The sequence below is a fragment of the Ahaetulla prasina genome, chromosome 8, assembly GCF_028640845.1.
Source record: "Ahaetulla prasina isolate Xishuangbanna chromosome 8, ASM2864084v1, whole genome shotgun sequence".
In the NCBI taxonomy this organism is placed as follows: Eukaryota; Metazoa; Chordata; class Lepidosauria; order Squamata; family Colubridae; genus Ahaetulla; species Ahaetulla prasina.
Genome location: NC_080546.1, coordinates 57,855,844 through 57,927,932, shown reverse-complemented (window position 1 = coordinate 57,927,932; position 72,089 = coordinate 57,855,844). Strand labels below are relative to the sequence as shown.

The following is a 72,089-nucleotide window of genomic DNA, read 5'->3' as shown; positions in this document are numbered from 1 at the left end:
AGCTCTCATATGAATCAAATGTGCAGACAGTGAATTTGTCATTGCATCAGTTGGTCACCATTGCAAATCATTACTGAAAAACACATACCTCCTCATAAGTAGATAGGCAATTTATCCATATCAGGTCAATCTATACAATCAGACTCCTCACGCATGTAGTTTATATTAAATTAAATTAGTATGTTTCTATATATGAGAGGCAAGATTAAAAAATAAGGCTTAGAAGACTTATTTTTAAAAACGGATGCCATTGTCGTGGTTCTGTCAGATTCCAGTTTGGAGGAAGAGGAACCAGGACCATCTGAAAGGGCTGGCATGTCTCCCCTGGAATGTATGAAGAGTTCAGGGACTGAGGACAATACTGTCTCAGGGCCCTCCATTGGGGGAAGTGTTAACCAGACAGGGAGCCACCTACTTTCATAAATGCATGGAAGATTTGGCTGCAGACAAGAAGTGGTGATGAGAGAGACAACAGTTCCCCTCTGACGAGGAATAGCTGCCTTCCCCTGATCCATGGGCACAGAGCGTGGAGCTGAGGAGGTCAGTCAGGCTGCTTGCAAGGAGGCTGCCCTGCTGCCCTTACAAGGAGAACCTGGTTCAGGATGATTTAACCAGAGGTTGTAAGGAGGGTGTATTTGTTGGGAACAGTCATTTGTCTTGGCATGCTCTCCCTCAACTTTTGGAAACCTTGTCTCATGGACTTTTCAGCCTTTGGATTTGCATACCTTGCTTTGCAGTCTCCATCTCTGAATTATGGCTTACAGTCCTTGTTTGGCAAACTTGTGCCTGGTTTGTGGACTTAGACTTTCTTCCTGTTTGGAGCTTGGTTCTAGGAACTAATGGACCCAGCTGATAGGACTATTTCCTTGACTGTGCATGGTTGTTTTGTTTTGTGGAGTAAAGATTTGCCAGCACTCTTGGACGGTCATCTGTCATGGATTGTGGCACAATAAAAGACTTTATTAGTGCCTGCATCTGCCTATATGTAAGAGACCTAGTCAGAAAAGCTAGATTCACAACTATTTAGCATATATATTGTGGCTCACTAAGTCTGTTTAGTTTAATGTTTATATTTAATGCTGTAACAAAAATCACTTTAGCTTTTCTTTATGTTCAAGAAAAATGCTTTTGATTTTGTTTTTAATGAGAAATAAATTATTAATGATCTTCCCAGTTCTTGTACTTACTTCAGTGACAAGATGGCAACATCAGAAAAGTGGCCGTGTTTGTGCAATTAAAGATCCACCCCTTTTTTACCTGCATTGCATACATCTAAAAAGACATTGAATAAAAGGTATACTACATGATGCTGATAGTAAATGAAAATCTATTAGATACAATTAAATTGCAGATGTAATTTGTCTCTAAATTGCCATATCACTTTCTTAGAACCTAATTTTGGTTTTTTATATGTATATGTATGTTTGTTTTTTTTATTTTTGGGTAATTTTTAATCATTGTTATGTTTGTATATCACCCAGAGTCTCATCTTTGTGAGATGGGCAGTTCCTGTATATTTAGCTATACAAATATGCTTAATAAATAAATATTACCTAATCCACAATGAAAGTCCCTCTTGGCTTGGGACTGTCTAGTTGTTTCTACCACTCTGATCCAGGCAGTCATGCTCCAGGTCCCATCAGCTAAGGAATGCCAGCTGGTAGGGACTAGGAACTGTACCTTTTCTGTTGTAATGTGTGCCATCCAGAACAGTGGTCCCCAGCCCCCATCCATGGATCAGCACTAGTCCATGGCATGGCAGAAATCAGACCATGCAAACAAGAGAAACCGCATCTGCGGGATGCAGGCAGCACATGAAACCAGGCCTCCTCCGGTCCACAGAAAACCCTCTTTCCATGGAATGTGTCAGAATATTCATGACTGGAAAGACATGGTAACAAGGTCAGCTAATTGGGAGCTGAGACAGACCGGAGGAGCAAAGTATGCGCTGATCATTGTAGATGACTACAGCAGATTTGGTTTCTGCTATTTACTAAAGAGTAAAATAGAGGTGCTACAGAAATTTAAGCAATGGGTAAGCTTCATAGAAAAAAGGTATAAACAATAGGTATATCAGTTACAAACTGACAGAGGTTCAGAATTCATGTCAGCAAGTTTTCAACAATTGTTGGAACAGTTAGGTATAAAACACAGATGCACAAATCCGTACACAGCTGTTGAGAATGTAGTTGAGAGGCGGAATGATGTCTTGCAAACCATGAAGGATTCACTGTGGGAGGATTCTGGTCTGAGCAGGTCATATTGGGGTAAAACAGGGGTGAAATTCTCCCAGTTCGGACCAGATGGGCGATCCGGTAGTGATGGAGGCAGGTAGTTTGGAGAACCGGTAGCAAAAATTCCTCCCCCCTCCCTGCCCATGCCCCCCCAATCGCCAGGTCCCCACTTGCCTACTTGTCATCTTGCTGCTTCTTTCGGGCTCGCTTGCTGTCTTGCTTTGCTTCAGCTGCTGCAATCAATTGCATCAGCTAAAAACTCAATTTGCCTGCCTGCAATCCATCTCATCGGTGAGCAACTCAATCTGCCTGCCTTGTCTCTTAAATTGGGTAAGTAAGGGGGGGGGAGCTTTAAAAAATAGTTAATTGGGGTTTTTTTAGGAGTTTTTTTTTAGACATAGCAATTTAAAGTTAAGGAAGTTTTAAATTTAACTGCTTTTATCTAAAATTATAAATAAAATAAAATAATAAAATAAAATATTTGTGCAGCTTTCTGAGATTTGGTGTGTTTCTGTAGTGTTTCCCTCTAACTATACAAACACACAAAATCTCACAAAGCTGCATGTGGCATTTTGTGTGTTTGTGTGTTGCAGGGGCCATTTTGGGTGAGGTGCAGCTGCTTTTACATTGTGTGTGAGTCAGTTCTGTTGTGTTGTGTTTTGTGTGTGTAAAGTGTGAACGCTGGTTTTTGGTACCTCTTATTGTTTTGTGTACTTTATTATTTATTGTTATTGGCCATGCCCACCCAGTCACCTGACCACCAAGCCATGAGTCCTTCGGGAGAAGGGCGGTATAAAAATTTAAATAAATAAATAAATAAAATAAATGCCCACCAATTAAGCCATGCCCAGAGAACCAGTAGGGAATTTTTTTAGATTTCACCCCTGGGGTGAAGCCATGTTGACTGCTAATTATTTAATTAATAGGCTATGGAGTTCATCAATTAATGATACTCCATATGCAGTGCTATATGGGAGAAAACAATCTGGCACATTTAAGAATTTTTGGAAGCAATGCGTGGGTGTATATTCCAAAAGCAGTTAGAAGAAAGGGACAACCAAAGGCTAGAAAGCTCAGGTTTATAGGCTATGAGCCAGGCTCTAAAAGCTATCGCTTTAGTGATGGTAGCAAAAGAATAATCATTTCAATATCTGCTAGTTTTGCAGAGCAAAATTGGAACAGAATTGATGCAAATTTTTGGAATGATTCACTTAGTGATGGTAACTCACTTAGTGATGGTAACTCACTTAGTGATGGTGTCAGCATTCAGGGAGGACAAGCTTAAAAAAGATACGAAGCAAGAGAGGGTTGAAACACAGCAACAGTCAATGCCACTTATATCAGAGCAGGTATTCTGCTAGTAAAGTTAAAGTGTGTAATATGTGATATGAACTAAGAAACTATAAGGAAGTATTGGCATTACCTAGAATTGAACAAATAAAATTGAAAGAAGCCATGGACAAGGAAATGAAATCCATGGATGAACATAAAGTGTCCATATCTATGACTCTGCCACAGGGTAGCAAAGCCATAGAATGTAAATGGGTGTACAAAAAGAAAGTACTACCCAACAATGAGATACAATATAAAGCCAGGTTAGTGGCACAAGGTTTTTCACAGATGAAAAATGTGCACTATGATGAGGTATTTGCGCCAACTGTAAAGAGTGAAAGCATCAGACTTGCACTAGTGTTGGCAGCGACACATAAAATTTGGCATTTTGACATAACCACTGCATTCCGCAATGCAAAATTAGAGGAAGAAATTTACATGGTTCAAGCACCAGGGTATGAAAGCAAAAGGCCTAAAATGGTGTACAAATTGAACAAGGCCATTTATGGACTGAAGCAGTCAGCCAGGAATTGGAATATATGTTTAGATACGGCATCGAAGGGTCTTGGGTTCAAGAGTTGCAAGGCTGATGGTTGCATATACACTGGAAAGTTAAAAGATGGGGATTGTCAACTATTAGCATTTGTGGATGATCTTTGTTTCATTGCAAAGGATATATCACAGTAAAAGGGTTCTCAGCTAATTGAAATGTGAATGTGTGTCTTCAAATACAGGTATCTGAAGAATATTAAGGTAATTTAATTTTATGTCTATTCCAGTCATGAAGGGAGGAGTGTCAGAATATTCATGACTGGAAAGACATGGTAACAACATCAGCCAATTGGGAGCTGAGACAGACTGGACCCAGAGCATGTCTTAGACTACAGCTTCTGATTCTGTGCAGAGAATTGAAACTCAAACTATTCAGTGTGTGTGTGTGTGTGTGTGTGTTAAGTCTCTCTGCTGTACTCTGTGTGTGAACATGTCTGCTGATCTGAGCTGAAGAACCACTATTGGTATTGTAAATATACTTTATGTGTTATTATGAATATAAAGAAGTCAATGATTCAGTTATCTTGTGTGCTTCTGGATTTGATTTTGCAAGAAAATCTCACAGAACAGATCCCTGTTGCCCAAAAGGTTGGGGGGGCATGGTCTAGAACAGCGGTTCTCAACCTGTGGGTCGGGACCCCGTTGGGGGTCGAATGACGATTTGCCAGGGGTCGCCTAAGACCATCAGAAATATGGGAAGTATACTTGCGAGTCGAAGAATTGCACTCCAATGGTTGACTCCACAAGCCAGCTGCAGGCTCTTCAAATTGCTAGCCGAATTCGGCTTCAGGCGCGATGAATTAAAAAAGAGAGAAATCTTTGCTCTGATGTCTCCCTCTCAAGCCAGCTGCAATTACTCCCAATCGCTAGCCTAATCTGGCTTCAGGCGCAATAAACTTAATAGGGGAGGAGTCTCCACTTTAATGCATCCATCCTCAAGGCAATCGCAAGCAGTTCAGATTGCTAGCCAATACTGCTTCAGGCATGATAAATTCAAAACGAAAATAATTTTATGGTTGGGGTCGCTAAATCATGGGGAATTGTAGTAAAGGGGTCGCAGCCAGTAGTGAGATTCAGCCAGTTCGCACCATTTCGGGAGAACCGGTCGTTAACTTTCTGAGCAGTCTGGCAAATTGGTTGTTGGAAGAAATCATTAGGGCAGAGAACCGGTTGTTAAATTACTTGAATCCCACCACTGGTCGCAGCACTATAAAGGTTGAGAACCACTGGTCTAGAATATTCTCTCTTATTTGAGATCGGTGGCCATATAAATTGAAAAAAATATACAAATAGCCATAACTATAAAAATGCAATGACATAATGCCGGAGAAGATCTGATGATCACTCAGATACTATTATTCAATTCCTGAATCAAAATAAATAGATTAGAAATGGCATCTGTACAAATTAAATGTTATTGGAACAAAACCAACTCAATATCCTTCTTCAGTATAAATAATTAAATAAATAAGCTTGAGTTCTTTTAAAATTGAGCTGAGTTCCTGCTTTTCATTATTCTTGTTTTTGCTTGTCAAGTATAATCTAATCGCCATTGTAACAAAATAGAAAATTTCCTGTAAATTTGGTCTCTATGATTGGGGCACATTATTTTTGTATCCTTTTCAATTCATTGGTTCCATGATTTCTCATACAAATATTTGAACTCCTACTAAAAGGCATGTCGCTTAGAGAGTTGAAATCTCTACATTTGGAGGATGTCCAGATTGAGGAAGACATGACAGTGAGGCTGGTTCTCTTATATATTCCCTGATCCTCCAAAGCAACTTTAGTTTCCTCCCCTGCTATGTTGGTGAAACTGAAAGGGGAAAACATTCAGCAATATGAACATCTTTAGAACAGCTGGAGTAAAGAGATTCACACTTAAAAATTAAGCTTTGCAATCTGCAAAGCAGCAAAACAATGTTTTCCATATTGTGAGAATATAATTTGAAGGATTGTATAAAGCAAAAATGTGATTTATTCATTTTTAGCTTAGTTTATGTGTGAAAAGATCACTATGATTTAGTGTTATATATGATGATGGCCTTCATTTGAAAAATCTTGGTGTGAGGCTGTGTCCTTCTTCTCCTGCTCCTAAAAACAAAGTAAACTGAGTGGAGGTAGATTCTTGCTTTTTTGCCTGAATAGTAAGGTTTATTGCAGCCACACATTACTAGTTCATTCTTGGACCAGTGGACTTCAGCAAGAGCTGAAATCTTACTTTCTGATAGACATTTTTCCAGAAACATCTTTGTTGCAGCTTGTTGGGAACCTTGAGAAATAAAGTCTGAGAATAGCAATCTTGTCCAAACATGCCCTCAATGCCAACATTTGAACGAGTGCAAGCCAGCATTGGGCTAATTATTCATGGAACCTAAGTCCCTGATGGAAAAGCCATTGTAGGTTCTTATGATAGTGCTTTCAACATGTGAGGAAAAGCAGGGCTGCTCTATTCCCTTTGAACAGGCCGAGTTCATCCCAGCTGGCTGAGCAACTGGTCCGGTGCACCCAGACATCCTGTAGCTGCACATGTGCCTATGGACCGCCGATTGTCTCATGGCATTGGGTTCTGTTTTTCCTCCGTCTGAAGCTCTATTTATACAAACAGCTTTCTTCTTCCTTTCAATTAGGTACTGAAGATTTATTTACTTTTGTGGTTCTATCATCCACAGACAGCATTTTAAGCTGCAGCTCATGTCAGTCTGCGGTCATGTTTGCTATTTATTTTTATTTCTGATGGAGCAAGCTTTAAGTATCAGGATGGAGGATAACATACAGCATTTGTATGTAATCTAGAGCAGCAGCATCAAAACAGAGTTTGATTAAATGTTGTTGAAGTATAGAGATCTTCTATTTCACACCAAATAACTGCTAGTTGCACAGAAAAGCTCTGTCGTAAACAATAATTGTGGCATGTCAATGCAGCATGGCACGTGAATAATCAAAGAGCATTTGCAAATTATTTTAAGTCATTTTATCAATTTGTATTATTATCTTTTAAAGGCTGCAGCTGTTCAAATAGTCTTTGACTACAATTGTCAGTTTTGATATCCTACTATCTTAAAGACCAAATATAGATATTTAGAATAAGAAGTCCTTGAGTTTGGGTTAGTTTATCTGAAAGGTCAGCTTTTTTTCATTAGAGACCAAGTGTAATCTATCATTGTAATTCTGGTCTACAAGAGAAGATACCTGGGAGGACTTTTCTCCAGCAGCACCCCACAAATATCAGGCTACTTGTACATAAATTGAACCAGCTGTATTGTCCTTCAGGTTTTGATGTTATGTCATAATTTACTATTCTCTAAATTTAATGTTGTATTTAAAATATATAAATGAAGTGTTATGTGTGCACACTGGGGCAAGCCATCACTGCTACTGTGACCACATTCTGGATTTGTTGAAGCTTGCCTATCTATTTCATAGGAATGATTAAATGAACCTTTTCCAGTGAGCTGGGTTTTAAGATAGAAGGTGCATATAAATTATAAATGTGAGAAAGGAACATTGTTATAGTATCTCTTTTATTAGATTCTATATATGAAAGAATGGCCATAGAATAAATATGAAAGAATGCAAGAAATAGATTAATTTTCTTTTCATATTCTCTCTCCAAAATAAGTTATACAGAAGTGCATATAAAAATATTTCAAATGGAGTTACTTCTCTCCAAAAATACATGCTTTATATCTCAACTGGTGTTGAAGATACTCACTCCCAATATGAAAGGAAGTGAATTCAATTAACATGCAAAGCCACTACTTCTAAGCATGGTTCAGTAGACAAACTATAGTATCCTGACTCAAAGCCATGAACTAAGTTTTATAAATACAACGTTTGGGTTCAAATAGCATATTAATCCAAAACCAAATAAACCTTGTTGTGATTGGGACAAATAAATCTAACATTGTATAGAAAGAAAAAGGCAGAAAAAATATAGATACATATGCATTGGTATCGTATCTTGACAATTATCATCAAAACAGGATGTCAGCATGATAAAAAGCCTATTTCAAGATGATTTCTTTCAAAATATCATTTGAAAACCCTATTTGGGGATTCACATGATTGCAACTGTTCAAGTTTATACAAAAACCATAAATGAAACTTGCAGCCTGAAAAGATTAAATTAATCGCCAACCAAAATGTTCAGCCTGAAAAAGTATTCAGTTCCTAAAGCATCTGAATGATGCTTCTAAAAAAAAGAAAAGAAATGAAAACCTTGTTATTATAGAACTGGAAATTAACCTAATTCCAGATTAATTATTTTTAGTCTTACAGTAAAAGCATAGAATCTCTGTTTCTGGGCAAAGAAAAAGGGAAAAAGAAAAGCTACTACTTGGTTTTATTAGCATAGAAAGCTAAAACTGGTTTATCCTGCTAAGACTAACTGTTATTTGCACCCAAAGAGGAGTTGTCTAATGTAGTAAAGACTTATTGCCAAATCCCAACTATATTAATCTAGAAGTAATATTAAATCCAAGTAGGTAGCATCTAGTCAACTTTAACTGAACCTGAAAATATAAGTAGGTCTGATTAGTACTTGGATATGGATAGAAGATTACAAGGGAATCTCAGAATTCTATACAAATGTGTGAATAAAGTTGACTTGAAGAGAGATTTATTTTATCTCCCATGAGTTAAAAAAGTTGTGAGGACTCTACAACCATTCTATATCAGGGAATTAACTCAATGGGATTTTATTTTGATTACATATACATCACTTTAATCTATTAGCCACAATTATTTCATCTGGATTGTAATAAACAAAATAGACACAAATTCTTGATATCAGGATATGTAGCAGAGGAAGGAAATGAAATAAAAATGCAATGAAAGAATCCAGAATATAAATCTCCCTCTTTTTTTGTATTGCAGACCCTTTTGCAGAAATCACTATTCACAAAAGTGATCTAAATCATAATGCATCTGTCATCTGAAAGAGCTAGAGTACAGCAAAATAAATATTTTAAAACAGTATCCTTAGATTTTACTAGATGTGCAGATTTAACAATAGTAGTAGTATTTTATAAGGGATAGAGAGAAGACAAATCTTCCAAAAGCCAAATGGGTGGCTTTGGCCAGTCACACTGTCTAAGCCCAGCCCACTTCACAGGGTTGTTGTTTTGGGAAGGGGAAAGAAGAAAGGTGTGTTGGATATTTTTGCTGCCTTGAGTTATTTTTAAATACAATACAAGGAAGGAAGGAAGGAAGGAAGGAAGGAAGGAAGGAAGGAAGGAAGGAAGGAAGGAAGGAAGGAAGGAAGGAAGGAGCTGTACACCTGGAATTTATTATATAATGGATGGTTGCAAGCTAAGAGCCGCAGTGTATGCTTCTTCTCCATCCAGCCCTCCCAGCCTCTCTCTTCAGATAAGGCATTTTCGGTTCCTTGGATCGATCCCTGGCTTTCAGAGAGCAGCAAGGAATGCATGTGGGAAACACACGATAACTTTTTTTTTTCAGGACCATCTCGCCCTAAGGGGCATTAATGTACTGCATGATGGATTGATTTTTCAAACAAAGACATGCCTCATCCCCAGATCACATGTACGATGCTGGTACTGTAATTCATATCCATTCTGTTTTGTGCAGAAATACAGTCGGGAAAATCGAGGAAAGACGTTCCGCGGGTAAAAAAATCCCAGTATAGACTTCCTGCTACAAGGAGCAGGAACGGGAGGGAGAAACAGAAGCGAGTCTTTTGTAGACATTTCTTCGTCCCTTGCTCTGGAAGTCTTGGCCAGAGGGCGAAGAGGGAAGGAAGCTCCGCGGCGAAGTCTGTTGGTTGTTTTCCCCGTTCTGAAAGAAGACTGAATCGTCTGCTTTACTCGTTAAAGCTCATCAGCTCACCTCATGGGAAACGGCTATCTCCGCCGTTTTAGTAGGACTGGCTTCGTATATTTGAAGAAAATGAGATCACGTACAATGGCATTTGAAGTCGGAAGAGGGAGGGTAGCATTAATAGAGAATTATTCCTCGGCGCCATGGCATCTCTGCGAATATTGGCTGCATGGGTTTGGAACAACCTAGAGTCACACCAGTGCATGTTATACTTGCAAAAGGAATATCTCTGGATGTAAAATAATAATAATAGTAATAGCAGTAGTAGTAGTAATAATAATAATAAGAAGAAGAACAACAACAACGATATCCATTGTCATCAGAGCACTTGGTACCAGGTCCAAGAATTTTATAAGATACATCAACAAATTGCAGCTTCCTGCAATAACACCAGCAGAACTGCAAAAAAACTGCACTACTTGGAACATGGTATATCTTAAGAAGGTACTAGATTGCAGAAAATATGACTTCTGTAACAGAATCATCAGTGCTTGGAATACTTTACCTGACTCTGTGGTCTCTTCCCATAATCTCAAAAGCTTTAACCAAAAACTTTCTACTATTGACCTCACCCCATTCCTAAGAGGACCATAAGGGGTGTGCATAAGCGCACAAATGTGCCTACCATTCCTGTCCTATTGTTTTTCTTTTCTTCTTCCTATATATACATATACATATATATATATATATATATATATATATATATATATATATATATATATATATATATATATATATATATATATATATATATATATATATATATATATATATATATATATATATATATATATGCTTATACCTCCTAATATTTACTCATATATATATTTATATACTATATAATCTTTTTGTATGATGCCTACATATATTGTTGTGACAAATAAATAAATAAATAAATAAATACTTGGTTGATACCTAGGATAATGGCAGCAACCGGTATTAACCATTAGCATCAGTCGATGGTATTTGTGATGTATTTTTGAATGTTCAGTTGACTGAGTTTTACGTTAAATGAATAATAATAATAATAATAATAATAATAATAATAATAATAATAGTAATAAAGATTAATCAGGAAAAAAATTATCTGCTTTCAATATTTTCAGACAGTAGGTGCTTCTGCTCCATTTGAAAAAAATAATTAAAAAAATAATTTATTTGATGAAAAACTAGACTTTTCTTCAGACAAATACAGTATATTGCAAATTAAACAGCCAGGATATTTATTTATTACAGTTATGCCCTCCCCATAGCGGAAACATAGCAAAAGTGACTCGGTTACACATTTTTTATTCTCATAACAATGCTAGCACAGTTGTTCTAGCTGAAATACAATAACTGAGTTATATGTTATGTGCCCAAAACTGAGTGGGAAAGATAAATTCAGTTCTTCTCCCATCTTATTCTGATAGTTTAATCATGATAAGCATTTTTAATCAAGTTCCAAGCTAATAATTTCTCAGCTTCCAAAATACATATGAGACAAATAATCCTGTGGTTAGTTTATAATATTAGCCTTAATCTTTCAGACAGTTGAACATACATATCCCCACTAAGCATCAGCAATGGTTGACTTTGAGTTGGTTACTTCTCTCAAGGTATTCCATCTTACATTTTATTTATTTATAGATTTATAAGACTGCCCACCTCCAATATATGCTTCTGGGTAGTTAACAATATTAAACATGATAAAAACGTATATAAAATTATCATAAGCTTGCTTCTGTAAAACAAAGGAGGGAGAAGGAAGTAAAAATATGCCCACTTGAAAAAATAGACAAAATAATAATAAATCAAAGGTTAATTAACAGCTTTTAATTTATATAGTCTCATAAATCTATCATTATTCTCTGCTAAACTATTCCAGCATAAAGTCCTGAAGGAATGTTCATTTCCATAGAAATAGCTGCCATTAAATTTCACACAAGAGCACTTTCCTATTAGTGATTTAAAGTGCTATCTACCCATATTTATTTAGCAAAAAACAAACAAACCCACCCACAATGGTATAACATTTGCTATCCTCATTGTTGATTCCTGTCCTGCCTCTATCATTTCTCTTCCTGGTCTCTGCTGAGCCATCTAACTTGCTGTCAAAGTCATGAATGGCAAGGCATAGCTTAATATATTTTATAGCATTGAGGCTGTCATTGGATGGGGCTGGGATAAAAGGGGGGGGGCTTTTACTAATACATTTTTATTACGTATAAACATTCAATTTCTAAATAAACAGTGTGTTGTCTGGGTACAAATAATTTTAGGAAGTAACAATCATGATGTTTACAATAATGTTCATTACATTGATATTAGTCAAATAACAACAACAACAACAACAACAACATCCCTTTTAACAAAGCTTCCTTATAACATTAGTCCTTCTTTTATATTTCCATGTTTTAAATCCATTTTAGGGACTAGAGAAATGCAAAATCATTGAATCAAGGGCATAACTGAGCCATGAATAAGTACAAGAGGAGATAGGTCTAAATTCTAAAAACAGAGGTAGTCCAGAGTCATTAAAGTCAGTCTTGCTGCAAACAATGTACTTGGAAATAACTGGATCCTACTGTTTAATTCTCTTTAATAATGGTAACGTGCAAATGCAGGTGTCTTACAAGAAACAGTAAAGATTGTACTTATTTCCAGCTAATGTGTTGTGAAGAACCTGTAGATTATTCTGAAGCTTGTTGACCCCTGCATGGCATATGTTTCATTTTTCGGCGCATAACCCACCCACATCTGCAACAAAGTTCAGGTTTAGCTCTGAACTCTACATGCAACAAAGGAAATCTTAGTGGAACCAAACTGTTGAAGAGTTATGTTAACCATGTACCCCCAAATCAGACAGAATCTTGAAGCGCCTTTTCAGACAACTTTAAAAAACATACACATTTTTAGCTATAACTCACTATATCATGGTCTAAACAAAATTTCCTAGCTTTGCCTCTAAGCAAGACAATAAATAAAAATGAAATTCTAGAAAGATTGTGTGCTTGTAACCACAATAAACTTTGCTGACTTGGTTGTATGGACATTTGAATATAAGGTATCTAGTGATGGGGGGGGAGCCAGAGTTTTGATTGAAATGCAATATCAGTTGCACATATGAATTAAAAAAACTCTGGATTTTAAGGAATGAGGCTTTGCAATTCAATCAGAGTGGGGGGGGGAGAGAAAATCCCGTATATAATCAAGAAATGGCAGTCTGGTTGACAAAAGTGACTTTCCACAGAGCAGCAACAGATAAGATACTCTGACTCATCATGAACACCTGAGCTAGCATGCATGCCAGGAGCCATTAAAAGTGACATTACCTACTACCGCATCTACTTCCTTCTCCTCTTCTTCTTTACAGTCAAATCACATTTATCCACAAATAACGCACCCTGGCCATCCGAATAACAAGCTCTCCCTTCCCTCAAAGATCATCAAGCCCAAGAGGAGTACAAATACCTTGCTATAAACCCCTGCATTCAGCCAGAATTTTATTCGGAAGGGATTCGAAACACTGAAAGAAATCTCTTCCCTCCCCCCAGCTCCTTCCCTCAAATCAAAGGGCGCTCAGGAGCTTACTCCAGCCCGAGTTTCGTCCAGCAAGTCAAGTTAGACATCCTCTCCGCTGCTGTTGCCCTGCCGCTTGCGCCTGTAAGACGTCTTGGAGATGGATTTGAGTCTCTCAGTCAAATGGACTGACTTCCGGAGATTCTGCTTTCCTCCAGTGAATATGGAAGACTGGTGCCAGTCACGGCAAGTTTTTAATCTGGCAGCGGTGGGCTGGCTCCTTTCAAGTTAAAGTTGTCCTCCCTCTCAGCTCTGGGAATTTAATTAAGAAAGAGACCCCGGGAGAAGGAACTTGATTTCACAGACTCCCTTCTGGCCTCGGCGCGGTGTATGAAAAACTCAAAGGATGTCTTCCACGTGTGTGCTGAAGCTCTTCTGCCCACACCCCCGTGAACACCCACGCAGTCGCGCACACATCGGCTGTCAATCCCCGTCCAGACGTGAATGCTGCCCAGAGTACTGTAATCTGAGCCGACTCTTTTCAGGCAAAGCCGCCTTCTCCAAGCTCTTGGTCTCTCCTAGCACAACGCCGGATGTCAAAAAGGGAAGAATCGGGCTCTCCCGGGCCAAGGATGCTAGTTATGTTTCGCATTTTCACAAGAACGAAACAGTACTTTAGTTAGGATGTAACTGTTCCTTCGCCTGCCTGCTCCCGCTCCGTCGCTTTTTTTTTTTTAATTAAGCTGAGAAGCCTGCCCGCTCCTCCTCTTAATTTTGTTTCCAGCTATTTAAATTCATCCCCTTCAAGCTGCCCAGATGGCATCTTTACACCGTATCCCAAATAGCAGCCGACCCACTCCTGAGCGCACAAGCGAAGGCAATCCCTTTAAACAAAAGGGGGGGCAACCTCCGAGGAAGTCGGCAGATTTGCTTCTACAATGTGGCCGATCTGGCGACATCCCGGGCGACGCTTCTTCAGTTTGGGGTGGGGTGGGGGTGGGGTTCGCCGTGTGGGCTCTTTTCAACGGGCCTGAGGCTGGTATGAAAGATTTTCAAGCGAAACAGGGAAGGTTCCGTCTGGTAGAAAGAAATCCCACGGGGTCCTACGAGTCTTATTCCCGGGCAAACCTGTGTTCGGATTGAAGGTCGAGATTCCAACCTATATCTTGGGAAGAAAGAAACCAACGTTTTCTGACTGACTAGAAATAAACTGCTAAGAAAACTTGCCGTTCAACCTTACCATCACACATCCCCCAAGGCTCTTCTTGCGCCATTTCAAGTTAACCAAGGACTTCTGATTAACAGCTTATCTGTTTAATTGGTTACAAAGTCAAACTGAGTTTATTTTAAAATGTTGAAAGGGCCCAGAAGCATAAAGGCTTATTTGAACACTGTCACCTCTCTTATTGTTTTTGAGCCGCATTTTAAGTCAAATCATTTTGATTCATTTTACTCTGTTGTCTTTTTTATTGAAAGACTACTGCAGGATATGGGATGAGAGAGATGAAATATGTGATATTGTACACTAGGATTAATCTGCTGCTTTATTTTTTGAATATTTGTCTGATAATTTCAAATATTGAATATACTTATTACATACATTCAGATGTGAAGTTCTGGACAATTACTCACTGTCTTAAAAATCCTTTTGGGCTTTCAAAGCATCCAAAAATCTTGAATTCCTATTGGAGAGATTACAATGAGTCTTTAGGAAATTAGTTTTTAAAATTAGAACAGCAGCTCAGTTTATTAAGGGGAAGGTTATAAAGAGCTGAATGTGCCCCTGTTTAAAACAAATAAAGAATATTACAAGTCCCTTATTTCAAGACTCTCACCAAAGTTCAGATACTGAATAATGTAGACTTGACATAAACTTTTAAAGACCAGAGCTCTGCTCTTTTCCCTTTTGCCTCTTTTCCAACCATACCCAGGTCCTGCTTACCAAGAAGCTGTTGGGCACCTTGAGAACTTCGCTATTGAATCGAACTGGATATGATTGTCAGATCCCAACCTAATTCAAATAACTAGTATGGGTCAGGCAAAGATCTAATAGTTGAGACTACTCTAAATGATCAGGCTTGCTAGAAAAAACAAAGACTTTGAAATGGTGGCTATAAATACCTAAAAACAAAAAGGAGCACACATCGGCTGTCAATCCCCGTCCAGACGTGAATGCTGCCCAGAGTACTGTAATCTGAGCCGACTCTTTTCAGGCAAAGCCGCCTTCTCCAAGCTCTTGGTCTCTCCTAGCACAACGCCGGATGTCAAAAGGGGAAGAATCGGGCTCTCCCGGGCCAAGGATGCTAGTTATGTTTCGCATTTTCACAAGAACGAAACAGTACTTTAGTTAGGATGTAACTGTTCCTTCCTGCCTGCTCCCGCTCAGTCGCTTTTTTTTTTTAATTAAGCTGAGAAGCCTGCCCGCTCCTCCTCTTAATTTTGTTTCCAGCTATTTAAATTCATCCCCTTCAAGCTGCCCAGATGGCATCTTTACACCGTATCCCAAATAGCAGCCGACCCACTCCTGAGCGCACAAGCGAAGGCAATCCCTTTAAGCAAAAGGGGGGGCAACCTCCGAGGAAGTCGGCAGATTTGCTTCTACAATGTGGCCGATCTGGCGACATCCCGGGCGACGCTTCTTCAGTTTGGGGTGGGGTGGGGGTGGGGTTCGCCGTGTGGGCTCTTTTCAACGGGCCTGAGGCTGGTATGAAAGATTTTCAAGCGAAACAGGGAAGGTTCCGTCTGGTAGAAAGAAATCCCACGGGGTCCTACGAGTCTTATTCCCGGGCAAACCTGTGTTCGGATTGAAGGTCGAGATTCCAACCTATATCTTGGGAAGAAAGAAACCAACGTTTTCTGACTGACTAGAAATAAACTGCTAAGAAAACTTGCCGTTCAACCTTACCATCACACATCCCCCAAGGCTCTTCTTGCGCCATTTCAAGTTAACCAAGGACTTCTGATTAACAGCTTATCTGTTTAATTGGTTACAAAGTCAAACTGAGTTTATTTTAAAATGTTGAAAGGGCCCAGAAGCATAAAGGCTTATTTGAACACTGTCACCTCTCTTATTGTTTTTGAGCCGCATTTTAAGTCAAATCATTTTGATTCATTTTACTCTGTTGTCTTTTTTATTGAAAGACTACTGCAGGATATGGGATGAGAGAGATGAAATATGTGATATTGTACACTAGGATTAATCTGCTGCTTTATTTTTTGAATATTTGTCTGATAATTTCAAATATTGAATATACTTATTACATACATTCAGATGTGAAGTTCTGGACAATTACTCACTGTCTTAAAAATCCTTTTGGGCTTTCAAAGCATCCAAAAATCTTGAATTCCTATTGGACAGATTACAATGAGTCTTTAGGAAATTAGTTTTTAAAATTAGAACAGCAGCTCAGTTTATTAAGGGGAAGGTTATAAAGAGCTGAATGTGCCCCTGTTTAAAACAAATAAAGAATATTACAAGTCCCTTATTTCAAGACTCTCACCAAAGTTCAGATACTGAATAATGTAGACTTGACATAAACTTTTAAAGACCAGAGCTCTGCTCTTTTCCCTTTTTCCTCTTTTCCAACCATACCCAGGTCCTGCTTACCAAGAAGCTGTTGGGCACCTTGAGAACTTCGCTATTGAATCGAACTGGATATGATTGTCAGATCCCAACCTAATTCAAATAACTAGTATGGGTCAGGCAAAGATCTAATAGTTGAGACTATTCTAAATGATCAGGCTTGCTAGAAAAAACAAAGACTTTGAAATGGTGGCTATAAATACCTAAAAACAAAAAGGAGCACTCTTTGCATAGATATCCACCTGGGGAATTTAAGAGAGATCTGCTCTGGTCTATTTCAGCAATCCTTCTTTCCTTCTTTGAAAGTCACCAGTAGCCAATCTCATTCTGAACATTGGCCATGGTAATTGGGCAAATTCAGTTCTTTAGGGAAATAAGTTTGTTATTATTGCAAATATTGAGATAATAGCTTTTGCTACAAATAGATTGTTGTTTCCTTGCACTGGCCTGTTTAGCATCCTCTGTGTTTCATGGTCCCAGTCTTTAGATTCAGCTCTTTGTATGACTAGGCTTTGCGCTCCTTATAAGTGAAGAAATGGACTTTAATTCACAACTTATGTGCTACACTAACCTTTATTTTTAAGTAACTGAAGTGTAGGATTTATTAAAAGTTTATATTTATAACACACTATAAAGGTTGGATATTTATTTATTTATTTATTTATTTAATTTGATTTTTATACCGCCCTTCTCCCGAAGGACTCAGGGCGGTGCACAGGCAAAATAAAAACAACAATACAAATATACACAATTTAAATACCCTTAAAAAACTTATTCAAAATTAGCCTGATCTTAAAAATCATCATCAATTAAAACCCCATTAAAATTGGTAAAATTCCCTTTTAAAGTCCAATTAAGCCAGCCCCGCGCGAATAAAAAGATGGGTCTTCAGTTCGCGACGAAATGTCCGAAGGTCAGGTATTTGACGTAAACCAGGGGGAAGCTCGTTCCAGAGAGTGGGAGCCCCACAGAAGGCCCTTCCTGGGGCCGCCAGCCGACATTGTTTGGCGGACGGCACCCTGAGAAGTCCCTCTCTATGGGAGGCGTGCGGGTCGGTGGGAGGCATGTGGTAGCAGCAGGCGGTCCCGTAAGTACCCAGGTCCTAAGCCATGGAGCGCTTTAAAGGTCGTAACCAACACCTTAAAGTGCACTCGAAGGCCACAGGCAGCCAGTGCAGTCTGCGAGGAGCGGTGTTACATGGGAGCTACGGGTAGCTCCTCTATCACCCGCAGCTGCATTCTGACTAACTGAAGCCTCCGAGTGCACTTCAAGGAGCCCCATGTAGAGAGCATTACAGTAATCCAAGCGAGAGGTAACGAGGGCATGAGTGACTGTGCATAAGGCATCCCGATCAAGGAAGGGGCGCAACTGCCGGACCAGGCGAACCTGGTAGAAGGCCCTCCTGGAGACGGCCGTCAAATGATCTTCAAACGACAGCCGATCATCCAGGAGGACGCCTAAGTTGCGCACCCTATCCTTTGGGGCCAATAACTCGCCTCCGACAGCCAGCTGCGGCTGCAGCTGACTGAATCGGGATGCCGGCATCCACAGCCACTCCGTCTTGGAGGGATTAAGCTTGAGCCTGTTTCTCCCCATCCAGACCCGTACGGCTTCCAAACACCGGGACAGCACTTCAACAACTTCATATGGAAAAGTACAGCTGAGTATCATCAGCGTACTGCTGGTATCTCACCCGAAACCACTGATGATCTCACCCAACGGCTTCATGTAGATGTTGAACAACAGGAGAGATCCCCGGGGACCCCACAAGTGAGGCCCTCGCGGTCGACCTCTGCCCCCGTCAACACCGTCTGCGTCCGGTCGGAGAGATAGGAGGAGAACCACCGATATACGGTGCCTCCCACTCCCAATCCCCCCAGCCGGCGCAGCAAGATACCATGGTCGATGGTATCGAACGCCGCCGAGAGGTCTAATAAGACCAGGGCAGAGGAATAACCCCTGTCCCTGGCCCTCCAGAGATCATCCACCAATGCGACCAAAGCTGTCTCTGTGCTGTATCCGCGTCGGAAGCCGGACTGGAACGGATCTAGATAGACATCTTCATCCAGGTATTGGGGTAGCTGTCGCGCCACGGCACTCTCTACAACCTTCGCAACAAAGCGAAGGTTGGAGACTGGACGATAATTACCCAAAATAGCTGGGTCCAGGGAGGGCTTCTTAAGGAGATATGACATCTGAGATTTAATTTAATCCAATCTCTGCTCAGTGCCTCAGAATCCCCTCTCGCTTATCAATATTAGTGCATTTGAAATCCATGAAGGCTAGTTAATATTAAGGAACACTTTTAGAGTGTAGATTAAAACATGCCAGTCATATCATAGGACAGGTGACATTTTCATACTGTCAATTTCATATTGCAAGTTGATGACATGATGACTGGTTTTAACATTGTAAATCTGATGGATGACTGAAGTATCTCACCAAATACTAGAGACAAACAATATAGAAAGACTGTCTTTAAACATTCATTGCGGATTGTTGAAAAATATTGCTAAACAGACTTTTGTTTTAGCCAGCAATAATTTAGAACATTATTCCCCATCTATTTGAAGAATAAATTTCATAACCCATAGCTATTCTAAAGAACACATGGGGTGTTTTAGAATAGGCTGATTTTAAATCCATAGGGAGCTGCCTGCTGTACTTCCTTCTGGTTTTAATTCAGTGATATGACTGTGTTTAGCAATTTATCTAATGTATATCAAAGTATAGGTCGGTGGCATTAGGCCTTTCTGTAAGATTGCCCAAGAGTTAAGCTTCATTGCTATCTAGCGGAAAGAAGATTTGGAGTGGAAGAAGTAATGTAGAATTTTTTCCCCCCTTGCTAATAGCATACTTTGGTATAACTGTCACTTAAAACCATTAACATGAGTGCTCAATTTTGGGAGTTTATTCAGAAGCCTTTTAAAATTATGTTCTTTACAGAGACAAAATATGAGAAATGTTCAGTTCTCATAAAATTATGCTCTTTACTCAGACAAAATTTGAAAAATGTTTAGAAATATAATGGAAATAATAATTCTGCTTCCAGAGATGATAAATCATTATTTCCAGAAAAGCCTAATGCAGGGTAGAAAAAAGGCCATTATAATCCTGATATAATTTAACCAAGTTAATGTATGACTCATATTTGAATTACAAGATAATACACACACACACATATACACAATCACACATACACAGTGAGACAGAGAGAGACAAAGAGAGAGATTGCAAACCTATGTATTCTATTTGCCTGGTGCACAGGATTCTGGATAACCAAATCATATTTATTATTCAAATTGGGCAAACATAGTTATAATTCACATACATATAGTACTTGAAAGATATAAATAAATTGTTTTTAGAACATTCACAGAGTACAGATAATATAAATTGCACACATAAAGACTTTTCTTGGCTGCCTATGAAACTGTAAACTTCTGGGAGTAGGAATTTTATATAACTTATTCCATGAAACATGATTCCCTCCCCATTCTCTCTCTCCCTCCCTCCCTCCCTCCCTCCCCTCTCTCAAGTCAGCGTTAATTCCAGACAACTGGATTAGACCCTCCAGTTTTCTTGGTAACATTTCAGAAGTTGTTTGCACTCTCTAAAAGAGAGAATGACCTAGCTGGCTTTGTACCTAAGGCGGGACTAGAACTTCCAGTCTCTCAGGCCATAACCACTACAAGTAGTCCTCAACTTACAATAGTTTATTTGGTGACCATTCAGAGTTACAATGGCACTGTAAAAAAGTGATTTATGAGCTTTTTCACACAGTATTTTTCAACAGACCCACGATTGAAATTCAGGCACTTGCCAACTGACTCATGTTTATGATAGTTGCGCTGTTTTAGAGTCATATAACCACCTTTTGCGACCTTCAGACAAGCAAAGTGAATGAGGAAGCCAGATTCACATAATAACCATGTTACTAAAGTAACAACGGCAGTGATTTCCTTAACAACTGTGGCAAGAAAGATCATAAAATGGGGCAAAACTCACTAAACAAATGTCTCACTTAGCAACAGAAATTTTGGACTCAATTGTGGTGGTAAGTCAAAGATTACATGCACACCAAACCAGTTCTCATATGAATGTGTATGCCCTAGTGATATCACATAAAGAATTTGTGAGCTGAGCTTATTATGTAAGGGCCACAGCTATACAATTGGATTAATTAGCTATACAAGCTATACAATTGGATTAATTAGACATAAAATATTGACTTAATTTTAACATTTCCTCTAACAAGATAGAAAATGTAATATATGTTGTAGTATAATTTACAATAATCAAGGCCACACAACTATGGGATACAATTGGATACAATTCAAAGGGTTTCCAAAATATGAATATACCAGTTGGTCAACTCTTAAGTAGTTACATAAATTTTCTGTATGCAGTTAAAAATATCACAGCTATATAAGAGAACAAGATTGGCATGTTCGGAACCACTTCAAATGTTATAGATGTACTTGTGGGAAAATCTAACAATTGGATAATTTAGAATTCTGAGTAACTACTGGAAGAGAAAGAAAAGTAAAAAAAAAATCTTTCTAGAAAAGTCACAGAAAACTGGTTCATTTTCCTCTGAGATAATAACTATGTTGGCATACAGCACATACATACCCTGCCTGGGTTCCAAATTGTGTATACCACAGGTATGGAACTAACTAAATCTAATCTAATTTGAATTAAATTTCCTATGGCCAATGCATGCTTGATGGTTGTATGAATCATTCCTAATTGTGCTGAGGGCCAAAGGCTTCCTCTGTGTTGGATTGATCAAAGCTTTAAAGTTTAAAGTATCTGCTCCTTCCCACTGGTTTCCAGATAAGGAGTTTTCCTTTCTTCACTAGGGAGCTTCTTAACTCAGAAGGCCCTTCCCAGGCTTAGAGTCTGTAGAACAGACAGAATGATTAATTTTTCTTGGGGCAGAGTTGCAATCCCTAGAGACTGTATTGCTTAACTCTGTTTTATGGCAGTTAAGTCATGCCCCTGATGCTCCTAGAGATAACTGGCAGCACTCTGAGAAAGGAAAGCAGACAAATGCTCCTTACCACTTCTTTTATTTTTAATGGAGACTTCAGGGCAAAAGATCAGTCTGAAGACCAAGCATTTAAACCACATGAGAAGGAGCTGGACAGATAAGGAAAACTGGATAAATAATTTAACAATTATAAATGAATAAAGCCAGCAGTTACTCTTCACAACTTGGCAGACTCATAAGGCTTAAGAAAATGGTTCCTATGGAACAATAGATATTTTGAATTTCAGGATGACATGCCATAGGCAAGGCCGCATCTATTCCAGCACTAGCTCGGTGCTGGAGTCTCTCCATCTTGAAATTGCAGGTGTACAAGGACATGAAAAGGCCAACAGTCATGCAACAGAGACCCTTTCATCACATCTAATAAAGGCTAACTTATTTAGGATGGGACAAGTTTGGAAGTTTCTTAAGATCTGGCTGTTACCAGGTCTGTCACCAGAAGATCCCAGGGAACCAGATACATATAGATGGCTCTCCTATGGAAGTGGATATACTCATTCTCTGGGGTTTGTATATTTTATTTTTATAAATATTTTACCTTTAATACTATTTTTACATTTATATGATTATTTATAAATGTGTTGTTTTTATTTGATTCCCTGTAAACCACCCAATATAGCTTATATACCCAATATAGAGATGAATGGCCATGTAAGTTTGATAAATAAATACACAAATACATTTCTTAGACTCTAGTACATAAATAATTTTACTCTATTGGAATATATAAAGACATGTAAACTGATATTTATTATAAAATACAAATGTTTCATCTTTGACATTTATCTTAAGACTGCCTTACAATCTGTGCATTTTTATTTAGTTCAGATATGTTGTTCTTATGAAATGTACCCTTGATTTTAGTCTTCATGTGAAGTACTTTGTAGACCCACCTTTTTATCTCACATCATGTTTGTGGGTTGACATACTACTACTACTTTCTCCACTGTATGTTGCAAGTTGGGGACTTATACAAATAATACAAATAGTTTAAATAATAACAAAGAATACTGTAATGTTGCAGATACTGAACAATGTGTGAAACTTAGCAATACAGCGCATTTATATTTAGGTATCCATATGAATCTATCATGATATGTCTTAGAGATTATGCTTAAAAAACACATGTACTGTTCTGCCTGCATGCTTGTTCATTTGCTTATTATGTCATGTATTAGAGACTGACTGATTTTGAAGTCGTTAATTAATGGATAATACCAACTATATGTTCTGGGCAACACAGCATTGCACAATAGAGGTGTTTGTTATAAGCAAGAACGTCTACATAGGGGTGCTTAAGATGTAAGATGCTAAAATGTGGAATAGACTAAGTCTGTGCTGGATCCTGATTCAAACCAAGCTTCCCACAGCTTGCTTTTTCTGTTTATGGTCCTTAAGCATACACAGCTAAGCAAGAAAACATTTTCACTGACAGTAATATTATGAGAAAAGAGACTGATTTGACAATTCTTCTTCGGAGAGCTTATGACCAGATTGCGTAGAAAAGGATAGTGTAATAGAACTCTGAGGAAATCAGTTTTACAAAGTTCAATATGCATCCTTGTGTGTTAAAATCTACATTTGTTTACATGTGTTGTTTTAGAAGAATAAGATGAAGCCAATTAAAGATTCATAGTGCTTTAGGGAGCAATTTGAAAAGAACTTGGCCAATCTGGAAGTTATGAAATTAATCCATTTTCAAAAAGGGTCGAGGGAGACCACGGAAGAAGAAAATTAATGCATTTATGGCAGGCATATTGTTAGTCTACATTATTTTGAAATTCTGGGGGAAAATTATATATGTGATTATATTAGTTCACTGTTGTCAAGTATAGGTAGTCCTCAGCTTACAATCACAATTGAGCCCAAAATGTCTATTGCTAAGCAAGGCAGTTATTAAGTGAGTCATGCCCAATTTTATGCAATTATTAAGTGAACCATTGAGTCATTAAGTGAATTTGGCTTCCCCCACTGACTGCTTGTCAAAAGCAAAGCAGGAAAGGTCGCAAATGGCAATCTCCAGGATGCTACAATTGTCGTAAATACATGCTGGTTGCAAAGCACCCAAATTTTAATCGTAAGACTATTGGGATGCTGTGACGGTCATAAATGAGAAAGAGTAAGTCAGTTTTTACAGTGCCATTGTAACTTTGAACAGTCACTGAACAAATGATTGTAAATTGAGGACTACCTGCATTCATTTATTTCATTGAACACAAAAAATACAGACTGTCCAGGTTGTTGGCTGGAAATGGATTGCAGGGATTTGCAACTATGTTGCAGGATATCTTTTTATCTTCTCTTCCTTGCAGTGCTTCCATTTCTCAATTTCTGTTTTGACTGGAAAAAAAGTCATTCTTTCTTAGCTAGAACAACACACTGGAGGACAAAAGAGTTAATTTCTTTGTGCTCTAGGTCAGGTCCCTATAGGTGATATTTTCTGGGGGCAGGGGGCGAGCATGGAAAAGAGACTCTAGCTTCTCATTGGAGCAAATGGGAAGTTTTTTCCTATTGCAAAAAATGCATAAGGGTTTGTTTGGAGCCACAATGAGCTACAAAATTCAACATACCCTTTAAGGCAGAATAAATAATAACAAAACCTCAATTTGTCTACTTCTTAGTCTAATAGCTAGACCTTTAAGTCACCTGCCTCAAATTTCCAAGGCTTTTTTTTGTTTTTTATTGAATCAAAATAAGTTAGGAGGTATATGGATATGACTGCACAAATTCAGGCTGAATACATGGAGTAGTGAAGTAAGAACTAGCCTTTTAATTTAAAAGAAGTTATGTCTGTTCTTTTCAGAAAAGACAGCAAGATTAACATCAGAACAGAGCATGAACCTGGGATAAAATACTATCCAAATGCCTTATGAATTATTAAAGACATTGCTTTGGTCTTATGCCCATGTATGAATGCATGTTTAAACAAGGATTATGTTTTCAACTCTTAATCCAATAAATGCACCCCACTATTTCCTTAGTTATATTCTTCCAGCACTTATATTTATACAGTAAATACCATCAATAAAATCAGGGCCTGCTGATTTCTGTTTGTATGGAAACTGCAGCTATAGTTATCTAGTGAATTTTTTTTAACTGAACTAATGTTTGAGGAGAAAAAAAGATTTAAATTACAATTATCTGTAATTATGAAAAAGTGGGATAGACATTGTAAAAACAGAATAGTAAAATATAATCCAGTATGTATGCAACAATTCTGCGACATATGACCGCATTGTGGGAAATCATATTTCATTTCTCCTGGAATTATTATCTTTGCTTCCTATTTGTTCTACAACCTTCCTGGAATGGTTCCCAGAAAAGCCACAATAAGTGTCAAGTATTTGCCAACAGCCCCCAATTGAAGGAGTTGCCAACTAAAATGGAAGAAGCTACTATCCTAGTAGCCGTTTGCCTCCTGATCACTGAATGAGACAGTTTTTTTTCAAATACAGCTTAAATGATGAGTAGGATTGAATAATAAAATTAACAAATTTCAAAGTGCACTTCCTTTTTTTTACTTTCATGACAGTCAATCCAAGTGCTGTTAATAATTCCAAAGCTCTTGCACTTAAATCATAACATTTAATGATACAGTATATTTAAAATTCTTACTGAGCAGCTGAGTGAAACTATAAATTCCATCTATAGACTGCTAAACCCGATTGTCACAATCATTAACTGGGTGAAATGGTGCATCATAGGGCAACAATGCTTGAACACTGGGTCTTCAAATAGGCTAACTTTCAGAATGTGTGCAAAATCTGGGACACATGATTTCCAAGGGAATAAGATTTCAAGATGTAGCTCTTCAGTGCTACTGGTTGCTCCTGCAGTCACTTTAACTTCATTGTCAACATTCTGTGAGTTTCCCAGCCAATCTTGGAATCCGCCACTCCCTCCTATATCCAGCAGCAGCCACTTATCTGCCTGCTGGAAAGGAAAGAGAACTGAGGGAAGAAACGAATAAACTGAAGGAAGAACAGAGAAAGGAACCCCTGCATATTTCCTGGCACATGCTGCCCTTTCCCACATTTCTTGATTCATGTTACCCTCTGCAAACTTTCCAACTCACATGACAATTCTTGCATACCCACACACCCTCAATATGCAGCACCTCATGGCTCCTTCCATAACTGACATGACACTTCTTGTGCACCCCATGCATTTCTCCCATGCCTTCCCTGAGCCATGCAGTCTCTCTTGGTTCTTTGCCCCCCCATGCGCCCTATCTGATCCATGGTACCCCCATACGTCCTGATTTACTTGTGTGGCAGCTGTCACATAGCCCTTCATATCCCACTACCCTTCTTGAGCTATGCTGCCCCATACTCAACCCACATGGCATTTCGTATGCACGCCCATGCATTCTTCCCATCCCATGCAACACCTTTTATATATTACATGCACAATTCCTGACCTACACCCCAGTACATCCCCTCATTTCCTTCCCCACTCAGCAGCAGATACTTACTTGCCTGGTTGCCTTGGATCTGTAGCTTTTTTCTGGCTATCCACTGACTGTCTCTTGCAAGTGTTCAACAAGCAAATGAAATGGGGGAAACTGGAAAGAATTTGAGGGAGGGAGGATTATCTATAAATATAAAAGATGCCTTCTCAACTGGTGCTCTGCTGCTGAAGATGCCATTTCTTCTACAGACCATTCCTTTGATTAGAATATCACTTCTGAATGATACAGAGACAATCAAGGTCTCATACTTACATTTATATTCTAGCCTAAAACTAGATCACAGACTCATTTTTTTACTTGAAAAATTGTAGAAAGCTCACCTCAACCACTGGTTGTTATCTTCTTCTGCATCATTAATTTAAAGCTGTGAACCACAAGAATCTTATTTTTTTCATTAATATGAAGTTTATTGAAATAAACAGATATAAAATACTACTTTATTCAACTTTAAAAATTACTCAGCATTGATCATCAGTCCAAAACATGAATTCAGTCACTAATGTATATCCACTTGTTCTGACCATGTAAGTATTGTGACTGAGCCTCTGTCAAGTACCTGGCAATAGCTATTCCACTCTCTCTCTTTTGCTTTTTGAAAAAGCTGTCTGGAGCGACAGAATGGCGTCCAGGTTTCCCAGGTTATTGGGCTGACATACTGCAGTGGCAGTAGAGGGCAGGAGTCTGACAAAAATCTCATTAATCATTTTAAATTAACCCAACATTCTTCACTCAGTAGGCCAAAGGGAGACTAACTTTTATAAATGAAAATACTTTTGCAAAAAGATTCAGCGTGAGTCTTGTGGCTTTCCAAATAAACAGATCTGAAAAGCACATATAGGGAGGAAATAGTTATTTCTAGCTGCACCAATTAGAATTCTCTTCCAAATTTTATTTAATTATTTTGTGACCTTAATATATTCCACCCAAAGTGGTCAGGAAGGGAAAAAAACAAAAACAAAAAATAACAGGAAAATATTAACTACACTGCCTTTGTATTACTCATGTTTGCTTAATCTGAGCTAATTGAGCAGAATTGTAATTCTGCTGCAAATTTTCAAATTTAAATTATTCTGATTCCCAGTGGAAAAGAATGTCATAGTTGTAAGAACATATTATATGTATTCTTTTCATGAATTTTGAATATTATATGGGCCAAGGGAAAGTTGCTCTTTCCAAGATTGACAGTATTTTTAGGATAAAAATGACAAGAAAGTTTCTTTGATAAAACTTACCTGCTGTTTTTATATTTTTCTTACTTTTATATGCTACTCAAATCTAGTGGAGTTGGGCAGCCAATAAATTTTAATCAATCAATCAGGATTGCCAGGTGCAGTAAGAACAGAGAATTAAGCCAATGCTCTAAGGCAGGGGTGTCAAACTCGCGTCGTCACATGTTGTATCGGGACTTTTTCCCCTTCACTAAACCAGGTGTGGGCATGGCCAGCACATGACGCATCCAGCCCACGGGCCACAAGTTTGACAGCCCTGCAGTAAGGAATCCACAATGACAGAACATTCACATAGACATAACCATATCCAAGACCCTGCAGTATGCTCATTCCAAGGCCTTGGCTGAACTGCGTCCAACAGCGCCACAGCTTCAGAAAAAAAGAGTGTTCCATTTGAAATCCATTTGGGTCCATACGTTACATGGTGTGGGGTGCAGAAATAGGTTCCATCTCCCTGTAATTGAGACAAACCATGGAGAGCAGCTAAGAAAGCATGCTCTGTCCATGGGAAGGAACTGTTAACTTCCTCCCATCCTGATCACAATGCCCCCACTCCAAAACAAAAATTAAATCTAATGTGCAACTTCTATTTTGAGTGGGGCCCTTAGACCAGGCCATGGTTGCCATAGTGGCCATGGACACCCAAGCTACCACTGATTTTGAGTCCGGCAGATTGAAAAACCTTAAATCTGTGGAACTCCACTGCTAAGTTGCTACAGAGTTCAGAGCTTGGGTAGGAATGCTTCTACACTTCAGGGAGGAAGGTAGGTAAGCAGCAGATCCAGCTGATCTTGCAGTCCAACTTCACAATGTCTCATATTAGAGCAGAGCCTCAAAAGGCACCAAGATTCCTGGATGACAATAGCCGCTCTCCCACCTCTGTTTTGAAATTGCAGCTGAACTTCTTTCTCTGCACCCAATCAGGTATGGTGATGCAAGCCAGGCTGGTCCTTTCATCCATCACCAAATCACTCTCCACTCTATTTCTACTGCCCAGCCATCCTGCTATCACCTGGGTTACATCACATCTACAAAGCTGATGGATAAGTGGGCTCAAATGAATGTGTCTCTTTCCAGTTGTCATAATGTCCACTTAAATATAATGGCTCATTATAAATTGTACAGAGATACAGGCAAATTTCACAATCATGTGTTGAGAATCTGATTCACTCAAATCTACAGAATGGCCAATCCATGCTCTTCGGCTTCAGAAAAAAAAAAAAATCAAGCAGTTGAGACTTTGCTTTATCTCACATGCATAACATAGGTACTGTATGCCTTTCAAAAGATGTGTCTACTTTTTTATCTGCAAATTTGAAAAATAATCTTTTTATTCTTATACTGAAAACTATCCATTTAAGAAGAAATTTTATGCATATTTACCTAGAAGGAAAGGTAAGAAAAAACTAACTTTTGAGTAGATATTTATAAAATTAGGGTTATAATTGGTGGTAATTGATTATTTACAAGTACTAATGCCGCAGCCTTTCTTAATATTTAGAAAGAATGATGCTGTCTCCCAGAAATATAGCTCCAAATATATTTCAGAAGTTGGGAGAAGTTTGGATAGGAAGAATACTGCGTTTTATTAAATCCTTTAAATACAAGAACACAAATATGTATAAATATCTTAGAACAAGCACCTCATTATTTTAATTAAATATGAAACCAATAATATGGGACTAAAGCAAGTCAATATGCGTATTAATAACGGTTCAGAACAGATTTTTCAAAGACAATATAAAAAGACAGTATAAAAACAAAAAAAATCATAACTGACTCTAAATTTTATTGAGTGAAATATTTATTTAAAGTAACAATAATATATAAGAAATGGGGGATTGTAATTCACTAATCTGCATTTTAACCTTCATTTGCATTTCACAAGAAGTTAACCAAAGAAACCCCCGATCCCCCAACCAATATTTGCAGTGCAATTTTGATTTTTTTAAAAATATAATTATGTCAGCTGAAGACTAATACCAATTTCAGATTTGTCAAGTTAACAGTCAACAAATAAGCAGAATTCAAAATGGGAAACAAAATATAGACATTCTAGTAATTGGAAAAATAATTGTGATAATTAAGTAACATTATCAAGCACTGTTAACATTGTTATTATTACATAGCATTTCAAATCCATCATTTAGAGCACAAGTTCTTAACCACTTTCAAGTCAAAATATTAGTTATCAGATTTCCTTAAGTATTTCTTAAACTTTTGAAAATGTCCTAGTCAAGCTTCTTCAAAACTGTTATTGATAATTAAATCCAACTTGCTTGGAAATATATATCTATATATATCTATATATTTTGGAAGTGTCTTGGCGGCGTTTCGGCGAAGTCTCATTCGTCATCTTCAGGCTTCAGCCGTGCTTCTGGGAGCAAGAAGCACGGCTGAAGCCTGAAGATGACGAATGAGACTTCAAAACGCCGCCAAGACACTTCCAATTTTACGGGAGAAAACCCGAATAACCAAAGACTATATATATATATATATATATATATATATATATATATATATATATATATATATATATATATATATATATATATATATATATATATATATATATATGTATGTAAGATTTGGACTTAGGAACTATGGCTGGAATTCAATTGTGCGCTTCAACTTTGATTCACAGTTACAGAAAATTTTACTTAGTCCCCTGATATTATGAGAGGAGGTGCAGAAGAGACAGAGAAATCCTGGTGCCCAACCACTAGCTTTACTCTGTTTGACTTTGGACACTGGCTATATTATACATCTTTTTGCATCTGGACTGCAAGATTTTTTGACAGATAGCTGAAGCCAACGCAGAAAGTCTATAGTCCACAATTACTTTACTCCTACCAGTTTTTAAATGACACTTCCTCCCTCAAATAAAAGGTGCCTTAATCCAATCATATACCAATTCAGCAAATTTAAACAAGGACAATATTTACTTCATTTATATAGAAAAAATATCAGAAGGCATTCCATGGTCTTATAAATTACCACTCCTGTGGGTATATAGAAACAGACCCAAATATACCTGATAGTGAGAACAATGTTGGGGTCAGTGCTACATTTCTCCCACTATTCATTCAAAAGGCTCTGCTTTAGCCATGTCTGCTCAGGTCACTTCTTGTATTGCAAGTGCTGAATTAGAGCATAGCCAAGTTTCACTGCCTATTAGACAAAAAATTACAGGATTGGCAGGAGAAAATTCTAGTGAGAGGGAAAAAAAAAAGGAAAACAGTGCACACTGGGGATATCATGGGAGCAGGAAGAAAGGGCTGAAGGAGGTGGGAAGGCTTGTGCAGATAGATCCTTTGGATCCCAGTCTCTTAATCTAATTCATGAAGAATGTTTTCCGCTCTAGATATGACAAAATGAGTATGACTAATGCAAGTAAATAAATCTTCTTGCAAAACCTTGATTGTTAGAAAGCATACCTAGACAGCAACAATAATAAAAGCATCCAACCTTGTTTTTAAAATATTTTTAGGCACTAGATATTGAGGCACAAGGATAGACTGATACCCTGTCTTCCAGTTTGGTGGTTATGAATCGGGGTGGGGAACCTGTAACTCTCTAAGTGCTGTTGTACTATAATGCCTGACAGCCCCACTTGACCAATGGTGAAGACTGTGGGAATCATAGTTCAACATCATCAAAGAACCATAGGTGTCCAAACCCATAGAGTATTATATAGTTTATAACTGGTTATGCATCTGTGAAGTAAACTTTTAAAGAACATGCACAGTCTCACTATGTGAAGAAATAAATTATCCAATATATCTTCTAGTAGGAAAAAAAAAGGAAAAAAAAACTTTATTTAAAATATTTTACAATAAAATAATTATGGTTATAAATCTCTTTAGTCAAATACAGTATGTACATATCACATATTTTTTTTAAAAAATGAACTGGTTAAAGTGTTCAAGCAAATCAACTGCACAAGTCCACCAACTTGTCAGTTTAAAACTATAATGTCAGTTTAACATTCAGAAATGGTAATATGTCAGACTAATTGCAAAGTTCTGTGCAAACTGTAAGCAAAGTTTAAAAAAAATTGCAAAAAATTCTTCAGCTTCCATAGTAAATTGCTAAAAAAGTTGCTTGTGTACATTTTGATTGCAGAAAGTGTTAGAATAACCAGCACTAATTTAACTCCCATACAGTATCTACAACAGATAACATTCCTTCATTTGCTGACTTCTTCTAACAACAGATGGTAAGTCTTAACAAACTGGGCTTTTTAGGCAGCCACGTGGCCTATAAGGTAGATATTGTCATATAGGTGCCCAACAAAATCTTCACTAATGTTCTGAGCAGCACGACGCGTGTTTCGAATAAATTCTCTCTTTGACATTTTATTCTTCACATGAGGGCTAGTAAGATCAATGGAAAGCAGGATCAAAGAGTAACATAATACATAAACAGCATCTAAGCATAAAAAAGAACAAGAAAATATTTTGTGAAGCCTGCTTACAATTTAAGAAACCTGCACAACATTTTAGACTAAAAGGATTTAAATTCTTTAGAACAAGACTCTAGGCATCCATGTTCTTTATTTGTAAAATTAAAAAAAAAGAACACTGTATAAGAGCAAAAGAACTGCATTACAAGATAAGATTAAACTGTATATAAATTTTAGCTATATTTCCTTGGGAATGTCATGTATATTATATTAAAATACTGTCTGTCTGTCTATCTATCTTCCCTTTTTTGTAGCAATATGGCCACTGAATCAATTTTCTCTGGTTTTTAATAAATATCTATACGACACACAAGTCAATTAATAATTCTTTCAAGCTTTACAAGAATGTACGATGTAGATGCCTAAGGCTTTTGCTCAATTCAGTGCTATTAAACAAGATCAGATTTAAAGATGAATATCACATATACTAAACTTGTTAGCTTTTAAATTTTAAAATACCACATGGTATGTCAACCAATCAATTAAAATAGATACATGCTCCTCCTTCTTACCTGGGCTAAGGCCAAGCTCTCTCATCAGGTCAGGGTTACAAGCACAAAATCGGTGTGAAAACTTTGTAATGAGAGTTTCAAGATATTCACCACGTTCCTCAGGGGCATGAATGTGTTTGAAAAATTCTCTCAGTGCATTTGGCAAGAACTGATTTCTGAAGTTGTGTAATGTCACAAGATCATCTAAAACATCTCGCCTAATTTAAAAGAGAAAAATACTTTAAGCTGCTTATGTACACATATTTTAGATACATTGCAAAATATTCAGTTTTCTCTGGCTTTGCTTCTCAAAATATTTGCTTTCATTGTTATATATGAAAGAAACTATTCAACTAGACAAATTGTGCATAATCAGTCATCAATTTAATACAATGAGCATATGAACAGCACAGCAGTACTATAGTCTAATTCTAAAATCAGGGGTCTCCCATTTCACTTCCTTTGGGATTCAACAGACTATAGATTTTATCCACAATGCAGAGAGTATGATAATTCTTGATTAATGAATGCTAGAAGAGGTGCTGATGAAGTAATACAGAAATAAGTAATGGTATCCCATTATTTCATAATGTTTTAATGAGAAATCCCCATAAATAGAAGGGAATGTGATGTTTGTCATTTTATAATCAAGTTACCTTTCATCAAGATATATTCTCAGTTTCTTCCAATTTAAAGTTCTTGTACAGAAGATAAATTTAGCTATTTCCTTTGGTGAATCATCCAATATTCCCTTGGACATAAAGTAGTTAACTCCCTGGGAGAAAGAAAGATTTTATATGGAACATTAGATTTTTAAACACCCAGAGTATTTCATATGGAACACATCTTAACAATTACAGGGTAATTCTATCTTATGAGGTACATTTCAACATGCTGAAACTAATTCACATGTAAATAAAACGTGTTAGTATAGTTATAGTTAAGATTTATATATAATAAGTAGCAGTGGAAAAGACTCTTTCCACAAATAATTCTAGTCTTTTAAATTGTGACACAATGTTGTATATTTATGATGCCTATGGATCCATATATAATTTCCTAATTTGGCCTTCTGGAAAAGAAATTGCCAAAATATATCTTTTCAATATAATTTAAGATAGCCATTTTAATGTTTTGTTGTGTAAAGTCATTCTCTAATAAATGGATGATTTTACATGCATATGTTCAAATTCTGTTATTCCCAATGTAAAACCTATGTGCACAGAAATCACACATTAGAACGTGTCATACAATATTATTTTTCTAGTTCTTTTATCATTTCCTTATTATAGAAATATTTACTTTCTATAAACATTCGGTTTTTTGTTAATTTATTTCAATTAACAAAAAAACTTTAAATTTTTATGAACTTTATACTTCTATTAAAAAGCATGGCTATGTAATTTTTCAGATAAAAATTAGATTTTTTTAAAAAAATGTTTGTTTTGAAAAATACCATACAAATAATTTTTCATTTTTTTCCTATTGTTTTTAATTTTTGTAATTATTGGATTACTGTATTTTATATTTTATATGTACCTTATGTATTTTAGAATCTCTACAATCTGTTGAGCCTTAAAAGAGCAGATCTTATATTCATATACTGGAATATATCTTCAATTCAAAGAGTAACTGGTACTGTTACAGCAAAGTTTCTTTCCCTCTTAACATTTAAGGTAATTATAACTGTGTGATGTTGATAAGAGTTCTGTATTATCCAAGTAATCATTTAAGAGATTAAGATTGTTCTGTATGACTCCTGTCCCTGAGCTAGAGTAAGGGATTCACATTTCAAATGATTTACAACCTATTGGCTATGTTCCATATGAAAATTATATGTGTGTGTGTGTGTGTGTGTGTGTGTGTGACTTTGAAGTTTTGTTTCATTTTCTCTTTCTTTTGGGGCTCTTTTTCTAGCAACATAACCACCCACAAATTCTCACTCTATTTCATGCACTGCAGGTCTTCAATAACGATCTGTCACAAAATAACTTTAATTAATTCAAGGTCTCAATTGGCACAAACATAAAGATGACAATCTGTCCCTGGGGAAAGACGTAATCTTCCATACTGATCACGAAACATTCAGTGAAGTAAATTAGCATTTTAGATTTTACAATTTCTTAAACAAATTCTAGAATACAAATACACACACACATGGGTAGGGAGGGGGAGGGAGGGAGGGGGAGGGGGAGGGAGAGAGAATTACATGAAAAATGCATGATACAAGATTAAAAAATTAGTCAATATAATAAACAAAATACATGGGATATTTTAATTACACACACACACACACATTTTATATTTGGATATATTTATGTAAATATTTTATATTTTATTTATATTTCTCCTATATTTCAAAGATATAAGCATCAATGTTGCTCTTTATTACTCTTAACAGTGATATGGAGCTATGCTTTTTTCAGCATAAAGCATAAACCTGTGATGGCAAACCTGTGGCACGCGTGCCAGAGGTGGCATGCAGAGCCCTCTCTGTGGGCACATGTGCTGTCGCCAGCTGCTCTTCTGGTTTCCATCGTGCACATGCACATCAGCCAGCTGGTCTTCGTGGGCACCAGATCACCAGAAAATGGTCTGAAAACAGCCAAAAACCAGGCTGTTTTTCAAGCTGTTCTCAGGCCGTATTCCAGCCATTTTTTGGGCTGTTTTCAGGCCATTTTTTGGGCCAAAAATGGCCTGAAAACAGCCCTGAAAATGGTCAGAAAATGGCCAAAAAATAGGCATGCAGCATGCCAGCTGGTCTTCGGGTTTCCGTACTCGGCACACGCGTGTGCCACACATGCACGCACATTCTGGTTTGGGCACTTGGCGCCAAAAAGGTTCGCCATCACTGGCATAAACTAACTATTCTGTTTTAAATTCTGTTACTAATTTATGGCAGAAAAATAGATATATACATTATGCACACATGGTATAAACCCACTAAATTTCGGTTATAAATATTTGTTTGGATTTTAACAAAATTTATTTAAAAAGTTTTTTTGTTTTAACAAAATTTATTTAAAAAGCCATTTTGTTTTTCAAGAGACGTATTTTGCTTAGGTTATCGCTTCTGGGATAATTTCGGGTTTGTAAAACAGTTGAAAAATAAATAACAGCATCATAACTATAGCTAATAGTATTAATGATATATGAATTCTACTTACCTCTTCAGGATTGGCATTAAAAGTGAGGCTGCCTTCATCTAGTTGCATATACAGTTTTCTAAAAGAAAATCCAAGAGGTGGATTCTTATTGTATATGGAACAGTGACCCCAAGTGGATTTGCACAGTCTACAATGTAAAAAAAAGCCTGTTAGCTATAAAAATGTAATGTAAGATTTTAGGATGCAATCCATTTCCTGAATATTACCCTGTTTTCCCCAAAATAAGATATCCCCTGATAATAAGCCCTATTAGGCTTATTGGCAATAAGGCAAGCACTTATTTCAGGGTTCAAAAAAATATAAGACAGGGTCTTGTTTTCAGGGAAACACAGTACTATCAAGTAATTAATTGCCTTACAAAACATTGTAAAATGAAGTATGTAAATTTCTCAAACAATATAACCAATAGATTTTAATAGTACTTTTCTAAGGTAGTAATCTGAGGAATGTGTTTGAGTTCTCTTTTCCCTGACAAGCAATGGGATTATATATAATGACTCCTCCATGAGCCAAAAAAGGAAATCTCTACAGTAGATTGTATGACACAGAAAGAGAGGAATGCTACTGCGCAGAAATATTAAGATTTACACAAACCAAGATAATTTCAACACCTTATATTTCTACAAGTATAAAACTGTTTTCAAATATCTTTTTCAGATTTACAATTATAGAAAAAACAACAACCCAACAGCTCAATATGCAAGAATTAAGAAATGCATTGCAAAATAAAATGCCTGATTGAATAAGAAAGTTGTAACAGTTACATTATATATGCCAATCTCATCTCATTACTAACATATTCCATAAGGTATTTCTTTTTATTATCGGGGTCTTCAAGTATTCCCTAAATTACAAAGGACTAGAGTTTAAACTGTGTGGGATGGATGGACAGATATACAGAAACACAGATGGGATAATGGAAAAATCAACCACTGTTATCTTCAGGCTTGTCTGCCATAAGTTTTATAAAGTAGCTGAGTTGTGTCTAAGAGTCTTCTGCCAAGTCAGGCAAAGAGCTTAATATGGGGTTAAGTGCCCAGAGTTGTGATTTAATGCAGAACCCTGTTGTAAAGCCTGACCACACAGCACAAAGTGGGAACAGAAGCAGAAATAAAACCACAAGCTTCGTCATAGTTAGTATAATATGTAGAGCTCTAGTCAGTGCAAATTTTGGTACTTGGATCTGGAAAGGGGGAGGGTGGAGACAGAGGTATCTTGGTACTCAACTGTTTTGAAACTCATTGAATTTGGTACCCAAAGCATTTTGATGTGAAAATTTTGTCCAGGTACTCGTTTGTTTAGTATTTGACACATAAGCTAGAACTTGTTTGTGTCAGCTGCCTTGTGACTCATTACGTCATTCCTTTTGGGAAAAAAATGTTTGGTACCCATTGTTTTTGGTACTCATCGCACCTCCAGTAACCAATTAAGATGAGTACTGAGGTACCACTTTATTTGCCTGTTTTGTGAAATCGGCCTTCCCTAAGTCAAACATTGATTCCACAGAGAGCTAGGACTATGCTTCCTTCCAAAGGTTTTACAAATCTTAATAATCAAGAGTATGTGATTCTAAAAATAGAGTCCATAGGAGCTATTTCCTTATTGATCTCCTTTCTACCAGTGTAAAGCCATGGAAGAAATAAATCTCAGGGAACTCATGCCTATCATTCAGGATGATGTTTCACCTTAATTACCAAGCACTCCATTTTTGCATGTTTTTGAGAAGAGATTTTCTGGACACTGTATAAACTGGGCAAGATACTACCCTTTCTTGTGCCTTTCAGAGAAAGCCAATGTCAACAGTTGTGGGTGGAGACACATTCTTAGTTAGGCTTCTTAAGTACTATTAAGAGAATGCATTAGCGGGTCAACCACAGCAAAAAAATAAAGGTAAAAGGTAAAGGTTTCCCTCACACGTATGTGCTAGTCGTTTCCGACTCTAGGGGGAGGGTGCTCATCTCTGTTTCAAAGCTGAAGATCCAGCCCTGTCTGAAGACATCTCCATGGTCATGTGGCCAGCATGACTGAACGCCAAAGGCGCATGGAACGCTGTTACCTTCCCACCAAAGGTGGTTCCTATTTTTGTACTTGCATTTTTTACATGCTTTCGAACTGCTAGGTTGGCAGAAGCTGGGACAAATAACAGCTCACCCTGTTACGCGGCACTTGGGATTCGAACCAGACGCGGTGGCTCAGACAGCTTGTCGATCACAAGGTCGCCAAAAAAAGTACAAATTATCTAAATTTGAAACCTATCTACTTTCAATTTTAATTAATTTATTCTCATTTAGATTAGTAGAACATTCAGGTAGAATGTAAAGCACCGAGGCACAAACAGCCTCATCTGATTCTGATGCAATAGAAATACAGATACAGAACACTTCAATCAGATTTCCTTATAATACTGTCCCTGGCCTTCCTATACAGAAGCTTCATAGAGATATCAAAAAGATAAGATGCTACTGTAGGAAAACCTGTAATACAAATGTTATGGGAAACTCTCCCTCATATAATGCTTCTGTAGTACGGATACATTCATGTATCATTAGCATCATTACCACCACCATCGGTTTTTTACATTGTTTCACTGTTTTAATGTTATTAGTGCCGTTGTCAGAAAAGGTAAGTTATATACATTTTGTAAATGAAATGTGACTATCACATAGTATACTAGCAATATGTAATTACTATTATATATCTCCCATATCCCCATCTCATAAATACTATAGCAATATAGCTATCACATTTTGCTGCTTGACTAAAAATGAAACAAAGCAGTTTAGACATATCTCAGAAGATATAAAACATAAAAAAGATAAGAAAAAAAATTAAGAGGGTTTTATTATTCCTGTCTTACTTCCTTAGAGGAGTTTCCCTAATCAGAATAATAAAAGTTGAAATTCAGATTAGCACAATGCTGTTATAATCCTCCAAAATTGTTCTAAATTTTGGACAGTGAGTAAGAAATGCAGTATTGGCCAAAAAAGCCTCACAAATATGCAATAACCCTAAATTCACATACAGACATCTAAATATGAAGATAAGCATTGGGAAAGTCTGTGCTGGATAAAGTCAAATGAATGGTGCTACCTAATGCTTATATTTATATAACAATTGCATTAACATTTCAGATTACCTAAGTAAGTAAATCTAAAGATCAGTTCACCCTAATCTGATTTGTAAAAATAATAAACCTACCAGGCATTAGAAAGAAGCTTTTATTTCAGAAAATCAATCAGTGCACAGAGAAAGAATGTGATCCAGTGTGTGTTTCTGAGTAAGTGTTGTTCAAGAGGGAAATACAGGGTTACAAATAAAAGAACCATTTACTCTAACCAAATTAGTACAAAGATATGGAATATAATGTTTTAGGGTACAACATACATTTACCTAGTAATAACAATCAATTAAGTCAATAAATTATTGTATCACATATAGTGGATATGTGCAGGAATATATTATAGACTATGAATAATTTTGATTTATTTATTATATTAGGCATTGAATTCTATATATTTGCTGTTTTTAATAACTACCAGTAAGAGCTTCTTGGCACTAACCCAACTGAACTTAAGAGGCACTTTACAAGATATATATTTTTATCTGGATCCGTGCTTTTCATTCAAACATGGGTTTTTACAGATTGATAATTTGTCCAAAGTTTGTTATTTTTATATTGTTTTCAAAATTATTATAACATGTTTCATTTTCAGCAAATTCTGATTAGGAAAAACTAAATTTAACATCTGATTAAACTAAGGTGTTTGCCTAGAAACCAGGAGAATGTAAACTCTAGTCTTGCCTTAGGCATAGAAGCTGGCTGGGTGGCATTTGGCTGCTCTTTTTTAGCCCAACCCATCTGACAGGGTTGTTGCGGTGAAGAAGGGTTAGTAAATATGTTTTCCACCTGAAGTTATTTATAAAAACAATAAAAGTGGGATAAAATAAATAAATGCAAAGTACATTATATACCTGTACAATATATTCAATAGAATAAAAGTATATTATAAGAAGTTCCTACATCATGGTATATAGATTTAAAAAGTGCTTTTTAAAACATCTTACACTGAGCAATGCAAAGAAACCTAATTTATAGTCAAATTGAAAAATAAGAATTTAGAGAAATTACTGTTTCTGACTATTAATATCAAACAAAAACAAAAATTTCAAAGTCACAGATCATTCTAACTAGAATTAGCATTTTCTTCATTTTTTTTCCTGAAATGCTGATTTATACAATATTTTTACTACTTAAAAGTCAGTAAGATTATTCCCTATGTTTTGTTGAGTAATTGAATGGTACTTGTTACTATTATACTGAACTGTTTTGAAAAAAGCCACAATTGGATACTGATGAAAGGATTAAGGCCTTGAACACATATCTTTTTGTCATTCACAAACTACTACATATGTTATTTTAAACAAAACTTTTAGTAGTGGAAAAGATCTGCAAGAAATTGTATTTGGAAAGCCCCTAAATAATAAGATAATTTTCTTTATGATTCAAATTCATATTTTATTAATGGTTACCAAATCCCATAATTTTTAGTCTTTTTCATTACATTTTGACATTTTCAAAGCCAAAATATTGGCATAATTAATGAACTACAATCATGTGAAAAGGAAAGTACAGTCTCTTTGAGTTCTATAGTTTTATATATCAGGGCGTAGTAAAAATAATCTGGTCCTTAGCAGTTCTTAAATGTGGTAAATACTACCTTAAGATAAGCAACAACACAAGACATAACAGTCATTAGTCATCATTACACCATAGAAGTCAAAGAGAGTGTCCTTTCTTTTTCACATGACTATATATAGTAATTTTTCACCTGATATTATTTTTTCTTAAAAAGTACACACAATAAAATTTTATTTTAATTGCCTTTTCTGCCCTGTTACCTTACCCCTGCCACAGAAGCTCATCGTTAGCAAGATCCTGCCACACGCATGAAGCCAGACAGAGGTCCGTTGCATTCAGGTATGACAAAATGGTAAAACTAAGTTCAGGAGGTAACATTTCTAGGTTGATGAATCCTTCTTGTTCTTTTGACTTCCGAGTTTTCAACAGGTGGTAAATGTCAATTCCTCCTTGGGCATGTTTCCGATGATTAGTATTTGAAACATTATTAACAGTCATCCTTCTACCATTCTCCCTGGAAAGACAGCTTTGTCCTCCGTATTCCTGTTGTTGTAACTGCTGGTTCCTTGCCACTCTCCACAACCCTTGACCCATCTGCAAGCCTGTAGGTTGTAAACAAAAGGGAAAGAAACATACAAATTACTTCATTAAAAAGAACAACAGGATTTTTTAATTATAACTGTAAAATAGTTTGCAGATATACATTTAATTATACTGAATTCTATTAAATGTATATTAATAGACAGGATTTGTGTATTATAAAGCTAGAGAAATATGAGGTTAAGAAATTTAATATTTTGTCTATAGCCATGGTCAACTGCAAATATCATTAAAGATAAAGAAAAACAAAACAGTTTATAGTATTAATTAAATGTAAACTAATGTTTAAAAACATGATTCATTGTTTCCTAAACAACTTGAAGTGATTCATAAGCCGTCATCAAAATCCACTAGAAGTGCATTTTGGATTCCATCGATTTCCTCAATAAAATAATTCTTCTATCCATGAACTAGGAGGAAATGTTGCCAGTTTTCTTCCAGTACAGATACAGCTATAAAAAAATTTAGAGAAATCTTTGGGATATAAGTTCATAAAGAATATGAGCTTCCAAGTAAAAAGATCCTATGAAACTAGACAGTGTCTATGAGAATCTGGATGAGGCAAAACAAAAACAGATAAATTTCTATCGATAGTATTGTTAATTATTAGTAAATGTTTGGGGACTTCAATAATAGCAGTCCCAGTAGTTATTCAGTACAAAGGTGGGCATCTGTGATTTGTGGATCTTTGACTATCAGCTCTCGTTGTTGTTTTTGCCCATCTAGACATGGATGTCCTGATGTCCCATGCCCTATTCTCCACCCAAATGGATTAGCTCTATGTGGGGCTTTTGTTTTAAACTATTTAGAAATCAAGAGTAGCAAGACTTTGGGAAGAGTAATTTCACCTGGATAGAATTACAGCTATGTTAAAATCATTATACTGGCTACCGGTAGGTTTCTGAGCCCAATACTGGTCATTACTGTTAAAGACCTACATAGCACAGCGCTAGGATATATCAGGCAAAACCTTGACAGAGTCCATTTTTTTTGAACATCTACAAAAGACCTGCTAAAAGTGGCAGGTAAATAGGGTATGAGCCCTTATTGTGTAGAAAAGTATTCCTCCAAGAAGAACAGATAGATCTCAATGTCTGATGTTTAGTTTTATTCCAATGAACCATCATCCCTGATTAAGGTTGTGGACACTGATCTTGAATTTTATCTTTGATAATATTATGTTATTGCTTTGTTGCTGCTTTTTTATATTTCTATCAAAATCTTTGTATTGGGCCAAATGAAATTACTGAAGTTATTTTACCTACCTTTTTTCTTCAATACATCTTGTTTAGTCCTGACATAACTTTATAAGCCTTATTTCAGAAACAATTATAAATCTATAAATCTGCATCTATATAGTCACTTTCTGTGAGGTGAGCACTCACATGGATTTCATTAATAAATACATTACCAACATATTAAATGTAAAAAATTATCAAACAATTTCATGTTATTTTTTCTTTTAATTTTTTTAAAAGTAAGTCATAGGCAGTTTCTTGTTTAAGTATAAAAATATTATATTATGGGATCTACAATAGTATAAGAGTATATGCCAAGAGTATATATTCCTAGCAGGGATATTCAGAGTGTTAAGGTCATCTCAGATGCCCAGCTAAAGCAAACAGGCTTGTACTGGGTGGGCAGCAGAAATACAGGAAGGTGTCAGAGGCAGATGACTACTTTTATCACAATCATAAAGACTTCAATTCATATTGCATGAAAGAATGCAATGTTAAACAACTCATATTTTTTACAAAGAAAACCATATGACTAAAAAATACAAAATGATTGATGATATAGTGCCAGATGATGGGTCCTTCAGGTCAGACAGCATTCAATTTACTACTGAGGAAAAGCTGAGTACTAATGGTGTTTATGACATGGCTAGATTTAAGCCTTTGGGATTTCTAATAGCTGATGTTGCCATCAGGAAAATCCAAAGCTGCAAAGATAGAATTCCAAAAGGAACATAGAACATAAGAAGCATGTACACACAAAAGCTCAGCACAATAAAAGATGACATGAAATGACTACAAATTACCATTACAACAATCAGTGAATTGAGATGGCCTGGGATGGGACATTTTCATTCAGAATATCATACTGAATATCATATTACTCAGGACATGGGGGGAAAAGGTGTTGCTTTTATAATGGCATAGCAAGAACAATACTTGACTATAATATAATCAATAACCAAATAATACTGATTAAACATTCAAACATTGCAAACATTGATGCAGAAGAGGAGGAGGTTGATGGGTTTTATGATCAAGTCCAATTTGAAAATGACAGAACATGCTTGTGATTGAAGACTGGAATGTCAAAATTGGAAATACGAAAGACTAAAATGTAGTTGCACTGTATGGCTTAGGAAACTGAAATGGAGCAGGAAACTTATAAATTTCTGCACTCCAATAACTGACTAAAAAAAAAATTAAAAGTTTTACAAAACACATAAAAACTAATGCAAATGAACAAAAAAGAATCGTAAAGAAAAAAGAAAAAGTACAGAAAGAATAAAAAAGTAGAAATAACCTTATAATTTCTTTTGTAGCAAATATAAATACAATTACAAAATTCTGTTACTCTATGATTAAAAAAACATCTTACTTTCTGCAGTTTTTTCTATTCATCAACACCAAAAATCATAAGTGCATTTTTTCTGTTTTCTGAAAAATGTTTATAAGGGTTATCCACTCAACCATAAAAATATTGTTTTTCTATGGATAATGTCAAACAATTCCACTGTAGAATATATATTAGTCTTACTGCCCATCTCCCATGTACCATGACTTATTTTCTAGTTGCTTGTCCATTCTAGTTGCTTGTCCAAAAGAAAAGTATATAGTTTGAGTTGTACTTTTACCTTTAAAATCTTCTGAATTAATGCATGCATTTGTATTCAAAATGTTTTGGCTTTTTTTTTTACATGTCCATCAAAATCATAAAAAAGTTGTTCACATGTTGTTCACACTTCCAGCAAAGATTCTAAGTACCTTTATGCATTCTAGACAATTTCTCTGGATACAAATACCAATGATAGTGGTAGTGTCAAGTTTCACAAGGCACTTTTGCTATTGCAACTATTATCATTTTTCATCTTGCCAATGAACTATGAGGGGGAGGGAAGGGAGAGATAGAACTTTAAGCCCCAGACATCAAGATGACAGCCATGAGAACCAAGGTCGTTTCGGCAGGTGTTTACTAGAATCAAAAACCTTTCTCATAACAATACCAGAAGTCTCCATTGGACATGTGACCTAGTCTAATGGGACCTAGGACATGTGACCTAGTCTAATGTGACCTAGTCTAATGGGAGGGAGTGAAGACCTGAACTATATGATATAATTATATGGGTTTGTGCAGGAAATGGTTAGATTTGGTTTTGCCCTCATCTTTGCAGATATGATGTACTCAATAAAGTTTTGCATCAAGAGACTGGACCGTCTCAGCCATGCTTGCTTTAGTTGAGTTCATTAGTCAGAACGTTGACAGCTAGAACATAATAAAAATTTAAATCCTTTTCCACATTTTCCCATTGGTCCCTCTGTATATTATATTATAGGCAAAATTTTTAGTCCATTTCATCATACTTTTATCTATTCTTAACATAACATAACATCAGAGTTGGAAGGGACCTTGGAGGCCTTCTAGTCCAACCCCCTGCCCAGGCAGGAAACCCTATACCATCTCAGTCAGATGGTTATCCAACATTTTCTTAAAAATTTCCAGTGTTGGAGCATTCACAACTTCTGAAGGCAAGTCGTTCCACTTATTAATTGTTCTAACTGTCAGGAAATTTCTCCTTAGTTCTAAGTTGCTTCTTTCTTTGACCAGTTTCCACCCATTGAGTTCTTCTGACTCAATTTTCTATTATGTTCAAACAACTAAAGTAGTATCTCTATATTGCTTATAGATGGGGCATACAAAAATCAAATTGATTATATTTTTGCTAAAGGAGGTGGAGTTCAATTATAGTATCAAAAACATGGCCAGGTGCTGATTGTGGAGCCAATCACAAACTGCTTGTGAGCAACCTTCTTCAAGTTAAGCTCAAGAAGAAAAAGAAAACCAGTCGGTTTCATATCATCTTGAACATACTATATAGCAACTGGTTTCAAAGAAAATATCAGAAATACTTGCAAATTGTTTTATAGGCTATTAGAAGAAATAGAATTACAAAAACATCCATGAAGAAATTAAACATGAAAACAGACATGGAAAAACAAGGAACATCTTTCAAACAATCTCTGAATTCAGAAAAAGGTTTAACCTTGAATTGGTATGCTAAAGTAACCATTACACAGATAGTAATCAACTCAAAGGAGATAAAAGGAAATTTGAAACTGAAACACTATGAATGTCAGCATCCAAGATAATTTCTAAGATATTCTTTACTTACAAGCACTTCTAGTACCAGAAGATAAAGTTAGATCAGCAGTCCAGTCATTACCAAAATAATTGAGAAACAGCATGAGGAATCTGACTTCAACAGCTAAAAATACAATGCATTCATGGGACAGAAAATAAGCCTTTGCCTTTCAATATTTTTCATTTTTCACAATTTGTGAATTCTATAAAATCTAATATTTTTGTGCAGAGTGTATCTTTGTTCAGGAAAGAGTAGAGTAATATATGGTAATGAAATGACAAACAAATGTCTTAATTGATAATTTTGTCTCTGGTCAGTGGTTGAGAGATCTGGACTTAAAGGAAATAGTCATTGAACCTTTGTCATGGTCAGATCACTCTCTCCTTCGCCTGGACTTTCTGACCGCCATCCAACACCGCAGGGAGACGGAGCCGATGCGTTGGTTCCGTCCCAGGCGCCTGATGGACCCGGAGAGGTTCCGGACGGAGCTTGGGCCATTTCCTGAGGGTCTGGCTCACGGCACGTCTGAGGAACTTGTTGCGGCCTGGGAACGGGCCGCGGCGGGGGCCTTAGATCGTGTCGTGCCTCTGCGGCCTCTGACCCGGCGCAGGTCCCAACCGGCTCCTTGGTTCTCCGAGGAGCTGAGGGGGATGAAGCGCCGGAGAAGACGCCTAGAGAGTTCCTGGAGGTCTAGCCGTTCAGAGGCTGATCGGACACTAGTGAAGTCCTATACTAGGACTTACCTAGTGGCATTGAGGGAAGCGAGGCGTTGCTACGCCTCCTCCCTCATTGCGTCGGCAGATAACCGCCCAGCCGCCCTGTTTCGGGTGACTCGTTCCCTCCTTCACCAGGGGGAGCGGGATGACCCGCTGCAGGGACGTGCTGAGGAGTTTAACGGTTATCTATACGATAAAATCGTTCAGCTTCGGGATGGGTTGGACCAAAATTGCGGTGACTCAGGTGAGACGCTCGAGGGTGGTCTTGGTGACATTGTGTGGGATGAGTTTGACCCTGTGGCTCCCGAGGACATGGACAGGTTGTTGGGTAGGTTGAATGCCACCACGTGTTTACTGGACCCGTGTCCCTCCTGGCTGGTGCTGGCCACTCAGGAGGTGACACGAGGCTGGCTCCAGGCGATTACGACCGCTTCTTTGGTGGAGGGTGTCTTCCCGGCCGCCTTGAAAGAGGCGGTGGTGAGGCCCCTCCTTAAGAAGCCTTCCCTGGACCCGGCTGTTTTAGGTAATTATCGTCCGGTCTCCAACCTTCGCTTCGCGGCGAAGGTTGTAGAGAGTATGGTGGCATATCAGTTTCCCTTGCACCTGGATGAAACTGTCTATCTAGACCCGTTCCAGTCCAGTTTCCGGCCCGGTTACAGCACGGAGACGGCTTTGGTCGCGTTGGTGGATGATCTCTGGAGGGCCAGGGATAGGGGTTGTTCCTCTGCCCTGGTCCTATTAGACCTCTCAGCGGCTTTCGATACCATCGACCATGGTATCCTGCTGCGCCGGTTGGAGGGATTGGGAGTGGGAGGCACCGTTTATCGGTGGTTCTCCTCCTATCTCTCCGACCGGTCGCAGTCGGTGTTGACAGGGGGGCAGAGGTCGGCCCCGAGGCGCCTCACTTGTGGGGTGCCGCAGGGGTCGATCCTCTCGCCCCTTCTGTTTAACATCTACATGAAGCCGCTGGGTGAGATCATCAGTGGTTTTGGTGTGAAGTACCAACTGTATGCGGATGACACCCAGCTGTACTTTTCTACACCGGACCACCCCAACGAAGCTATCGAAGTGCTGTCCCGGTGTCTGGAGGCCGTACGGGTCTGGATGGGGAGAAACAGGCTCAAGCTCAATCCCTCCAAGACAGAGTGGCTGTGGATGCCGGCATCCCGGTACAGTCAGCTAAATCCGCGGCTGACCATCGGTGGCGAGTCATTGGCCCCGATGGAGAGGGTGCGCAACTTGGGCGTCCTCCTGGATGAACGGCTGTCTCTAGAAGATCATTTGATGGCCGTCTCCAGGAGAGCGTTCTACCAGGTTCGCCTGGTACGCCAGTTGCGCCCCTTTCTGGACCGGGATGCCCTATGCACGGTCACTCACGCACTCGTGACGTCTCGCCTGGATTACTGCAATGCTCTCTACATGGGGCTCCCCTTGAAGGGCATCCGGAGGCTACAGTTAGTCCAGAATGCGGCTGCGCGGGTGATAGATGGAGCCCCCCGTGGCTCCCGCATAACACCCATCCTGCGCAGACTGCACTGGCTACCTGTGGCTTTCCGGGTGCGCTTCAAGGTTTTGGTGACCACCTTTAAAGCGCTCCATGGCATAGGGCCGGGTTATTTACGGGACCGCCTACTGCTACCGAATACCTCTCACCGACCCGTGCGCTCTCATAGAGAGGGACTCCTCAGGGTGCCGTCAGCGAGACAATGTCCTCTGGCGACACCCAGGGGAAGGGCCTTCTCTGTGGGGGCTCCCACCCTCTGGAACGAACTACCCCCCGGACTTCGTCAGCTTTCGGACCTTCAGCCGCGGGCTTAAAACATACTTATTTAATTGCGCAGGACTGAGTTAGATTTTAAATTTATGGGTTTTAAATTGGGTTTTATTTCTATATTTTTAATTATTGGGCTTTTAGAATAAGTTTTTTAATTGCTTTTATATTGTATTTATGTGTTTTTAAGTGCCTGTAAACCGCCCTGAGTCCTTTGGGAGATAGGGCGGTATATAAATATGATCAAATAAATAAATAAATAAATAATATACTTTGCACGTATCTCAAGTGCTAAGTGAACTAAGAAGTAGGTTTTCACTATTGTCATAGAAAACATTTCGAATGGAAAATGGCCCTTTTAGAGTATGAAATGTTATGTTTTATTTAAAATGTTTTAATTGTTTTGGAAATGTTTTGAAGCTTGAAACATTTCAAAATAGTTCAAAAAGGAAATTTCAAACATGAAACAATTGTTTTATATTTGAAACAGTATACATTGCAGCTATGACTCCATACATTAAAATAAAGAGAATACTGCTGCAGAACAGCACATTTCTGCCTATACTACAGGTCTACATCAGGGGTGTCAAACTTGATTTCCTTGAGGGCTGCATCAGGGTTGTTTTTAAATCAGGGGGCCAGATGGGCATGGCCAGAGTGGGCGTGACCAGCTCAACATCACTCATGTGAAGGGTGCCAGTGGTAGCTGGAGTGCACTGCCAGCAAAAATGGAGCTGAAGGGCCTGAGCTCCATTTTCACTGGCAGAGGCATCATGGGCCACTCCTTCACAGTTTCCAGGGTGGCCCCGCTGGCCAAATCTAAGCACCCTATGGGCCAGTTCCGGCCTCTATGCCTTGAGTTTGACACCCCTGGTCTACACTATAGATGTAACATTTACAAGTACTTTGAAGCAATAGGGAAAAATGTTGGCAAATTTGAAATTTGTACTTTACAGATCTATTATAAATCATAACGTCATTTTGCATCTATATTTAGTGAGAATATAAGTTGATTTCTTTAGTTTCAGGAAACAAATAGAAAAGATCTCTTCTCAGTTTATTCTGATATTCTTTTGCAGATTGTTACATTTTGCTATGAGCCCAGAGACAAAACTCAATTCCAAAATCTCATTACATTTCTATTAGATCAAAATAGTAATATGTAGACCTAATACTCTTTATTTTACATATTGCTCCAAAGGAAACATATATGCACAACTATGTACCAAAAAAGCAAATCTGAACATTTATCCATTAGTCCATTTTTTTCCATATACACAACTTTGGACAGATACAGGAAGCTGGCAGTATAAAAAATATGTTGTGTATGTCCATGTATGTATGTCCCTGAAGGGCAGTGTGCAAAAATAATTTGTGTCCAGAAGGGGTGAATCAATGCAGTTATTATGAAATACATAGCTTTGGTACTTATAAACAGGATTGATTTCCTAGCAAACTCATACTGAATTGCCTGAATGATCAAATTGCACTGACAAAACTAAAGTAGTATATGTAAGGCTGTAAGTTCTTACTTTAATAACTTAATTTAAATATCTTAATTGAAAAGATACCATAAATTTTGATTAATTAACTTAACTATTCTAAGATAACTAGAACCATTTCCTTTTAAATATTTACTAAAACTTAAAAAAATTTTTTTGTTTGCTTTAAAACTAAGAACTGAAATACCCAACTGCCTTAAAAAAATTCTGCTAGGGAATAAGAGTGCAATTAAAAATTGCTGTCCTTGAAATCTAATTCAGTCACCTTGTATGTTAGGCAATTAGGCATCACATTTTAACAATGTGTGTTTATAAAAGTGATGAGGAAACCTCCTTATTTTACTGAGTCTTGTACAGATGGAAAAGCTGGTATAGTTCCTAACTTCAAACCACTGATCCATTCCAATGTGCAATATATACACATTTAGAGAATTGTTATGGCAACATAACAGTTGAAAAAATCTATTACGGTAATCACATTATTTCATTATTGTAAAAATTTCATTATTTCAGAGATTTCAAACCAGGAGAAAATAAAAACGTACATAACTTAGCATACAAGTTATTTGAAGAACATTTATAAGTTAGGTAGAAGTGGATAGTTGAGACCTTGCAATAAAGTTGACATCCTTATTTCCACCATTCCTTACCAAATAGCTAAAATATTATAAATATGGGTATCTTACATTTTAGATAACTAACAAGCAAAGTGTAGCTGGGTTATACTACATATCTAAAAAGAAACAAATTCCACAGTAGCATCAACAGCATTTTAATTTTAATTTAATAACTTAATTTATATTAATTTAATACTCACATAGTTACTATGCAGCTTTACTTTGATTAAACACATTCATGGGTGCTAGTGGCAGCCACACCTTGCAAAACTGGTGAACTATACTACTGAAATTAAATAATCATTAAATAGTCAGCATATTAGTTTACAGTCTACATTGAAAGGGAAGCAATATTGAAATGAACATAGTTTATCTTTCTTCCAGTTGAAGATTCCAACAGTACATATAAGATTATGCAGGTGTGAAAGAACAACAAATCCTTGTCTTTTTTATTCTATCTGGAAGATCATCATATGCAAAATAGTTAACTGGTTTGAGAGGGTGTTACTACTGGTTATATTTAAGACTTGAAGCCCCAGTGACATATATTCGAATGATAAGCTGAACTTTCTCTGAACACCCATAATAATGGAAGTGAAATCGGATACTTGCCAGAAATAATAAGCTAAGCAGCTACAGATATGAGTACATAAACAATTTTAAAATCAAGCCATAAAAATGATTCAAGAACATGCAAGTTCTTCCTATTGGAAAGAAGGGAAATATATTTCATTTAATAACTAAATTTATATCTTGCTTGTTATTCAGAAACTCATCAAAAGATTTATAATACTTCTTGTTTCTAAAAACAACCCTGTCCTTTACACTTTGGAGACAGAATGGCTGGCCTAAAGTCATCAAGTGATGTTCATGAACCCAGTCCAATACCTTAACCAAACATTTTTCTATCTATTTAAGTTCATAGGTCTCTTATTCCTAAATGCATGATTTTAGAGAATAAAGGCAGTGCACAAAACCCAAAAAATATTTTGTGTGCCTATTATGCCAGCTAGATATCATAATGAGAAAACAATACTGGTAGGAATTTTTCTTCAGTTTTCTCATACATTTTTCATACAGAATTGTTATTTTAAAAATTATTTGTGTTGTGCATATTTTATTTTATTTTTTTTAAATAGTTTTTATTAAGCTTTTTACTATTAAAAATGGGGGGGGAGAGAACAAGGACAAAAACAGTAAAAAACATGGCAAACCTAACAATACATTATATGCTATTTTTTACAGCCTTCTGTATTGGCATGCATATAGTCTATTTTTGTTCAATTCTTCTACTAAATACATACATACAAATTATATTTACACAATCAATACTATAAGGTTAACAATAATAAATAACATATAGTCTTTATTTCAGCGATACCATGTTGTGCATATTTTATACTGCAGTATTTAATTTTCAGAGAATGAAGAACTGTTCAGATTTTATAAATTATCAGTAACACCAGAAAAAGATCACCTATGCAGTCTTAAATTTGTGGTGATTAAATTATTTATGGGAATCACAAAAATGCATCATTACAGAAGTGTATGGATCTCAAAGTAATCTTGATACACAGTATTAAAAGGATAGTCTTCTGTCTGCACTCTTAGAATTCTTTCAAAAACTTCTGCTAGAGCAGGGGTGTCAAACTCGTTTTCATTGAGGGATGCATCAGCGTGGTGCCAGGGTGGGCATGGCATGGCTGGGGTGGGCGTGGCCAGCTCGATGCATATGGTGTGCCTGTGGTGGCCTGAGTGCTCTGCTAGCAAACAGGTTCCCGAGCTCCATTTTTGGCTGCGACAACCTCCTGCCAACCCTCTGCCAGCAAAAACGGAACTCGGGAGGCCGCCCGCAGCCCTCCGAAGCTCCATTTTCGACTGTGAAAGCATCCTGCAACCTTCTGCCAGTGAAAACAGAGCTTGGGAGGGTCATGTGCCGCCCTCCCAAGCTGTTTTTGCTGGCAAAGGCACTGCGGGCCAGTCCACTATTTCCAGGGTGGTCCTGTGGGCCAGATCTAAGCACCCCACAGGTCAGATCCAGCCCCTGGGCCTTGAGTTTGACACCCCTGTGCTAGAGTGCCCCTTCAAGTACTTTTGAAGCATTTTGCTTTTAAAAAATGGCCTCCAAAAGCAATTTTTAAAAATAAAATGACTGGAAGTAATTGATAAAACGGCATTATAACTAAAAAAAAAAGCAAAGCAAATTAGCAGCATGAAATAAAAGGAAACTTTAACTTTACATCGCTTATACCAACTTTGTTGTCTCTATTGCCATTCCTTTCTATTCTTGCAATGTTCTATCCTTGAACATATTCATACACCGATTCATATATTTTTTCTTTTTAATCACCCTTTCCAAACATGCATCTGTTTTTCTTTCACTTCACCCATTTTACTTCCCATCCTTTATGCCTCTTACATTCCAAGCTGCAATTGCCACGGTCCACATAGTTGAACGACATACATGCTTCGTAGGTGAAAACTGTAATGTGGAAACTACTTTAAAAGCCAACATCATCTCACGGTTAGGAAATGTACCCTGCCAGAGTACTGACACACTCATACTAGCGCTGAGGCACCAACAGCATCTTGCACCTGTTTCCAAATGCTCTTTCATTTCCTACGGGAGTGAAGAAAAAGGAACAGACAGTGCCACCTTTAGTTGAAGACTGGTCTCAGGTACGATTTAGCCGAACCAAGTTCAGCGGTTACAAAAAGCCCCCTGGGCCACTTCTCGCCTGGATATAGACCCACATTACCTGTACGAGCTGAGGTCCCAACCGCCGCCGCGACGACTCGGCTTCCAGTCGGGTGCGAGCCTTCGAAGCGAGGGAGCGCGGCGTCACGCAGCTTCTGCCAGCCGTTGGAGCAAACCAGCTTCCCGGCGGGCTTCCGGTTCCATGCGCACAAACATGAGCCGTCACCTCGTCCACGCACGCTCGCTCGCTCCCGCAGACTCACTTTCGATCTCCTGGCGGCTACTAGAGCAACGGCCGCCGCATCTGTTTTTACTGGAAATGACGCATCGCATCTTGAGGCGCGGGGGAAGTGGTCTGTAGATCCGCCTCGACACTTTCGATCGGTGGAACTGAAGCAAAATCACGAAAGCGACGTTGTTTTCCCCCTTTTGAGACACCACTGGAGGAGCCTCTGCTAGGGCGAGCTTTTTTTTATAAAGGGGGCTGGAATAAAGGAGTCAGGAATCCGTGGACCTGAAACAAAAACTAATTTTGGCTGCCCGCGGGAGCGCTTAAACTGCCGCCCAGCGTGAAGGTGAAAGCGCAGCTCGTCGCGCCAAGGCAAGGCGGCTCAAAGCCTTCTTTAGATCGGAACGGCCGGACTGATCGCCAACGGGGAGAAGCTACTCCTGGGCTCTTTCAACGCCCTCCTTGGCCAGTTCTTCAGAAGGTCGCCAGCTTCGCATCCTAAGGGCAAATGTAAGTATAAAGAGTTAAATGAGGGGTCCTTGGTGCTCCCTAAACTTGACTGTTTTCTTGCAGACGTTTCATTACCCAAACTAGGTTACATCGTCAGTGCTAGCAGGGAGTGGAGTTGACGGTAGGTTGTTTTCCCCAGTCAAATAAATGGAAAGAAACCGATCCAGGGGTCTCCAACCTTGGCAAGTTTAATACTTGTGGACTTCAACTCCCAGAATTCCTCAGCGAGCAAAGCAAAGCTGGCTGAAGAATTCTGGGAGTTGAAGTCCACAAATCTTAAAGTTGCCAAGGTTGGAGACCCCTGGCCTTAACTTCTCCCGCTCTCTCTTTCCTCTTCCCGCCTAGGGTGGGATCTCTTCCATGAAATTTTGTGGGAACCAAACTATTTGGAATTTGGTTATCCAACTTTAGTCTTTTTTTCCTACCGGTGACTGAATGCAAAGCTTCCCCCTTTTTAAAATAAGTAGTGAAAACAGTCAACCCAGCATGGGTTTAAAACAGCATTGCTGTAGCTGGAGGGTTTTCCTGGTGGATAACTGTCAGGACTTGGAGAGGGGGGAAAGGAGTGCTTCTCTTAACTATTTGGTCTTTGCAGTAGTAGTGCTGTGGACAATGATGCCACACCGTAAGAACTGGAATCAACAACACTGTTGCATTGTTTCTGCTCTTTCCTAACTGGGTGATTCTGGTAGAAGTGGAGGGAATAAGAAGTCAGATTGGTTGACTATGTCTTGTGGGAAGCCATAGGATTCAGTCTAGTCTCCTCTATTTACATAAGCCTTTTGGGAGAAGATGTATGCTGGTTTTGGGTTGAACGTCTGTAGAGATTCTCAGTCATCCAGGTCACAGTTGTTCCAAAGGTGCTTTTCAGGAGGCAATTGGATTGTTTTTTCTTTGGAGACATTTTGCTTCTCATCCAAGAAGCTTCTTCCTTTCAGAGCTGAAGAAGCTTCTTGGATGGGAAGCAAAACATCCCCAAAGAAAAACAAGAAAGTCCAGTTGCTTCTTGAAAAAGCACCTTTGGTTTTGAGTTGGTTTTCTAATTTCCCTATTTTACCTCTTCATCCTTGGCTAAGCCGGGGAATACAGTTGGATGTCTACCTCTCTGTTAACTTTGGATAGGATGTCATTTCCCCTGAAGAAGCAGATCTGTGACTTGGAATACTCTTGAAGTCATGATTGTGAAAGATGCACAAGTGGAAGGCCTAGTTAGAGCACTTTCATTTTGTGGGGTTCTTAGTGCTCTCTGAACTTTGATGTTTTCTTGCAGACATTTCATTACCAAACTAGGTAATACCATCAGTGTCAGAAGGGAGTGGGGTTTGCTCTCTGTTTATTTATTAGTCAGTTACTGGAAGTAACTGTCAGTTACTGGAAGTATTCACTTTACAAGGAGATAACCTTTGAAGACAACTGAAAAGCCCTATTAAATAGCCTTTACACCGGAACTGAGAACAGCTAAAATTGTACAATTCCAGTGTTGGAGACACTGAAGTGATTCTCAGTAGAATTCTGGGTGCAATTAAAAGTGATGCTTTTAATTTTTAAACCCCTACATGGCTTGACTTCAGAACTACCTTCTCTAGATAGAACTATCCTGTCTGATTTGATTGTCCCTTATGCGGAAGTTTGTGAAGTAAAATTGTGAAATGAAAGAAATGGGAATCAGAAAGAACTATTTTCTGTAATGTCCCACATGTCATGGAACAGAATTCTGTATTGTATTGTTATTTTAATTGTGTTGATTTTATAGATGTCTTGTACTTAAGAATTAGTTGAACCTGATAGATGATAGATTGAGTAGATGATAGAATGAGTACCGGTAAATAAAGTTTGTAAAACAAAATTATTCTGCTTTCTAGGCAACAGTGAGCATGTATTATAATTAAAAGAATAATTGTACCATGGCTACAGGAGACCTAAAAGGAAACTTGCATAAGATAGAACAAAAACTTCGAGTTATAAATTATCCTAGTGATGTGGATTATATGGGGTAAGTGAAAGCATATTAGTAGCCAATTTTTGGTATAAACGTGGCTTGTTGGTGAATCGCCTGTTGAATTTTTCTGCTCGGCAAACAACCATTCTATTCTTTGTTTTTAAATAATGTACAGTATTATCTGAATGTAGCAAAGCTGTCTCTTCTAATCAAAACAAACTAGAATGGGAACATATGATTTGTTTAAGATTTTCCTCTCTGGAATTTTCTGGATGAAAAAGTAACATTATTTATGTGACATTGATCTAAAACTAAATGATGGAAAGATATTTTGCTGCATCATTCTATGGACAAGAAAATGAGTTTCTGGATACACTTGTTGTCAAATGATAAATTATTGTATCATCTGTATTACTTTTTGTTTTCGTGGGTTTCCAGAGAATCTGATTTAATGGAAACTTTGTGCAAGAAAAATTGCCCGCCCTGCCCATTATCACTCCCCCAAACAGCACAAACACTGCCACCACTGCCAGATGTCCCACAGTGGTGGCAGGGATGTGAAAATGGGATGGATCCAGTCTCTGCCACCTCCCTGCTGCCCCTGAATAGGCCAAACTTGGAGTTTGGTGCAGTGGTGGTGTATGAAAAATGGAAGCTCCCAGCCGCTGCTGCTCTGCACTCTGCCCACCTGCTTGTTCACTCACCTGGTTCTCCCTGGTGAGTTTCTCCCACAGTGAATTGGCCGTATTGAGTTATCCTACGATGACTTAGAGGCAATGAGTTGGCAGAAGAGACTTGATAGCGAGCTGGCTATGCCAAGTTGGCCGCGCCTAGTTGTCCCATTCTGGTACAGAAGGAAGTCTGTATTCTTTTAACAAAAATAATTTTACCATTAGGCAATTTTTTGTCTGCTCTGGTGGCTTATAATTAGAAAATTAAATAAGAAAAAACAATAATTGAGAAATAAAAACTGTATGTTAAAGTTGATTCAGTTGAGTCTAAGGAGAGTTGGACTTTGTCCATTCCTTTGATCTCTGTGTTGTTGTAAAGTGAAAAATATTGTTCTAACAGATTTGTCATACTATTCACTTATAAATGAATCATAATAAAATAAATAATTTGCTTCCATGTAATAGCATTTATTTTTCAATAAGTATTTAGCTAAGATTACATTAACTGCTGATGATTTTAAACTGGCAATTATTATTGTTGTTTGAACAGATTCCTACCATTTTATTTAGATACTAAACTTCAATGAAATTCAGAATACAGTATTAAAAATAGGCGACAGCACATATCAAGTGCATAGTGATTTGTTGTTGCAACATCTGTCTCCATATAAAAATTACTTTTTGCATCCTTTTAATAAAACTTAGTATATTTTATCTAGGCAGTGAATGATTTGTCTAAAGTTAAAAAATAAATCCAGTCCTCTTTGGGAAAGGCTTAAGAAACTACCCTGTTTCAATTTGTGTTGTTTTGTAAAGTAATGATGCACTCATTTCCAAAAATGTAGATTAATGATTCTGAAAACAGAATATAAAATAGTCTTAATTAAATGTAGCCATGGTCTCCTGATGGTGTTTCAGAAATATAGAAATAAAACTACTGTTATAAAGGTTTCGAATTAGGTTTTATCTGTGCTATACACCGCCCTGAGTCTTCGGAGAAGGGCGGTATAAAAATTCGAATAATAAATAAAATAAATAAATAAATAAATCAGTAATTTCTTATCTAATTTTTCCCACCATTACAGGTTGGCAAAGGGTGATCCATCTGTATTTTTACCAATCATTAGCTACTGTTTCACATCATTCTCAACATATATTGCAGAACTTGTAATGGAATCGGGGATGGAACTTACAGCAAAGAATGATTCACGTTTTGTTGATGCTATGTATAAGGTATATATCTTAAATATGCTAATGTGGCAATGTTGCCATTAATATTAATGAAGAAATAAAAGTGTCATTATACCTTGAAATTTAAACATTGTTTAAATTTTACTGCATTATGGCATAGTGTTATAAGACCACTAACTTTGAATTTCTATATGCTGTTCTGTAGCTAACATCTCTACCCAGAGGATGCTTTCTTCCCCAAAGTGTGACCTAGAATATTTGGCTGTTTATTCTTTATGCTCAAAGACACATGCTAATTTTTTTTGTTCAGAGAAAGTGAGTTAGAGCAATTCCTCTGTACCCAGAGAAAGGGTCATGGAAAGAAGCAGGCCTCTGGAATTTTATGAAAAGGAGCTTCCCCATATCTACTGTAGCTGAGCAGACATATAAGTACCGGTATTATGAAAATAAATTCCTTTTTTTAAATCTATTCTCTGCAGCTTCTTCGTGATCAGTTTCAGTACAAACCAGTCCTGTCAAAACAGCAGTTCCTTCAATATGGCTTTGCAGAAAGAAAAATACAGATTGTTTGTGATATTATTAGTTACATTTATAAAAGGCACAAAGAATTCAGTAACATGAATAAGGTATTCAAAATTAATTTTGTTAGCATTTTAAAGAAAAATAGTTAATATAAAAAAATTTATTAGCATTTTTAAGAAAAAGCTGGTTAATATCGAAGTACTGTTTAATAACTTACATTTTCATTTATTAATTTTTTATTAGTTAAATCATTGCCTATCTTTTAATTTATATGCCACTTACTAAACACGCTATAAGTTAGAGATTTTTTCTTTCTGATGTTTGGAACATTACAATTTTATTTATTTCATTCTTTCATTTAAATTCTTTTTCTACATCTATCTTGCAGTTAAAATTGCAATAGTTTAAAATAATTACTAAATTAATGTAAATTTATTCAATTTTATGAGAAAAGTTTATTGTACTAATAGCTTTGTGTGTGAAAGTTTCCACATGTACATGTAAGTTCCCAAAAAAATTCCCTATCTCCAAATTGTCAGAATATTTCATTTTTCTCAGAACAGTTTTTGGAGAGATGGTTGTCCTTCCTCCCATATTATCTGCTGACCAGTGCTATTCTATTAGTGTATTGATATGATTGATATGAATGATGTATTATCCATCATGTACTTTTAAGATCCTGAATTTCAGTAGACTGATGTAATAAACATACTCTGTCTTGCATAAAATGTAGTTCTTAACATAACTCTGGATATTGACTTTCTATATCTTATAGATAAAAACCCAAACAGAAAAGAGAACCCATTTGGTTAAATCTTTATCCCACACAAGTTTTTCTAATCAGTCTGTTACTGTAGCTATCAGTACTGTGGATTTGCAGCAGGTAGGAATATTCAATATTCTTTACTATAAGAGTTAAATATTTTTCATGTCATTTTTAAATATTTATCCTAATGGATATTTTGGTGTTTCCATATACTATTTTTATATGTTTTATCTGTTTTCAGCATAAGTAGTTTTGTTGTTAATGTTCAGGGAGGATATTAACTGCTTTATGCTATTTTACTGAACTGATTATATAATTTCTTTTTTTAACTTTGCATCCTCATACTGTAAGATGACTTTCAAATCTTCATAGTATAATCAGTCAATTTTTATTACAGTCACAGGCCAGCATTACAAATAAAAGCATTCAAAACAGTAAAAATAGCAATAGCACTTAGACTTATATACTGCTTCACAGGGCTTTACAGCTCTTTCTAAGTGGTTTACGGAGTCAGCATATTGCCCCCAACAATTTGGATGCTCATTTTACCCACCTTGGAACGATGGAAGGCTGAGTCAACCTTGAGCCTGGTGAGATTTGATCTGCCAAATTGCAGGCAGCTGGCAGTCAGCAGAAGTAGCCTGCAATACTGCACTCTAACCCCTGCGCCACCAAGGCTCAAAAAACAGACAAAATAATGTTGTTATGATTAGTGGTGGATTATCAACGTGTGGATTGTTCATAATTTATATCTGTTCTATGTTCTAAGGTTTCTATGCACCTTAAGTTTAAGAAATTTGTGTAGAGACTTCAGTATATCAATCAATGATTGAAATAATAGAATGAAGATTTATTGATCTATTTCCCCCCTCTCCCAAACCATTGAATCTGACAATTCTGTCATCTCTTATCTTATATTAACATCTGCTAATGGATTATTTTTCACTGAATGAGGACCATCATACAATGATTGCTGCCTAGAAGAATTGACATTTCTATTCCACTCTAATCTGATTAATGGACAGCAGAGACAGAGATTAAAAGGAACAATTATAATTGATATTTTTTAAATGGGCTCTCTTTTATTAGCGTATTGTTTGTTGGCTGTTTTTCAATCCCTAATATGAGCAGGATATGATATTTGACTGTAGTGGATTTCTCAATTATGAATGAGTTTTTTAAAAAAATTAAAATAAATTTTCTGAAGAAAACATATTAAGAAATTATATCTATCACTAACCACATACTCTGTGAAATTACGAACCACATACTTTGTGAAATTTATGAATTTATGAACTTGAAACTTAAACTGATTCTCACAATTATACAAATGGGACTGATGTTCAATCAAAAAGAGGGCCCATTTTGCCCTTGAGGCTTGAGATTACCTGTCTGTGTAATATTAAGGAAGGCAAGTATTTCTAGTGAGTATCAGTGCAAATATATACCACAGAATACATTAAATCAAAATGCTTTTTAATTGAATAGATTTTGTTTAATACATCTTTTACTATTACTTTGGGTGGGGTCTTTTACATGCACAGAAACCTCAAATAGAACGTCATAAAAGTGCAACTAACATGCATATCCCTGAAGAATTCATCAGTGAAACACAGGAAGTGAAAGATTACATTGTAAATAAGGTTGAAGTTTTGGACCATGACACTGATGTCTTGGATAATATAGATGTACAGGTAAGTCCATTCTTATTTTCTTAGGCCAATTCTGCTTGTTAAAATGACATTTGAAAACCAGTGTTTGTAGTAGTACTAGGAAACAAATCATAATTGAATAAACATTAATATGAATAAAGCTATTTAGATAAAAAGTTTTTGCATTACTATTTTGAACTGAATAAATTGATTATGTCTAATGAATAAATATAAAGAATTAGTTCTAGAGTTTTATAAGTTTTGTTGCTTTGATAAGGCAATTTTATGGTGCAGAAAAAAAAGATGAAATATGACAAAAATAATCACCTTTTCCCACTCACCACTTTTGTCCTGTGGAAGTCCAGCTGCACTCCAATGTAACTCAGCCATGGGATCAATGAAAATATAATATTTTATATCAGTTATGTCTTTCAGGCAATGTATGTCAGGTATTGAATGTTTTACTAACTATCCTTCCTTCTACAGAGCAGATCTAAAATCAAATCTGAACTGGGAACACATTATATGTGAATTATTAGAACTTTCACCAGTCTTCTTGTTACATATAGGTTGTGTGGTGTGAGTGCTAGTGATAGTGCTAGACGAACTCTAGCTGACCAAATCATGGAGGCTGAAGCCAAACACCCTGATTCACTGGCCATTGTTTTGGGCGATCTAAACAAGGCAAACTTAAGGAAAGAACTACCAAAATACTTTCAGCATGTCAATTGTCCCACCAGAGGCAAGAATACTCTAGACCACTGCTACACAACACTAAAAGATGCCTATCGGTCTTTACCACGTGCAGCTGGTACTCTGATCATTGCATGATTCACCTTGTACCTGCTTACAGGCAAAGACTTAAAGCCATAAAACCAATAATTAAATCAGTGAAAACCTGGACGGAGGAATCAGAATTAAAGCTACAGGCATGTTTTGACTGCACTGATTGGAATATTTTTAAAGATACCTCTGCAGACCTGGATGAACTCACAGATACTGTAACATCATATGTCAGCTTCTGTGAAGACCTATGTGTACCCACAAGGAACTTGCGAATACACAGTAATAACAAACCTTGGTTTACACCTAAACTTAAGCAGCTACGACATTCCAAAGAGGAAGCCTACAGAAAAGGTGATAAAATGCTGTACAATCAGGCCAGAAATGCACTAACAAGGGAGATAAGAGCAGCAAAAAGAAGCTACTCTGAAAAGCTAAAGAATCAATTTTCAGCAAATGAACCAGCAAACATGTGGAAAACTCTTAAAAATATCACCGGCTATGGCAAACCTCCTTCCCAGGCTGAAGGTAATCAACAACTGGCAGATGACCTGAATGAGTTTTACTGCAGGTTTGAAAGGAAACTACAGCCACCTATCTCCACAACCCCATCTCAGACACACCAACAACAGCCAAGCCTCCTACAACTGACCCCATTTCATTGGGTTCACAACCCCTAGTGATCACAGAAAAGGAAGTGCAGGACCTATTTCACAGACAAAAGCCAGGAAAAGCTCCAGGCCCAGACAAGATAACTCCTTCTTGCTTAAAAGTCTGTGCTGACCAATTGGCCCCATCTTCACCCATATTTTCAATAAATCACTAGAGATGTGCTATGTTCCTTCTTGCTTCAAACGCTCTACCATCATCCCAGTGCGAAGAAGCCCACCATCAAGGAACTGAATGACTACAGACCAGTTGCTCTAACATCTGTAGTCATGAAAACCTTTGAAAGGCTAGTGCTTTCCTACCTGAAAACCATCACGAATCCGCTCTTAGACCCCTTGCAATTTGCATACCGAGCAAATAGATCAACAGATGATGCTGTTAATATGGCTCTGCACTACATCCTACAACATCTTGAGTCTCCAAAGACCTATGCAAGGGTCCTTTTTGTAGACTTTAGTTCAGCATTCAATACCATCATTCCAGACATTCTTCTAACTAAGCTAAACCAGCTACAGGTACCGGAACAGACTTGTAAGTGGATCACAAGCTTCCTAACAAACAGGAAGCAGCAGGTGAAGCTAAGCAAGATCACATCAAATACCTGTACAATTAGAACAGGGGCCCCCCAAGGCTGTGTGCTCTCCCCACTTCTCTTCTCTCTGTATACCAATGACTGCATCTCCAATGATCCATTTGTTAAGCTACTGAAGTTCGCAGATGACACAACAGTGATTGGTCTCATTCGAGACAATGACGAATCCGCATATAGACGAGAGGTCGAACGACTAGCCTTGTGGTGCAACCAAAACAATCTGGAACTGAACACACTCAAAACCGTAGAAATGGTGGTAGACTTTAGGAAAAACCCTTCCATACTTCCACCTCTCACAATACTTGACAACACAGTATCAACAGTAGAAACCTTCAAATTTCTGGGTTCTATCATATCGCAAGATCTCAAATGGACAGCTAACATCAAAACATCATTAAAAAGGACAACAAAGAATGTTCTTTCTGCGCCAACTCAGTAAGCTCAAACTGCCCAAGGAGCTGCTGATCCAATTCTACAGAGGAATTATTGAGTCTGTCATTTGCACCTCTATAACTGTCTGGTTCGGTTCTGCAACCCAACAAGAAAAACACAGACTTCAGAGGATAATTAGAACTGCAGAAAAATAATTGCTACCAACTTGCCTTCCATTGAGGACCTGTATACTGCGAATCAAGAAGCGGGCCGTGAAAATATTTGCAGATCCCTCGCATCCTGGACATAAACTGTTTCAACTCCTACCCTCAAAACGACGCTATAGAGCACTGCACACCAGAACAACTAGACACAAGAACAGTTTTTTCCCGAAGGCCATCACTCTGCTAAACAAATAATTCCCTCAACACTGTCAGACTATTTACTGAATCTGCACTACTATTAATCGTTTCATAGTTCCCATCACCAATCTCTTTCCACTTATGACTGTATGACTATAACTTGTTGCTGGCAATCCTTATGATTTATATTGATATATTGATCATCAATTGTGTTGTAAATGTTGTACCTTGATGAACGTATCTTTTCTTTTATGTACACTGAGAGCATATGCACCAAGACAAATTCCTTGTGTGTCCAATCACACTTGGCCAATAAAATTCTATTCTATTCTATTCTAGTGCACAAGGTTCTAGTGAATGAACCAGCACTGTGGATATGCTTTCTGATTTCATGTGGAGGTCTTTACATGTTTCATGTAATTAGTAAAAATCTAAATTTGTGCTATGACTATAGTGAATGAAAATTATATTATTTTCAGGTTGTAAAGAAGAACAATGAATTAGAAGACTTGAAGAGTCAACTTGCTGAACTGCAGCAAAAGTTTCATTCATTGAGCAGTGTGGACGAAAAGTTACAGATCTTAGAGAAGAAACTGCAAGGAAAAATTGTTATAGAAGAGAATGAGTGGAATAACCTTTTGAGCCGCATCCTCCTCCTTGAAACACAACTGTTGCTTCAATCCAAAACAGTATTTATTATGTACTTTCTTCTGTGTTAAAAATTAGAAATATTTAATATTACATTTTTAAGGGTTATCTGGCTTAGCTATTAATTCAGATAGCACACACTCTCCCTATTTTATACTGCATGAGGTTATCAAAAGAATGTTCATTCTTTTCCAAAGACAACTTTCTAAAATACTATTTTTTTTCAATTATAATGGAAAGCCTATAGAAACTACTGAAAACAGTAACTATTCCAATTGCTGCTCTTATTTGTACATTTACTATTACTTCATATTAATGAATATAATTGTTAATGTATGGAATTCTGCTGTTGGCTATTTATCACTTTTCTGTATTATTTGAAATTTGTCTATTTTAAGTAATTTATTTGATTTTTAATACATTTATAGTGTTATGCTAAAACACATACAGGTTTCTGCTTCTCAAAGCATTATTTTAAAATTGTAAATTCGAACTAAAGAATGTATAACAAAGAGGCATTATTTTCGTGTTCAAGATAGGATCATTGTTGCTTTTCTTAGTGTTTGCCCTACATGGTTTCAGGGAGTGATTGGTTTTGCAAGGGATAGTTTGTTTATCAGTTGGCTAGTCACAGAGTCTTATACCATTAAAAGAGAGTGACTCTCAGCTGGGTTCTGTGCCTGAAGGAGAATTAGAAACTGTTTCTCCCTGCTCATAGTCTTCCACCTTAACTATTATACCCTTCTGGCTCTCTTAGTGTTTACTTTGTTTTTTTTAATTTTGAATTTGTACCAAAAATATCCCAGTAACTCTTTTGTACCTTAGAAAAAAAGAAGTAGATCTAATCCATGAATGTTATACTATCAAATGTCAGTAGTATAGTACTGAATTTTTGATGAGATGAGCAATAAGCAGTTGTTACTATATTTGATGTACTCCGATTTGAAACATGATCTACAAAAATAACACTTTATCTCAGGTTAGATAGTGTTTCAATTCAGGGTTTCAAGGTTATGTTAATCACGTAATACCAATTCATGGATTGTGATACTGTAACTGCAGTAAAATAGGAAGATTGGATTTATATACCTAAGAATTTGATTCCTGAATTAATGATAATTTTTGAAAGTTAAGGCTATTGAGTATGCTACTAATATTTATAAAAATGATTATAATATAACTTAGTTATTGCAGAAGTAGAACTGAAAACTTCAAAATAACTAGTTTTTCAGAATAATTCATGAGTTATTAATGGTAAAATATTTTTCAATTTCAGGCTGATTTATCTACAGCATTAAATAAAGTGAGTGAAGAAGATTCTTCTAGCAGAAACACGACTCCGTCTTTTGGTAAGTACTTTTGCAACTTTCCTCAGTCTGTTTTTCAGTTTGTTTGTTTTTTTACTAAAGTACTATCTATTTAAATATGTTATATTGCATAGAAATTTAGTCAAACTGAATTTTATTTACTATGGCATATAGTGTAGTCACTTTTTAAATACTGTCTTATTGTTATTTAGCAACTTTAGTGATTTAGAATTTAATTATTTCAATGTTTGTAATAAGATTTTCAGAGAAGAAAAATAAAAATTTCTGACGAATATGTTCTGTTACATTCTTTCAGATAAAGATTCTGGATCAGAAACAAATTTAATCTGTCTGTGGTTTCAACTATTTTGTTTAGTATTTTTATTGAAAATTGAATTTTCCTTTTCTCTAAAGCATTATATTTTGATAGTAAGCTTTAGTACTTCTGTAGAAGTAAAGGTAAAGGTTCCCCTCGCACATATGTGCTAGTTGTTCCCGACTCTAGGGGGCAGTGCTCATCTCCGTTTCAAAGCCGAAGAGCCAGCGCTGTCCGAAGACGTCTCCGTGGTCATGTGGCTGGCATGACTAAATGTCAAAGGCGCATGGAATGCTGTTATCTTCCCACCATGGTGGTCCCTATTTTTCTACTTGCATTTTTTACGTGCTTTTGAACTGCTAGGTTGGCAGAAGCTGGGACAAGTAACGGGAGCTCACCCTGTTACGCGGCACTAGGGATTTGAACCACAGAACTGCCAACCTTTCTGATTGACAAGCTCAGCATCTTAGCCACTAAGCCACCACACAGTGAGTCCCTGTAGTCTGTGAAGTATCAACCTATAAATTAATTTTTGTGGATGGCATTTGAAAAAGTTTTGAAGTATAATAAAATACAGATGCTGTATCTAAGCTCTGAGATCAATCAGAAAGTTTCACATGCTTTCTCCCTTTAGACAGAATTAACTATTATTTTCTCAATATATAGGTTTTTTTTTTTAAAAAAAACTACTTGTATCTACCTCAAAAACTTTCTTAACATAGGCAGAAAAATTACAGATGCACATCTTGTAAATTGTATTTCTTTGAACTCTTTCTATAAAAGGTTTACGTTGCGTATAAAGTAATTTATCATGTTGCATTCATTATAATACTGTAATAATTTACATTATAATATTTACCTCTGAATTCACCTGAGAATATTGTTTTACAAGTTCTTATCAGTTTCTTTTATGAATATATTTTGTAAATCAGACTATATGATTAAAATGTGTAAAGGCAAGGCTGATCTTTAAAAAGTGAGTTTATTCACAGATAAAGAGGAAGTAGAATTGCCAGACAGTCCTCATCAGTCATCTGGATATAATTCATCTGTATCTGCAGATCCATCTCCCAAAGCCTTGGCTGCTAATGATGATGTGTCAGAGGTAAGTTAAAACTGACACACACACACACACACACACACACACACACAGACAGACACACACACACACACACGCACACACACACACACTACAGACCTATAGAAAGTTTGTGATTTTATTTGTCTTTGGTAATCCAAGTGTACAAAGTGAAAACTCTTGCTTTTAAATTGTAGGAAACAACAATTCAAAAAATGGAAAGAATAAGCAAAATGTAAGTAAGATGATCCAGTATTATTTTTTAGCAAATAAGATTTCAAATGTGGATGCAGAATACTGAAAACAATTTAATGGACCTTGGTTAAACCAATATCAGTGTCACGTTCCGGCTTTTAGCAGACAAGAAATGCAGACAACAAAGTTAATTGGGTACTTTTTACCTTGCAAGCTAGAAACCCGGTACGGAGTGACAAACAATGAAAACAAAGTGAGTGTGGTTTAACCCTCCACCCCTAAAGGCTCTCTACCTCACCCCCCGCAGTTCCACCCCCAGGCCCTGCCCCATATACTTCCCACCCTTCACATGCCGCTAATTTGCCCACGTCTTTGCAGCATCCGAGCTTCTTATACAGCACACCATGCTCTTTTCTGGCATGCCAGGCTCCCTGTTCCTGCGTGCTCTCTGCCACTTGTATGTTCTGCCGTGCATCAGCTGTTTGTGAAGCCCGCGGCTCAGTTGACCATCTAAGGGCTCCGTAGACATGGCAGGCTGCTTGTAGATGTGCCTGCCCTCTCTGCAGCTCGGCAGGGAGCCCACAGCATGTATGCCTTCTGCGTGGCTCATCTGGGTGGTATGTGGGTGTTCTGTGGGCATGGTTATTGGCGGGCTTTGATGCACGTTCTAGCTGGCAGCTCTCCTTCCCCACACAAATGGCAATCCTGGGCTAACTGGCGACCCATGGGCTGACATGTGGCCCCTCTACCATGGGGATGACACCTGGAAGGCAAAGGATATCATGAGATGTCTCCTGGGTACCAGCGCCCTCTCCACCCAGTTTGCTTGGTTTTTGTTGATGAAACCGTTTCACCAACTGGGATGCTCTTAAATCCTTGCTTCTCACCCACAAAGCTTCTGACATGATACCCCTTCCATTTCACTAAATACTGTAGTAGGACCCTGTGCCTACAGTAGTCCAAGATCCATTCTACCTCATAGTGGAGCTCACCTCCCACTTGTATGGCTTGGGGTCCCCGTATGGTTGCTGTTTTCACTGGGCATAGTAGGCTGCTATAGAATACTGAGTGAGTTTTACCCAATAGTTGAGGGAGTTTGAGTTCCACCATGACTGGATTGATGACTCTCACAATGAGAAATGGCCATAAGAACTTTGGGGCTAGTTTTCGGCAAGGTACCTTGAGCTTGAGGTACTTTATGGAGAGATACGCTTGTTCACCAATGTGAAATGGGGCTTGCGGACTACACTTTTTATCTGCTTGCACTTAGTAGGCCTCTGCTGCTGTCCGTAAAGCCCCCAGACATATTCCCACACTTGTTGCATGCCAGCAAGCCACTCGTTCAAGCTCACTTCAGCGGGGACTTCCTGAGGGCACTCTGGTATCGGGACAAACTCAATTTGCTATCTGGAAGGGGGTGAACCCGGTGCTGCTATGCACTGTGTTGTTATAGGCCACCTCTGCGAATGGTAGTAACTCAGTCCAGTCAGTCTGTTGGTACCCACCACAGCAGAGGTCCACCACTATATTGGCTTTCTTGGCTGCTCCATTGGTGGCTGGGTGAAAAGCAGAATGTCAGTTTTGGAAGGCCCTGGGAGCACACCACCATTTTCAAGAATTCTCTCCAAAACCTAGCAATAAACTGTACCTCCTGATCAGAGATGATCCTCCTTGGCACCGCCATGCAGGTGATAAATGTTGACAATGAACAGTTTCTCTAGTTTTTGGGCCTTCAGGAGACTGGGACAGGCCACAAAGTGGGCTTGCTTCGAAAAAAGGTCATTCACTATCCAGATCATGGCGTTGCCATGGTTTTCTGGGAGTTCCACAATGAAGTCCATGGCCAATTCCTCACATGGTCAGGTGGGGTTCACCACAGATTGTAAGAGGCTGCTTCTTCATGGTGACACAGATGCATGGTGGCACAGCAGCGCAGCTCCGGACGTAGTCTTCCAAGTCTCTTTTCATCCAAGGCCACCAAAACTGCCAATTCGTCAAGTGGAGAGTTTTCAGGAACTCAAAATGTCCAGCAGACCAGGCATCATGGCATTGCCGTATGCTGGGTGTCAGGAATGTATATTTTGGGCTGTTTCGCTGCATGAGTAGTTCCCGGTTTGCTTGGAACCAGGGGTTGGTGAGCAGGGCTGTTTATATGAGCAGGTTTTATTGTCCACCCCTCCCTACATCGGGATCATCCCTGTGTCTGAGTGGCCAAGCGAGCCATGTGTTGAGGCATTGGTACCATGGTATGTACCATGTCTTCCCTGCTGCTGTTATAGTGCGGCTTCCTGGACAATGCATCAGCCAAGAATATTTTTTATCTGGCTGTGAACCGCCCTGAGTCCTTCGGGAGAAGGGCGGTATAAAAATTTAAATAATAAATAAATAAAATAAATAAAGAAATTCCTCTCCCCGGGATATATTTCAACCCAAAACTGAACCGCCTAAAATTTTCAAGATTGAAAAATGTAATCTTGGATTAAGTAGTAATCTGATTTGAAAAAGCAGTGATGTTTTGTTGGAAAGTCTATTTTTTTTAAAAAAACTCATAATTTTTAACTTTCTACTAAGAAATATTTAAAGTGGTTTTTTTTTATTTGCATTTATACCCCGCCCTTCTCCGAAGACTCAGGGCGGCTTACACCATGTCAAGCAATAGTCTTCATCCATTTGTATATTATATACAAAATCAACTTATTGCCCCCAACAATCTGGGTCCTCATTTTACCTACCTTATAAAGGATGGCAGGCTGAGTCAACCTTGGGCCTGGTGGGACTTGAACCTGCAGTAATTGCAAGCAGCTGCTGTTAATAACAGACTGCATTAGTCTGTTGAGCCACCAGAGGCCCCTGTTATTGTTATTGTGTTATTGAATTGGAAAAGTAAAAATCATTTAACATAATGGAATATGTCTGTTCATCATATTTTTATAAATTTACCAATTTTTAATGTAGATACAAAATTGCTACTGTTTTTAAATTTTGAAAAAGTCATTTAACTTTGTTTACGTATTTTATGTCTTAAGGGTTGAGGAAACTTCAGAATTATTGAAGATTTCACGTAACACTTCTTCAGAGTATTCTATTCAACCAGAGAGCTGAAACTAATTATGTGTGTCCATGAACTTTTTTAGAACTCTGGATCTTTTTTGTTCTGTTTGGGATTGAAATTATTTAAACTGTTCCTTTTTAAAAATATATATTTTGTATATATGTGTGCCATTGATATGTATCATTTTATTACAAATAACTCAATATGGGGCAACATTAATGTACCCACAGTCTATTTTTGTAACAAACGTTTTTGGCATTAGGTTAAATGATATATAATTTTAAAGAACAGGCTCAATGACTATATTTTATATTTTGTTGAAAATATTTTAGCTGGGACTTGCATATTGTACCTAAGAAAAATATGTATATGCCGTTAGTAAAGTGTGCAAGTCTTTTACACATATTGTATATATACATTGTTTTTAACATATCTTAAATACATGCAGATAATTTTAATATTTATCTGTGATAATAGCAGCAATATATTTCAGCAGTCATCGTGCGTGATAAAGTAAAAGATATTTTGATAAAAAGTTATTCAAATAAATAAATAAGATTTTGAGATTTTGACTAGCAAATATTTTAGTGCTAGATACCTGACACATTTTAAGATCAGCAGAACAGATGGAGACCATTTAGTTGCTATATAAAAATACACATTTTTATGATTTGAAGCCTTATAAATGATACTTTGGAGATTAAAGTTGATGTAAAACAGTCGTAAATGTGATTTATTCGGGTGAGAAATATCCAAGGAATTGTGGAAATGAATAAACATCTTTAAATTGTTTCATACTCATATGTTACATTGGGAAGTTTTTAATTTTATTCATCATACTTCGATATGTTCATATGGAAAGATCTTGAAATATCACATTTATCATTGATGTTTTTTTAATGGTGGGATCTGAAAATGTGAGAAAGCAGGAAAGTGAGAAATTTAGGGGGAGGATGGAGGCATAAAGCCCCCTGTGTTAAACCAACTTAAACAGATTGATTTATTCTTTAAGCTAGTTTATGCTGTGTCTTAGCTTCCTTTCTTAAAAGGAAGTTTCTCAAAAGTTAATCATATTCCCAGTTTGTAAAAGTAAACCAGAAACATAATCTTTATAAGTAAATATATTTCTATTTAGCTAATCACACTATATTAATAGTATAGCCCTACTATACTAAGTAATATTTTAAGTAATTATTTTAAATACTGTTTTAAGTATTCAATTCAAATTGCTTTTCATAATATTGGGATATTATTGAGCAATTTAGGAATTACATCATTATTTATATTTATCTATTCTATATGTAATAGAATTGATAATATTCTTTTTATTTCTGTTGGAAGTAAGAACAAATTGGGAAGATACATTTATTACATGAAATATATTTTTCCCTAACCAAATTTTCAATGGTAAGAATTATGACAGTAATTGACCCTGAAATTATGATCCTAAGTATCATGAAGGTCATTAAACGGGACATCAAGTGACTGTGCCTGATTTATATTTTTTGCAGCAGTCATTAATGAAGCTATGGTTATTAAGTGAACCTATTTTTTTAAATGGGGTGTTTTTTGCTGGAAGTAAATGCCGGAAACCAGCAAAAAATACACTGAAAATAAGTCATGTAACCACAGGATGCTGCAGGTGGCCATATATGTGAGTTGGTTGCTAAGTGCCCCAAATGCGATCATGTGACTACAAGTGGATGTCTGTCAGAACTCTGGAACTGATCATAAGGAACTCTGAGGAGAGCTGTTGTGAAATTGAATGCATATAAACTGCCAAGATATGCAAGCCTCGGGCCTGCGCCTTGGAGACGGAGCTGACCATGCAAGGTGGCATTCAGTGATCCAAAAATCAGAACTTGTACTTGTGTGAATACACTACGAAGAAGAAGCAGCTGCTTAGAATTGTCTTGATGAGGTAGGTGGCATAGAAGTTTAATAAATAAAAACGAATGGCCACTAAACAATTGGCTGTTAAATGAGAACTATCTATAGTATTAAATCATTTTACTTACAAGAAGAAGGAAAGAGGAAACCAAGCATATAAAACAGTATAGAATTTCAAATTTTTGAATAGTCCTCCAAACTATTGGAGAGTAGTTGGTAGCACATTCAAAAATAAAAAGTGAGGAAAATTCTTCAGATCATTCTCTAATTAAAATTAGAACAGATACTATGCTTGATCTTAGCCAAAACTCATTAACTTAACCAATTTCATAGCATACATGATGTACAATGACAATAAAGGCTATTCTATATTCATTCTCATAGAATAACTGTACAATTGACAGCAGTAAATTCTTCAGGGATCCTGTAACTCCAATCCTGTAATTATATATAAATATAATTTCCATTTCTAATAAATTGCTCAAAACTCTATGATGATTAAAAA

At 37.3% G+C, this 72,089-nt stretch overlaps 2 protein-coding genes across 7 annotated transcripts; one reads left to right on the top strand and one right to left on the bottom strand.

Moving 5' to 3' along the window:
• Positions 1-30,353: 30,353 nt before the first annotated feature.
• On the bottom strand, positions 30,354-53,143 carry FBXO8 (F-box protein 8). 5 transcript variants are annotated; one of them, XM_058192468.1, is made up of 9 exons: positions 52,902-53,134; positions 52,562-52,762; positions 50,343-50,428; positions 40,827-41,163; positions 39,725-39,829; positions 35,923-36,049; positions 33,412-33,530; positions 32,777-32,973; positions 30,354-32,230 (listed from the first exon to the last, which is right to left on the bottom strand). In XM_058192468.1, the coding sequence occupies exons 4-9, from the start codon at positions 41,153-41,155 to the stop codon at positions 32,043-32,045; spliced, it is 1,065 nt and encodes a 354-aa protein (XP_058048451.1). In that variant the 5' UTR covers positions 41,156-41,163; positions 50,343-50,428; positions 52,562-52,762; positions 52,902-53,134; the 3' UTR covers positions 30,354-32,042. The 5 variants fall into 5 exon arrangements, with proteins under 5 accessions (XP_058048451.1, XP_058048449.1, XP_058048450.1 ...); XM_058192466.1 differs by lacking the exon at positions 50,343-50,428 and having other exon boundaries at positions 52,902-53,135; XM_058192470.1 differs by lacking the exon at positions 50,343-50,428 and having other exon boundaries at positions 32,038-32,175; positions 52,902-53,143.
• A 216-nt stretch (positions 53,144-53,359) lies between these two features.
• On the top strand, positions 53,360-70,491 carry CEP44 (centrosomal protein 44). Of its 2 annotated transcripts, none has more exons than XM_058192465.1 (11): positions 53,360-53,579; positions 55,442-55,572; positions 57,352-57,422; positions 57,860-58,006; positions 58,678-58,785; positions 60,213-60,362; positions 63,578-63,787; positions 65,023-65,095; positions 66,362-66,474; positions 66,645-66,682; positions 69,669-70,491. In XM_058192465.1, exons 2-11 carry the CDS (start codon positions 55,557-55,559, stop codon positions 69,742-69,744), a joined length of 1,002 nt encoding a protein of 333 aa, XP_058048448.1. In that variant the 5' UTR covers positions 53,360-53,579; positions 55,442-55,556; the 3' UTR covers positions 69,745-70,491. The 2 variants fall into 2 exon arrangements, with proteins under 2 accessions (XP_058048448.1, XP_058048447.1); XM_058192464.1 differs by having other exon boundaries at positions 53,373-53,579; positions 57,275-57,422.
• Positions 70,492-72,089: the final 1,598 nt, after the last annotated feature.

What these genes read in the sequence shown, in the direction of transcription:
- CEP44 (XM_058192464.1), top strand. Translation starts at nt 55,484, where the DNA reads ATGGCTACAGGAGACCTAAAAGGAAACTTGCATAAGATAGAACAAAAA. An exon ending in AATTCAGTAACATGAATAAG is followed by an intron (nt 58,007 to 58,677) that starts GTATTCAAAATT and finishes TATATCTTATAG; the next exon opens with ATAAAAACCCAAACAGAAAA. An exon ending in TGGATAATATAGATGTACAG is followed by an intron (nt 60,363 to 63,577) that starts GTAAGTCCATTC and finishes TATTATTTTCAG; the next exon opens with GTTGTAAAGAAGAACAATGA.
- FBXO8 (XM_058192466.1), bottom strand. Translation starts at nt 52,604, where the DNA reads ATGTCGTTCAACTATGTGGACCGTGGCAATTGCAGCTTGGAAT. An exon ending in TTAATGCCAATCCTGAAGAG is followed by an intron (nt 33,531 to 35,922) that starts GTAAGTAGAATT and finishes TCTTTCTCCCAG; the next exon opens with GGAGTTAACTACTTTATGTC. An exon ending in AGAATATATCTTGATGAAAG is followed by an intron (nt 32,974 to 33,411) that starts GTAACTTGATTA and finishes CTTTTAAATTAG; the next exon opens with GCGAGATGTTTTAGATGATC.